Source organism: Chiloscyllium punctatum, chromosome 37 (genome assembly GCF_047496795.1).
Source record: "Chiloscyllium punctatum isolate Juve2018m chromosome 37, sChiPun1.3, whole genome shotgun sequence".
In the NCBI taxonomy this organism is placed as follows: domain Eukaryota; kingdom Metazoa; phylum Chordata; class Chondrichthyes; order Orectolobiformes; family Hemiscylliidae; genus Chiloscyllium; species Chiloscyllium punctatum.
The window spans coordinates 33,211,781-33,283,869 of record NC_092775.1 but is presented as its reverse complement, the minus strand read 5'-3'; the positions used below and the strand labels follow the sequence as shown (position 1 = coordinate 33,283,869).

Below are 72,089 nucleotides of genomic sequence, written 5' to 3'. Positions count from 1 at the left end.
TTGATATCAACCTTCCTAATTAAAATTTATTGAAATCTAATTTGTTAATAATGTGGTAATTGTCACTGATAGATCTGTTCACATGCACATTACCATCAACATACAGACAATGGGTTGTCTTGATAGAATGTTTTGTTTATCTTTAAAAAACAAACAAGCTTTTATTCATAAGTGACCCTGTAGTTTAAAACTCAAGGACAAAGCTATTGATAAGACCCATGGAGGTCTCTTGTTTATTTATTTCCCACAGTCTTCTAACCATCGTATTTAAAATGGTCATTTAATGTAATTAGTATAAATTAACAAAAATACTTGTTAACTAATTGTTAATTACTTTGATTACAGCATGATTAAAGTACTTCAATCATATGTTTATGACTGACTGACTGACTGCCACCTTTTCAAGTGTTTTGATCAGAAAATGTTAGTGTATCTGTGTGACAGTATGAGTTGGCATCTTTGTTTCCTTAGACTAGTAGTATACAATATATTTGAAAAAAAGCTTTGTAGAATCCCCAAGCGAAGCAGACTAAAATTCTAAAACCAGTTCTACTTACAAATTCTCATAGTGCAGGTTACCCTGGTGATCCCTCTCTTTGGTTAAAACCAGGTGAACCTTCCAGCTTCATTTGAACCCTCTTCATCTGACTGAAGGCTCCCACTTCTATTTTGCCTCTATCTCATGTGCTTTCACATTCACTGCACTTGTCTGAAGTTCAGTGTTACTTGTAGAAAATTCTGAAACATAATTCTGCAATGACTTCCTGTGCTGTCTTCCACTCTCAAAGCTCCATTCCATGGTGATACAAATCTCATGGATGTTGAATCCAGGAGGTATGCAAGTTAGCTATCCCCTACACCTCGCTAAGTTTGTCCTGTCTTGAAATAAATAGTGTATCGAATGTCAGCGCAGTTGCTTGTTATCGAGCAGAATTTGAGCAGGTCACGTGAGCCCTTTCATTCATCAATTTTACCCTAAACTAAAGACATGGTCACATAACAGACCTTATATTTTTTGCATTATGAGTGGGAATTTGTAAATTGCTGCCATGTATTACAAGTGACTATACTTCAAAAACACCTAATTGGCTGTAAAGCACTTTGGGACACCTTGATGTCATGAAGGTCAGTCTATAAATTTGTTTTTAAAATGGCATCCTTTGCACCAAAAAGTACTTTTATTGAATGCTATTCCTTCCGAAACATTGCTTCCCTAATCTTGCTGGATTCATGTCAAAACATCCTACAAATTCAACTTGCTCATCACATATATTTGATCATCTAAGTGGAAACAATCTTCAGCAAACATTAGCATATTATAACTGCAAGTAATTCAATCATACGTTAAACCAAGTATCAGTAATGACAATCTGCTTTATAATCATATGTTTATTATAATCCACAAATTTGACTCTATAGTAATTTTTTTGTGAAATGCCGAGAGATCTTTTTTATAAAAAATAATACACACCCATCGGTTGAATTGAAAATTCAGTTGAGGTTAAATTGGCTGTAATCAAAATTGATGGACCCAGTAGCCAATGTGATTTTGTCTTCTGGTTACTACTCAAATCCTTTGCACTTATTTCATTACTTTAACATTTAGGTCTGCGTGGTGCCATTCCTTATGCTTTGAGCCTACATTTGGAGATGGAGCCAATAGAGAAGCGTCAGCTTATTGGAACAACCACAATAGTCATTGTGCTTTTCACAATTCTGGTTTTGGGTGGAGGAACAATGCCTCTCATCAGGTTGATGGATATAGAAGACTCTAAAACACGTAGAAGAAACAAGAAAGATATTACCCTCAGCAAAACTGAGAAGATGGTATTTAATTTGCCTTTTGTCTTCCCATCCTTTGTGGCTCTTTGACACACACCCTTCCTATTGGCACAGAAAATTTAGAATTTAACAATTAAGATAGAATAACTCAGTCATAACTTCTTAGAATAAAAGACCGAATTACTTGTTTTGGAATTAAATCAATGGATAAAAATATAGCATTATGTTCGCCACTTCATAACTGAATTTGCTACTTGTTGCCTTTCATTTTATTTAAAGGTAATGAGCAGAGTAATACAATTTGGTAGTAAAAATTGCAGCATTATTTTCAAGAATTGAATAAATAATTTATAGCTAGCAATCCAACTCACTATAAAATGGCATAAAATGTATATAGATAGTTCTAATTGATTGCTGTTGTTTCCAGGGAAATACGGTTGAATCTGAACATTTATCAGAACTAACTGAGGAAGAATATGAAGCGCAATACATCAAGCGGCATGATCTTAAAGGCTTCATGTGGCTGGATGCGAAATATTTGAACCCTTTCTTTACACGAAGACTTACTCCAGAGGTTGGCCTCTCTAATTTTTTCTTTGATCAATAAATTAAAGTTTTGTACATTACAGTGCATAAACTGATTATGTTAGCTATGGAGTACTAGAATTTATTGTATTTTTTAACAGTGGAAAAGAAAGTTAAAATTTGGATTTGCCAATTAGTAAATTCAAAAAGATCCTTCCCCCTGCTTGTAGCTATTTTAATGTAGTGAAGTTTAACATTCCATACTTCATTCTCTCTTTCTAGTTTTATTCAATGTAAGATACATAAGTATATATCCTTGAACTTTATATTAAGGACAACTGATTAAGTCAGTAGAGGGAAACTATTTCCACTTATTGGGGACAGTGGTATTACGAGACATAGCCTAAAGGTTAGAACTTGATTTTTCTGGAATGAAGTTCTACAAACAAACGATAGTAGGCATTTGGTGCACAGTTCCACAAGGAGTGTTTTAAGATATGGAGTAAAGGTGAGCATATGGAATTAAGTTAGAGTAGCATGATCACATTGAATGGTAGAGCAGGCTTGAGGTAATGAGTGGCCTGCTGCTGTTCTTTTGCAAATTCCTCAAATTCAGTGTGATAATTGCTTGACTTTTTTTTGGTCAGCACTTGGAATAATTGGATTGTTCACTGAGCAGTTTTGGGTAACTTTGTATTAAGTTACTTGAATTTCATTAAATTCACTTTTAAGGGAATTAAGTGCACAGATGCTAGAAATCTAAAGCAGTTCCTTTTGAAAAATCTGAGATGATGTTTCCTGAAAACCAAATCCATTTAACATAATGAGGTGCCTTAACATTAGAGTTTATACAACATATTATTGCTTCTAATACATGGTCAATGACTAGGATGTTTTGAAACACTGGGTGGTATTCTTTACTAAAAAAAGAGTTTATAAAACAGATCTTTGCATTTGTGAGGGAAAGGCACCATTATATAATCACATACCAGGAGCCCTTCAAGAAGTTGAAAGTATATCATCTTTAAATGTTTATGCTAGTTTCAACAAATCAAACAAAATCCCCGAAGGGCTCCTGTGTCTCTACCTTAATTATGTGTATTACTCCTCTGACAGTGTCATTATGTCAGCTACATCTGGTTAATCTCCCTTCACCAAGTCTTGCAACAACGTTTATTTACTCACTGATGACACTAATCAATTGTTAATGAGATTCCTGTTCGTAGGCACTATTACCATTAAACTGCTGATCCTGTTTCCCTCCTATGATGGTAATTTAATTTATTCTAGTGTGAGATCTGAGTATTCTTGGAAAATCCAGTTTTTAATGATTTTCCCTAATTGCCCTTCAACTGAGTGCCTTGCTAAACTGTTTAAAACTCAGCGACACTGGAGTCACAAGTAGGCCAGACCGGATAACTAATAGATTTTTTTCCCTCTATTTTATTACTGAACTAATTGTTTGGTGTTTTCAACACCAGCCTTTTTAAAAATGTATTGTTTAAAATCCTCCAGCTGCCTTGATAGAATTTGACCCCTTGACTGCAGATAATTGACCTGGGCCTCTAGATTACAAATCTAATGTCACTGTGCCCCATTTCTCCTTTTGATTGGCGTTGTTAAAAGTTATCTCATTCATTTTGTATTATTGTCCAAGTACAATTTCCAAGTATTTGTCCTTTATTCCCAAAGCTACATTTTTGGATTTCACCATTCAGGCTCTCCCTTCCCACTGTACCAACAAAACAGCTCTTCGGGCATGATTTTTGACTTCGAAAAATGAAAGTATCAGAGACACATAATTGTTCCTAATACTTCTCAACTTGTTCACAGAATTTGACACCATTAATCCCACAAAGCTGCTCCAAAATGTCTGCATCATTGGGCAATGTAAGCTTCACTCCACTTGTTCAACCTATTTTAAATGCACTATCTATTTTGAGATATAAAAGGAAAATGATGGAAGCACTCAAGAAGTCTGGCAGTGTCTGAGAAAGAATCCAGTAACTCCAATCAGGATCAGAACCCTATTTCTGACCTGGATTGGACTAAAAGACAAGTATTCCTCTTTTGATCAGATGTGCTCTAGAATTTCCTGGACAGGTGTCTTCTTTTGCAAATAAGTGGAGACCAATCCAGGAAACATAGCCAGCAACCCAGTCAATCAGAGTGAAAACCACACTTTCTGCAGCAGTAAGTGTTTTATTGTCTTACAGCCAGCCACTTTGACAGCTCTGTGAAAAGGTACGTATGGTGGTTAGAATAGGAAGTGAGTGAAGGATGTTGTTGGTTAGAATACCTGCTGGATGACTGGCGAAGAGAATGGTAAGGCTTAGGATAGTTTGGGGTGGGGAGGGACGGGGGTTGTTGAGGAGGGGGATCACATCTGCCAATTAAAGGTTCTGGAAGTGTCAGTGGTCAGGGTTATGTAATTGGGGAGGTTGGTGGTGACCTCTGTATTCAATTTAATGTTTACCGAAGAGTTAGAGGAGGCTTTTGATTCTCTAACATTTCATGGGTAAGTGTTAAACTTAAGTCAGTTGGAACTCTCCAAAACCACTCACCATAGGGATAATTCTTAGAAATTTCCAGCTGCAAGATATTATCCAAAGAAAATTTCCACAGAGTCAGTCACGTAACGATTTCTGCATGGTCTTGACAGCACATCCAGTCAGCTTAATGAAAACAAATAGCTAACCACCGGACTTTCTGGGACAACATTTTAGGTTTGTAATCTTCCTTCAGAGTTTACTCCCTCCACAGATTTCTAGCATCTGCAATGTATTGCAATGAGATACCCATTCGGTTATAAAAACAAACAAGAGAGCATACAATACGGTGAATATTAGTAGGAAGCCAGAGGTTTGGGAAGCCTTTAAAAACCAGCAGAGGATAACTTCTTTTTAAAACAAAAAGCAATAAGGGAAGGCAGCTGAAAAATCAGGGTAAATTAGTGTGTAATATTAAAGGATTGCAAGAGTATTTTTTTAGATATGTTAAAAAGCAAGAGAGAAGCGAGAGTGGGCAATGGACAGCCGGAAAATTAAGCTGAGGTAGTAGTAGTGGGGACCAAAGAAATGGTGGAGGAATTTAACATTGGCTTTCAGAGTGGAAAACAGCAGCAGCATACCAGAACTTCAAGAATTTCAGGGGGAAGAAATGAGGAAGAAGTCATTACTAAGCAGAAAGTGTTGAGGAAGCTGAAAGGTCTGAAGATGGATAAATCACCTGGTCCAGTTGAATTACACCCCAGAGATCTGAAGGAGATAGCTGCAGAGATTGTAGACGCACTGGTGATCTTTCAGGAATCCCTGGAGTCAGAGGGGGTCCCAGAAGACTGGAAAATGGCTAATGTAACACCCCTGTTTAAAAAGGAGGGAGGTAGATGAAACTGTAGGAGAATTAACTTGACCTGGGTTGTTGGTATGATTTTAGATTCCATCATTAAGCGTACTGGGAAGTGCACAGTAAAATAGGGCTGAATCAGCACAGCTTCATCAGCACACCTAGCCAATCTTTTAGAATTATTTGAGGAAATAACAAGCAGGTTGGACAAAGGAGGGACAATGATGATCTGTTTGGATTTCCAGAAGGCCTTTGACTCGGGGCCACAGGAGGCTGCTACATAGATAAGAGCCCATGGTGTTAGAGGCTGGATAAAGGATTGGCTGACTGGCAGAAGTCGAAGATGTGGGAATAAAAGGGGTATTTTTCAGGATGGCAGCCAGTGGAGTTCCTCAGGGGTCAGTGTAAGGGCCACAACTATTCATGTAATATATTAACAATCTGGACAAAGGAACTGTGAGGGCATTGTTGTTAAATTTGCAGATGATACAAAGATAGGTGGAGGGCAGGTAGTGTTGATGAAGTGAGGAGACTGCAGAAAGACTAGGACAGGTTAGGAGAATGGGCAAAGAAATGGCACTTTGAATACAGTGTGGGAAAGTGCGATGTTACTCACTTTGGTAGGAATAATAGAGGCATAACCTTTTTTTGTAAACTGGGAAAGACTTTGGAAATCTGAAGCACAAAGAAGCATGGGAATCCTAGTTCAGGATTCTCTTAAGGTTAACATGCAGGTTCAGTTGGCAGTTGGGAAGACAAATGCAACGTTGGTATTCATTTCAGGAGGGCTAGAATACAACGACAGATGCACTGCTGAGGTTGTATAAGGCTCTGATGAGACCACCTTTGGAATATTGTGAGCAGTTTTGGGCTCCATATCTAAGGAAGAATGTGCTGGCATTGAAAGGGCTCCAGTGGAGGTTTAGAAGAATGAAACTGGGAATGAAGAGCTTGTCATACGAGAAGCGGTTAAGGTCTCTGGGTCTGTACAGAAGGATGAAGGTGGTTACATTGAAGTTTACAGAATACTGAGCAGCCTGAATAGAGTGGATCTTGAGGTGATTCCAGTAGTAGGAGTGACTCATTGATAGGAAAATCTTTTAGAACTGATAAGAGGAGGAATTTGATGGTTAATCTGTGGAATTCATTGCCACTTAAGGTTGTGAAGACCAATTCCATTGAGTGTATTAAGACTGAGAAAGATAGGTGGTTGATTAGTAAGGGCTCCAAGGGTTACACAGAGAAGACTAGAATGAAGTTGAGAGATGTATCAGCCATGCTTGAATGGTGGGGCAAACTTGATGGACTGAATGCTTAATTCTGCTCATATATCTTGTGGTCTTATGATTTGATTGGAAAATTTCTCGAGCTCTAGTAACAAATTTAGTCTTAAGAATCACGAAAACAGACCCTTCAGACCAACTCGTCAATGCTGACCAAGTTTTCCAAGCTAAAATTGTCCCATTTGCCTGCATTTGGCCCATATCCTTCTAAACCTTTCCTATTAATTTACCTGTCCAAATGTATTTTAAATGTTGTTATCCTACCACGTATGAACTACCCTCCGTTCCCTTTTTACATCTCTCCTCTCACCTTAAAAAATGCCCTCTAGTTTTGAACTCTCCTACCCCAGGAAAAAACCTTTGCTATGCCCTTATCTGTGGCCCTTTCAGATTCTGTTAATGCACCAGGCTGATTGATAACTCCTCAACAGTGCATTTGGATTACTGTCCAATTCAAGTATCAATTACCAGGTTGATCACTAAGTGGTATCTTAGTTTCTAACTTCCATCGCATTGTGTACATCTTTGTCCCCTTGAACATTTAGTGGTTTTTCATTATTATTTTCAACTCTATATAATTGTATAATTTCAAGTTGGCCATGGCAAATCAGCAACATTTTATGGTAACCTGGCTGTACTCATAGATGCTTATATTTCAATTTAATTTTGAATGATCTGGATGCCTTAATTTTCTACCGGAGATGCAATACAGCCAAGGAAAGTGGGAAATGACTGATTTGCTTTCATTTCAACGACATTTGAGGTAAAATGTTGCTTTGCTTTATGTAGTTTATAACATTGTAAATGATTGCAGTAGCCTTATTTATTTATCTGGGAAAAAAAAATGACAAGCAGAAAGGAAAAGGTATGTTTAAAAAGAAATGCATTGCTTGCAGCGTGGACAGAGGGGTTCGAATAAACATTGAGTTTGTTTAAGCGAAAGTTATTTGTGCAAGTCCTTTTAATTGCATTAAATACTGGTGCAGACATAGTAAAGAGGAAAGTTACAAATTAATATACATTTTTAATTCATTGTATTTCTTTTGATACCATTATTAAAAAATCAAAAACAGATGGAATAATTTGCTTATTTAACCTTCTGGGTAGCAAGTTCCTATAAGCAGGTCCTTCTCAAATATTTGGAGGGATATGTAATGTTTTAATTGGAATGTATTCCATACTTTTAACTATCAAAGTAGCACATAGAAGCAATAGAATATTAAAACTCTTAAAACAGAACAATAATGTTGTTTGTTACTTTGCATAACTACTACAGGCCAGGTACGTGTAGATCTTAATTATGTACATCTGTGATTTTTGGTTTCCTGAACAAATATCTATTTCCTCAATACTGTCATCTGCCCTTTGATATCCAAAATGGGATTTTTATTTGGATATCTTTCCAGTTTAAATCATTCACCTTCACAACACTCAGCTGCCACCCATTGCAAGATGGAATAAATAACATGCTTGGATACTTTGCATAGTTACTGCCCAGCAGAATGCTGGTGCCAGACACCCAGTTTCACCATTAGAAATCTGCAGTATCTTTGACAAATAGGTGACACTGCCAACTTTAGGGTGTGCACATTCTTAAAAGGATACTGCCTTTATCACTCAAGCTGGCCAAAGCTTCTTTCCCAGAGCTCAGATGAACAAAACAGCACATAAGTAATTCAACTGAGATGCATTGAAACACTGAAATGTATTCCTCTCTCATACTTCTGATTATACATATGTATTCTAGGACCTCCACCATGGCCGAATACAGATGAAAACACTAACCAACAAGTGGTATGAGGAGGTGCGCCAGGGACCATCAGGTTCTGAAGATGATGAACAGGAGTTGCTCTAGCATATGGAATGATTAAATATCTGGGCTTTACTCCAGACTTTGCACACTATATCAAATTTAATAAAGATTCAGGAGAAGGGCTGGCACCAATATGATTCAATTACACAACATTGCATTCTGAGCCTCTTAAAGTGTACCTAGTGCCATCTGTTGGCTGTTCTAATTTTTTTAAAGACGAGTACTGTAAATCTGTTCACTTAATTCTTCTACATAATATTTTGCATGTTTGGATGGTACTATGAAGGTGAGCAGTTAATGCTAATCTGAGAAATATTTATTAAAAAAAACTAAATGTAAATTAACATTTGTATCACAAGTGGATATGCACTTTATTGTAAATAAGATCACAGTTTTACACTATCCCCACTTTCCTTGAGCATTCTGATCCTGCAGCATTTTGATCGGTTCACATAGCTGCTGAATAAGAAATCCTGCTGCTTTTCCTCCCCCTGCTGCTGTTAGAAAAATGTACTTGCTTTTTACTTTGTAACTTATCTCAACACTTACTTGTCAAATTGCTGATGCAGTCACGATACTTTAATGTAAATTTCACCACTAGTAGGTGTTCAAATCCACTTCTCCCAGATTTTGATGAGTTGTTTGCTTCATCACTGGATTGTCCACAAACTTTTTGTCTGGGGCATCAGTATTGTTCAAATAAATTGCACTTACAAAGGGATTTTTTATTCAGTAATGATTGATTTTAAACTAAAATATTTGAGCCATTGCAGATTTAATCATACCACTGGGGTATACACTTTGTGGCCTTCAAATGTCCAGACCAAACTGACTTTAGCTTGTGTTTCCTTGTGAATAATTCAACCTTTGTGACTCTAAAGGGATGCAGTTAGCTATTCAGCAAAATTATTGTGCATTACAAGGAAAACATCCTCTTCCTTATAAAATAGTGTATGATTTGATTTAAGAGTAATCCTGTGGAGGAGCTATTATATTTTTGCTGTGTCTAATGTGAACCAATTGTCCACCAAATTGTTACACATTTATCAAAATGCAATTTTTTAAAAGAAAAGGAGCCGGGATAAGAATGCTCCCTCCCCTTATCGAATTCTGACCTGGAGACAGCCTTTTACAAGTAGTTCTATTTCAACCTGATACCAGAGGTTAACAGTCAGAAAATTAGACCACAATTTTAAAGGCATAGACCCCAAGATAGCAACTAAACATCACAATCCTGCTCAAAATAAATGACCAATCCACAGTGTCTGAGTAATGTGTATGAAAATGAGCTTGTTTCTAGATTCAATAAGATCATGGTTGATCTGATTGTGGCCTTAATTTCACTTTTCAGCCTCCCCTACCCCCTCACTAATCCTTGGCGAACAGAAATCTGTCTAATTCAGCCTTTTAAAAAAAAATTAATGATCCAGATTCCACAGCTGTTTAGGGGTGGAACTCCAAAGGTTACCAGCTCTTTAAGAGGTGAAAATCCTCCTAAGCTCTTAGATGGGATGTCCCTTCTTTTGAAACTGCTATATATGAGGCAAGACTCTATATCTATCTGATTAAGCCCCCTCGAATTTTTCAATAAGATCACCTCTCAATTTTTAAAATGCAATTTAGTATTGATCTAACCTGCTCAACAGTTCCTCTTAAGGCAATTCCATAATCCCAAGAATCAATTTAATGAAACTTCTCTGAACTCCTCAAATGCAATTTTATATTTCCTTACGTAAAGAGATCAATTCCATATAAAGTACTCCAGCTATCATCTCAGCAGTGCCCTGACCAGCTTATAGTAAGATTTTGCTACCTTTGTACATCTCCCTAACAATAAAGGCAGTTCCTTTTGCCTTCCTAATAACTTGAACTGTACCTGTGTGTTAACTTTGTGAATCATTTACAAGGCATCAGGCTCATTCTTTTGGCAACATTCTGCTGTCTGCCTGCATTTAAGTAATGTTATGTTGTAAATAATAGAAATGTATGTAAATTTGTATTGCATGAGGAAGAGTGAATGGTTGGCAAATGGGCTCGGATTGGCCAAGGGTTTGCCAGACATCGCACCAAGGAACAGTAAGTCCAGAGCTTTTAAGTTTAAATTGTATTAAAAAGGGAGCAAGCTGACCTGGGTTGAGACATTTGATGAGGAATGCTCCGCATAACAATATACCCTAAACTTTAATTGAAAATGCACAATATGGACAAATTCAGTTTTCCTGCAAAGAACCATGTCCTGCATATGAATATATGTAGCTTCCAGCAAGCTCTATTGAACCACATTACAAGACCAACTGACAATCTTCCAACTATATTGAAATTTTAGATTTCAGTTTGCTGGCTTTTTCAGCAGCGTTATATTTTTGAGTGGCCTTAATGCAAGTTTTATGGTTAGCCTAAAGACGGTGAAATGTTAATTGGCAGAAGCTGACACTGTAATAGTATCCATCTTTTATTATTCAAGCTTGAGACAGAAATATGTGAAAATAAACATGAAATCCACTTGTTCAAATTAAACATGCATCAAATATTGTATTTTGAGTAGTATATAAGAGTGGGCAGAGCTTCAAACTTTTTTTTAAAAAGTTCTCTATCTGCTATTTTGATTAATTCTAGAATACCGGTGACACATCTTAAAGGAAATAAGGTATTCTACCAGAAAAAAGCTAATAAAAGAGAAAAGCTTAGTCCATGCACTATATTCTCATTACATTGAACACAACGATAAGTTACATACTTAATTTCAATTATTTGTCTTTGACCTTCACCGGTTTTTAACCACTACTCCAAGTCATTGTATTTCTTGTAGAACCAACCAGCTTTTAGCATTGTCTTTTTAGTTGGTTCAAACATGGCATTTGAAATGTTTAGTGTTCTTTCAAATGATGATACAAATTCATGTAAAATAAGGACAATTAAAATTCCTTTCAGTTATTGTAAATTTTAACAATTTCAAAATGTAGGCTTCATTGCAACAGAGTTATTGGAAGTTATTTCCCTTGTACTGATAACTCAGACATATATGTTTCTATAAATGCCCATTATTTTTGACGTAATTTAATAGTTGGGAAGATCACAGTTGTTTGGAAAATGTGTGATCTTAAGTTCAATATTAAAATATGTTCAAGGAATACATTAGTTTTATTAAATATACCCATTCTACAACATAATTAGGATTAGTGAAATATTTCTTGAAACTATTCAAACTGATCCAACAAGAAAATATTCATCAAATGCTCTGATACATGAAACATTAAAATGATTAGATTAAATGGTTTCCAACTCAGTATCTTGGACAATACAGTTTTAGACTTTGTTTCAGTACAAATTCATTTTGTTTAACTTTTCACATTCCTGAGTGCACAACTCAATTTTGTCAGTTTCTCAGAGTCATTCCTGAACATTGTATATTATCTTTGGAGGTTGGGCAGCTCAGTTGGCTGGATGGCTGGTTTGTGATGGGGAATGAGGCCAACAGCACAGATGCAAATCTCTCACCAGTGGAGGTCACTATGAATACCTCATCTCTTGCCTGAGATGTGGCGACCCTCTGGTTAATCTGCCACTAGCCATACCCCTCTAATGAGAAAATATCCCGATGGTCCTCTTGGACTATGGAGATTTTACCTTATTTTTTACATCTCCTTATTATAAAGAGGACTCAAAGATTAGTGTATTTTCTCTCTGAACTTGCCAGAATGCTTAACTTAGAGACAGCTTACATAAAAACAATATACAGTGGGTACTGTATATCTGAAAAAAAAAACTACTGGAATACTCGCTTGTTGCTCCCTGTGGGGAGAGGAGCAAAAGGCACATCAAGAAATCTTCTTTAGAATTGATCTGAAACACTAACTCATTTCTCTTTCCATAGTTACTGAAAAACGTGCTAAGTAATTCCAGCCTTCAAAGTACAGGCATATTTTCCCACCTTTTTTGCTAAGCACAAATTCATTAGCTATTGTATTGTGTCTTGATTTGCTCATGTCAATACGAAGTCAATTTCACTATCTCCCATCATCTAATTTTCCTAAAATTTCGAACTAGTTACCTTTTTAAATCTTCCTTTATTGTCACTATCTTCAGGCTTCTCAGTTGCTCATTTGCTGTCTTATTTCCCTCATTGTCTAAAATGCTGTCTTATTGGCTGTTTTACTTAAGAGGGTCATCAAGCAAAGAGGCCTTACAAAACTAAAACATGATTTTCAGCTTTACAGTCAGTTGCTGCACATACTCAAATAGAGTCTTTGGTAAGATTCTTCTGAAAGGTTGCAACAATTAATAATCATAACAACACAGCACGAAGTTAAAATGGTGAATTTAGTTATGTCTAATTTTCTACCCTGTCACAAATGTTTGTGCTAAGCAGGTTTGATTTGTTGTTGATTGTATATTTAATTTTGGGGTTTTTGTGGAAAATTAAAATTTCTATTTATCAAAGACATGATCTGTTGAAATTTAAATATTCATGACCATATTTTTAAAAAATATTTAGAGTTTGGAGTAATTAAAACTAATGTTCATAGAAACATTTAGAGCTGGACATTTTGTTAATGAATATTATATTTGTAGAATATATCTGTACCAACAAGCATTTGCTCAAACATATTCATTGTGATGATGGTATTTTCACCATTGAGATCATATTTGTGAAAGTAAACATTTATCATTCTAAGCATTTGTCTGTCTGCCATTGTAATATTTCCAATATTAATGTGAAATTTGACTTTCTTGAATATAGGAACCAATATGGAGAAATGTGGAGTATTTAGGTAATTTAAGGTGTGGTTAGTTTTTATTTACCACTTTTAGAAAAATAATCTTGAAGAAATAATATTAAAATTATAAATCTGCTTCACTTAATCAAACAAGCCAACAAAAGATAGCATATTACTTTAGCTTGCCAAATTTACTGTGTGTTTCCTTAATATTTGATCATGTTTCATATGAAACACTTATTGTCATACGGGCAATTACACTCTCTTACAGATGTGGAAAAAATTGTATTCCACTACCTCAGCCATAAATCTAGCTTGTGTTAACTGTTTATGGGCAAGCAATGTTGTAAAGAACTTGATTGTAAGCAAATCTACAAATGCCACAAGTCCTATATAAAGCGAAAATAATTCACAGTTAAGAATTGAAGTAATAATGGGATATTACTGAAAACTTATGTGCTCATTTACAAGGATCTGAATTAAATATGTACTCAGTAGGCAGCATATGCTGTGCATGATCCCTCATGCCTTGTGTGTCTCAAATTTTTTCTTCCTGTTGTAGACCTTTTACTGTTCCTTCTAATATTACTTCCAGTGCTATCTTTATTAATCTTTTGCATGTATGTTGCATGATTCAAGCATTTGGATTTATATTTAATTACTTGTCACTCATGTGAAAACAAAAACAGAAATTGCTTGAAATACAAAGCAGATCGGTTAGAACGGTCCAAAGTGATACCAGCTAACACAGTACGGTACGTTTTCTGTTGTCCCGTTTTTCCACAAATCTCTTTTTTAGATAAGTTTTTTTTTTGCTGAATTAAGCTTATTATCATAAATATTGTAATTGAATCCCCAATTTTAGAAATACTATGCGATGAACTGGAAGAAGATTGTCAAACAGTATTTTGTAGTTCAACTTTTTTGGGCCTTATAAAATTGGGAAGTGGCTGAACTTTTAAATTGTCTTTTGTCAGATATATTCGAAAAGCACTTGGTTTTAGGTTTTTACTTTGTCCAAATGAATCATCATAAGCTGGTTTCCTAGTATATCTAATAACAATAGGACTGAAATATTTGAGCAATATTATCTAAGTAGATCAAAGTTTCTTTACCAATCAATGAAGATTTAAGTATTTCACCTTCCCAGTATAAGTTGGATTTATTTTTTTCTAAATAGCAGCTCTTGTGACTTGAAACAGAGATATGGTGTTTTCACAAAATGTAGTAGCATAGCTTGGAGTATTTGCAAGTGATAAGTATCTCAACTTTCCTTTTGGTTTGGTTGGAGTCTCAACTATTTAATCACTGACTGGTGTGTTAGATCTTCCTTTACACCTGAGCTGCAAAGCTCCTTCTAGACCATGGAAGTACAAGCAGGAGGCCTTAGTGTTCTCAACAGATACAACTTTGGGGAAAGCTGAAAACTAAACCAACATTGCAGTAGTTATGAAATTGCGTCTATGGCTGCACAGCTTCTGGGTGATATTCTTTCTCATTTACACTTTTATGCACTAAGTTTTAAAACATGATTTAAACTTGTAATGATGTGGGTTGATTTAGTTTGTCAGCATTGTATTTTGCAGCATTTTACCTTCCATGTACAACGTTGTGGCTAATTCGTAGCTTTTACTAAGATGCATCTCTAGAATATTTAGGCCTGTGAATGATCATTTTTGTTATTTTCTATGGAATGTTTTGTCGATATAAGAAAAGTTCTCCTTTCATGTTTTTATATATTTATATACTATTTTCGCACTTCAAAAGAGATGTTAAATATGGGGATATAAAATTTAAAATAAATTTTGAAATTACTAATTCAATGTATTGGAGTTTCCTTTATATAAAACTATAATACTGCATGAAAGCAGGTTATTTAATCCCCCCAAAATATCTACTAACCCTTGTGCCTTTTGTAATTTCTACTCACTCAATCAGGTCCCATCAGTATTTTCCCTGATTGGGGATGATCGGGATTTCTGACAGACCATAGTCCCCCTTGACTGACTTAAGAACTACTACCATTAAACCTTCACACACGGTCAATTGGTTGAAATGCATGCATTGTGTTTGTTGCTTAAGTTACTGGCATATGCTGTAGGTGTGACACTGATGTAATACAGTACTGTAATTTAACATGTTCACCTCCTCGGCTTTCTGGTGATGGAAAACATGGCAAGCTGCCTGGCTTTCTGTCTGTCAAAAAGGAAAGATAGAGTAGTTGAGTGTCCAAGTAAAAGCAAAGTAAGCGAGCAAGATAAGGTGCTGCGATGCACCTTGTTCCAATGGACATGATCAGTGCCTATCTCTGCACTCAAGACAGCCGAGCAGCAACATTGCAATTCAGGGGGTCAGTGGACTCCAAATTGTGGTAACAGTGCTGAACTGAACTAAGTTAATCAGGAAGGCTATCCTGATACGAAGCTGTTGCTTTGCCAATGTGTACATCCGTAGGCAGAGGATACAGGTGATTTCTGCCTGTGGAACAAGCCCTGAGATGTTGAGAAATATTGGCCAACATAGGGGCCTGGTGAAGGTGGGAGCAAGCTTTAGCTGCCAGGTTACCACTTTCCCTTTAAAATGAGGAATCAGAATGGTCTAGTTTCTTACTGGTACTTGGGGAAAACAGTAACATTCCTATAAATTTGACCGAAGTAATGCATTCAAATCAGGCCTTCACCACTTCCAGTGAGGTTCCCATCTAGCCATCTTAAAGGGAAAATATGACCCTTTCTTGACATTATGAATCTACTTTTCCATTCCCTTTATATTGTCGTACTTTTTCCATCAGCCATATTGTTCAGACACTGGGAAATTCATGCCCTAGATTTAAACTTTTTGTTCTGAAAGTTAAACAGGTAAAACGTTACATTTTTATAATAAAGGAAGAAAGAAACTCTTCAAGGACCTTCCAAATTAAGACTGTTATACAAAATGTCCCTTTCTACAATTGCAAAGCATCTAAATAATGATATTCAAAATGTTTATAAGCAAATTACAGACCACTGACATCGGAATTGCTGTGGTAGCTGCAGCAATCTTTCTTTTGCGTAAGATGTGATCCTTTAACCAAGGATAGTTTTCCTGATACCAATTGACTTCATTTTGCTGAGGCTAATTGATGTCATTGTCACTTGCTGTCTTGATATGAAGGGCATTCACTCTATCATCACCTCTGGAATTTGGTTCTTTAAACATATTTCAACCATTGAATCCAAACAGACAATTGTTTGTTGCTAAGTGCCGCTTAACAGCATTCATTGTCAATGCCTTCCACCCCTTTTTCAGAGATAATAAAAACTGCAGATGCTGGAATCCAAAGTAGACAAGCAGGAGGCTGGAGGAACACAGCAAGCCAGGCAACATCAGGAGGTGCAGAAGAAGGGTTACACCCGAAACCTCGACTTCTGCACCTCCTCATGCTGCCTGGCTTGCTGTGTTACTCCAGCCTCCTGCCTGTCTACTTTCCACCCCTTTGTAGCTGACTGACAGTAGACTGATCAGATAGTTGTTGCTTGGATTGAATGTGCTATATATTTCATGGGTGAACATACCTGGGCAATTTTGCATGGTGTTGGATAGATGCTGGTGTTGTTGCTATGTTGGGACAGCAACAAAGGACACTGCTATTTCTGAACCACTAGTCTTCAGTCCTATAGTCGGGATGTTGTCAATGCTCATACGTTTTGTTGGCTGTACTACCCTCAGACTTATTTTTAATCATGTGGACTGAAATGAATTGTCTGAAGACTGATATCTGTGATGGAGAAAACCTCAACTATTATTGTCAGTGGTGCCTCAGTTAGTAGCACTTTCTCTCAGTTGCAAGGTTTCAGATTCAAGTCTATTTCAGGACTTGGGGAAAAAAAAATCAAACCTGACATTCCTGGGGGAGGGATGAGGAAGAGTTACATTGTTCAAAGTTTGTTTTTTTTTGGGAGATGTTAAACTGAGGCAGAATGTAAAAAGATCCTTTTTGACATTCTGTCATAGAAAAGCATAAGAGTTATCCACTAGGGCTTGGTCAAGATATTTCCCTCAGTCAACTTCAGCAAAACAAATTTGTCAAGTTATCACTTTTTTTTGTTGGAGCTTGCTGTCTGCAAATTGGCTGCTGTGTTTCTTGCATTACAATAGTGATCGTGCTCAAGTTAGTTATTGTACTTTGAAATATCTGGGAGTAGGTACAAAAAGCATTCTGTAAATGCGTGTGTTTCTATCAACTAGCAGCATTGAAATAAATTATATAGTCATTAGTCAGAATGTCATTTGTGAGTCCTTGCATTGAGCAGAATAAAACTGTCATTTCTCCGTACAAAGATATTAAGCTTCAAAAGCACTGCCATAGCTGTGAAGCATTTTGGTAAATCTCAAGAACATGCAAAGTCCTAAATAAATACAATTTCTTTCTGTCAAATTAAAATACAGGTGCACAATCCTTTATCCGAAATGCTCGGGACTAGCTGGTTTTCGGAATTCAGAATTTTTCGAATTTCAGAATAAGTGACAGTTTGGTGAAATTTTTAAAAGTCTTACCGGAGGAGCATACTCGCTGAGTAAAACATGCCTTGAAACAGAATCGAGGCCTGCCGGTGCTGGGCCACTCCCTCAATGTCGGATCTGAGTGACACGCATTGAGTGGATGTCGACTTGTGTTAACTGTTTTTTACACCAAATAACCTTACTAATGAGAAAAAAAATTCACAAAAAAGCCTTCAGACTTTGGAGCTTTTCGGATTTTGGGATTTCAGATAAAGGATTGTCTCCCTGTACTTGATTATTCGAAGAATAGTCCATAGTATAGGAGAGTTCCTCACAATGTACCGCACAGTGGCTCAGTGGTTAGCACTGCTGCCTCACAGCACCACAGTACCAGGTTCGATTTCAGCCTCGGGTGCCTGTCTGTGTGGAGTTTGCACATTCTCCCCGTGTCTGCGTGGGATTCCTCTGGGTGCTCCAGTTTCCCCCCACAGTCCAAAAAAGTGCAGATCAGGTGGATTGGCCATGCTAAATTGCCCCATAGTGTTGGGTCAATTAGTCAGAGGGAAAATGGGTCGAGGTGAGTTACTCTTCGGAAGGTCGGTGTGGACTGGTTGGGCCAAAGGGCCTGTTTCCACACTAGTGAATCTAATCTAATTAGTGTTGCATAGCTCTTTGATAATTTGGATGTTCATTTACATTTTTGGAGAGCTTTTCATTTCTGGCAAGCCTTGGTAAGTGAGTTGTCTAATCAATGCAATCTACAAGGAAAAGGCAATTAAATATTCAACATAAAACCACCTAGTTGTTAGGTTTCCAATCCTTTTGTACTTGGTAATATCTTTCAGCACAGCAGATGGCAGTATTTAGACTTTATTTTTAGCGTTAAATTACAAAGCAATACAAGTTAGCCAGAAAGTTGCTATATGACTTGAAATACTGTATGCTAAACAATACTGTGCAAATGCATATCTTATTCATTAAAGGAAAAGAAACATTTTGGCAACAGCATTTTATTCCAATACCATTAAAAAGGCTTTTCTTTTTGAGCTAAAATTAGTTTACGTTCAGTAATCCTTTATCATTTAGTGAGTATCAGTTGGGTTTTGGCTCTGCATATTTCATGGTGTCACCAGACGACAATTCTAGGTTGATTAACTTAGATTCCCTACAGTGTGGAAACAGGCCCTTTGGCCCAACAAGTCCACACCGACTCTCTGAAGAGTAACCCACCCAGACCCATTTCCGTCTGACTAATGCACCTAACACTATGGGCAATTTTAGCATAGCCAATTCACCTGGCCGGCACATCTTTGGGCTGTGGGAGGAAACCAGAGCAAACCCGCGCAGACAGTCACCCAAGCCTGGGACCCTGGTGCTGGGAGGCAGCAGTGCTAACCACTGAGCCATCATGATGATTGCCTACAGTATCCAACAAACAGCTAAGGATAGCACCAGGTCCAATTCAGGAGGATTTAGTTTGAGCAAATGGGTGAGGGATAGTATACAGTATTAACCAGCCAGGGAAATGAGTCAGTAAATTTGGGTCAAAAACCTCTCTACACCATAATGCTAAATAATTCAAAATTAGGTAGTCTGTTGTATTAACAAACAAAATAACTCCTCTGACTGTTTGGCTTATTAGTCTTATGATCCAAAGTAGCATTGCAAGGTAGTATCTTGCTGGGATAGAGGACAGAACCAATAGATGTTCACAACTAAGATTAATTCTCAAATCCCATATTCATATTAATAATGGACTTTCCTTTGTTTGGATATGAACATTCCTAATTGAGCCTCATTTACTTTTTGGAGCCCATGAATAATAGAGGAAATGAACAAATCTTATCTCTCAAATTATTTTATAGTTTCTCAAGACAAGGCTATTTTAAGTAATGACAATCAGAAGGAATGAAAACTTTTACCTTATTTAATGGGATAGGAGTTGGTTTTCAATGCTCAGAAGTAGATCCCAAGTTTCTAGGAGCAGAAATATTTACTTGGTCCAATGAAGAACACCAGTCTGCTTTGAAAATTGTGGTCATTTGGAGCTGCAGATGTTTTTAAAGCATGGTTCATATAAACACAATAAATTACTGAAGCTTTTCTAAGAACGAATAAACTGGATATCTCTCGCTCCAGTCATGCCTATTTACTCAGTCAGACGCTCTATCAGACATTCCTTTCGTATGCCAATGCCTTTGTGACTTCTGGCTTCCCTTAATAACAATGTCCCACTTAGTTAACTATAATCTAAGATTGTTGTCTTTGTATTCAAACTAAGTATACAAACTGTGACAGTTGAGGGTATATTAATGATACTAGAGGACAAGTAGACTATTGGCACAGAGTATGTTCCTCTCAGTAGCTTGTGATAGCAGCATCCTGCTCTCTAGCCAAAGGCAAGGTCATTCTTCCCTTCAAAAGCAAAAACAGAAGTTGCTGGAAAAGCTCAGCAGGTCTGGCAGCATTTGTGAAGAGAAATCAGAGGTAACGTTTCACGTCCAGTGACCCTTCTTCAGAACCTCCCTGTCCATTCATCCCTTGCTTTTCTGCCATTTCTCCATGTCTGTCTTCCATCTGAAGAATGGAGCTATCTGTTGAAGACTGCGAGCTGACCAGAACTGTCCCACTCTCCACACACTTGTTAATATACTTCATTTGAAGGGCCTTGTAAGTTATCCCACAACAATAATTTGTTTGAATTTTTAATCTTTGAATACAGGACAAACTTCAAGATATTAGGATAGTCATCTCCCTCCCTGCTTGAGGGAAACACTTTAGATTGTGTTCACACTGGGGGTCACTTCCTCATTCTTTCTAGACACTTGCATAGACTGGGTGCACAGGGCATCATTCTGCCAATTTAGGAAGGTTAACTTGAAAGCCTGAACCAGGACATCCTGCTGCTCACAGGGACTGGTTATCTGTATTTCTAAAGAGAAAGAAAACCTCAAGACCAATTTGGACCTGCAAGTTATTCACATCTGGTCAGATCCATGTTAATTTCTGGCCTCAATGATTGACATTCAGCACAAAATTCAAAAGTGCAATTTGAGGGCAGATACCTTGTACTGATGTTTCAAGTCTACTGTTTCCAGGACTGTCACTGACTTCACCCTCTCTGGAAATCATCTCAACACATCTTCTCACCTTGTCTTTCCCCCAACCTCGAACAGTTCCCTTCTACAGTCTTCCCAAAATCCTCAAACAGAACTGATATGCCTAGCAGACTTGAAAGGCTAGATTTTCCAAAGAGTAACAGTCACAGTCAGGTAGCTTCTTTTGCATGCTACAAAAATGCTCTGCCTTTCAAACAGGTAATTCTGATCAGAAATTCTTCAGAAATGCAGAGCATACTATAATTCTGGCAGTCCCTCACAGTGGAAAATTAGGGGAAAATAAACCATGCCACCACTTTCATTGCAGTCAAATGTGATTGGATTCAAAGGTGCAGAGGGATGGGTTTTGACCATTGCTGGGAGAGACTGTGATGTCAGGCCTGGGGCAGATTTGTCACTGCTTGGGATAGCAGTCAACAAATAAGTAACTGTGTTCTCAGGTTAAAAATCTAACACCCAAGGACTGTGAGCACATTTAAACTTAGTGGCCTTTAGTCTTCCTGACTGTAACCAGATGCTCATTCCTTTTTAAACTCATTGGGGTTCGTTGGTAATAAAATTCATTTTTCTTTCAGTCAAAGCCTTGCTATTGGTTCCTTCATTCAGAAGTAATCATTCTTTTATTGTCATTTGATATAGGTTCATGCTAAAATGAAACAAAAATATTATAACCATAAGACCAAAGGAGCAGAAATGAGACCATTTGGCCCATCAAGACTGCTCTGCCACTCAATCATGGCTGATAGGTTTCTCAACCCCATTTTCCCGCTTTCTACCCCCAACCTCTGATTCCCTTGGCCATCAAAAACTTAACTCTCTCTATCTTCAATATACTCAATGACCTGGCCTCTACAGCCTTCTGTGGCAATGAATTCCACAGATTCACCACTCTCTGGCTGAAGAAATTTCTCCTTAACTCTGTAAGTTGTCATCAACCAAGAGAGGGTTTAAAAAAAAGGAGGCAAATCATTCTTCCTCACCTAGTTGTAACAAGAGCCACATGCGAGGTGAAATGCTAACTCTGTTTCTCTCACCACAGATGCTGCCGAATATATAGACTCTCTCCCGTACTTCCTGTTTTTGTCTCCCTTTCTGATGTTCTTTGGCCGATCTCAGTTTTGATTCAATTGTCCAGATTTGTAGCCTGAATGCTTTCGTTATGACTGAGCAATTAGTTGTGTTTCTCAAGTCTCAAGGAGACACACAAGTGCTCTGCATCTGCATCTTCAGTATCTTAAGGCTTATCGTTAAAGCCTTTCCTGAAAAGATAACCTAAAGACAATTACTTCTCAAAGTTCAGCAATTTTGAACAAAACAATGTATTCCTCATTCCTTCTTGCAGTGTCTGATGGAGTCTATTAGTCAAGCTTTAGTATTTATATGGAAACAAACAAATATCACAGTCAGTGTGCCCAGAATCAATTGCAGGAGCACAATTCTTTTTGCAGTACCATATCCCACTGACTGACTGGTGTGACCTATCTGGGCCTCCATATAAAGTTTCCAATGGATGAAATCTCATTATGGACAGGTTTACAAGCACAGATGGGGATGGGGAGTTGCAGTCTGGGGCTGATGGGTTTCTCCTCTGTCCAAACCAAGGTCTGGATGCTCACTGGAATATCCACCAGATCCTCATGCAGATGAATCTGGACGATCAGCATCTGTTGCCTCACAGATAGCTCCCAAGGCATTTCATCACCAAAGGGCTCAGTGTAATCCTGACCACCTACAGTCCTCTAACTCTTCATGGCCTCAATTGTCATAGCTTTTGACAGCAGGTCAGCATATATGTTGTGGGTTTGAACAAGATTGTGAGTCTGACTTCAAATATCTACATTGATGAAAAGTGAGTTGAATGATATGACCCTGAACTCTGTAAGGCATGCTGCACCTCCTCCGGAGTGAGTGTCCCCCAGAGATTCTATCTCTCTGTTCTTGTGGTTGGAGAACAGAACGATTAGGCTCAGTCTACAGATACCCACAGGATCGACCTCATTTCACACTGATGTCTGTACATTAGAAAATACATGAACACCATGTTCCAGATCACCTTGAGCCTTCTCCCATGAGGTGATTGAACTTCAGCCTCATAGTTTGCATTGGAGTGGCTGTCCTGAAACTCTTCCAGCCACAAAACATGCTCCTGCCTGGGAGTTGGGATTGCAATAATTGGGCTCAGTTGAACTAACCTGGGCTCTCTCTCTGTGTCTCTCTCTCTCTCTCTCTCTCTCTCTCCAATGCTTTGGGCCCTCTACTTCTGGGTGAATACAGAAGAATAATCTTAAGGATGGGCTGTCAGAGGCCAGACACAATGTCTAATCACGTTTGTAGATAGGTCTGTGACCAATGGTTCACAGGTGGACACTTGTGCAACCATATCAGGATTGACGGTATGTGGCTGGCATCCCCTAACAAACAACAGCAATTCCTCCCTCAGGGGGCACTGCGACATCTGCCCTTGTTGCCATCACTGTAGGCGTCCCCTTCCCAACATCTACACCCTGACCCATCCATATGCTGCCCCCACAAAGGGGACTGACATGCCCCCTAGCAGATCAAAGAAAGTCGGTGATCTCTATGTGAAACTGCAACCAGATTCCCCTTTTGATTACATGGCATCTGATCTCCTCTACTTCAACCATCCAGATTTGTTTGGTTAATTGGACAGAACTCCTTCTTTTATTTCTGTGGAGTGAAACCACCACCTTGTCTGAAAAACATGGTGGAGAACACTGGGTGATTGGCCACTGCTCCATGGAACTACATGGAATCTTGCTTCTCCCACGTGCCCTTGTGGTTTCCACTCTGACTGCTTTGTGAGGACCCTGGTTGTTGTGTGAGTACGGTGGCTGCTGGGGTTGGGGATCTGACATTGCTGGCTGTTGGTGATGGGGTCTCACAGGCCTCTAGATACTAGGGCCAGGTATTAAATACACCTTGCTGTTAGGTGATCACAGGTTGCTGGATATTGTGGTAGTCCTGACATTGACATTTTTTACAAGCCCACTGACTCCCACAGCTACCTGGATTACACCTCTTCCCACCCTACCTCTTGCAAAAATGCCATCCCGTATTCCCAATTCCTCCGCCTCCGCCGGATCTGCTCCCAGGAGGACCAGTTCCACCACAGAACACACCAGATGGCCTCCTTCTTTAGAGACCGCAATTTCCCTTCCCACGTGGTTAAAGATGCCCTCCAACGCATCTCGTCTACATCCTGCACCTCCGCCCTCAAACCCCACCCCTCCAACCGTAACAAGGACAGAACGCCCCTGGTGCTCACCTTCCACCCTACCAACCTTCGCATAAACCAAATCATCTGCCAACATTTCCGCCACCTCCAAACAGACCCCACCACCAGGGATATATTTCCCTCCCCACCCCTTTCCGCCTTCCGCAAAGACCGTTCCCTCCGTGACTACCTGGTCAGATCCATGTCCCCCTACAACCCACCCTCCCATCCTGGCACTTTCCCCTGCCACCACAGGAACTGTAAAACCTGCGCCCACACCTCCTCCCTCACCTCTATCCAAGGCCCTAAAGGAGACTTCCACATCCATCAAAGTTTTACTTGCACATCCACTAATATCATTTATTGTATCCGTTGCTCCCGATGCAGTCTCCTCTACATTGGGGAGACTGGGCGCCTCCTAGCAGAGCACTTTAGGGAACATCTCCGGGACACCCGCACCAATCAACCACACCGCCCCGTGGCCCAACATTTCAACTCCCCCACCCACTCTGCCGAGGACATGCAGGTCCTGGGCTTCCTTCACCGCCGCTCCCTCACTACCAGACGCCTAAAGGAAGAACGCCTCATCTTCCGCCTCGGAACACTTCAACCCCAGGGCATCAATGTGGACTTCAACAGTTTCCTCATTTCCCCTTCCCCCACCTCACCCTAGTTCTAAACTTCCAGCTCAGTAACTGTCCCCATGTCTTGTCTGGACTTGTCCTACCTGCCTATCTCCTTTTCCATCTATCCACTCCACCCTCTCCTCCCTGACCTATCACCTTCATCCCCTCCCCCACTCACCCATTGTACTCTATGCTACTTTCTCCTCACCCCACCCTCCTCTAGCTTATCTCTCCATGCTTCAGGCTCACTGCCTTTATTCCTGATGAAGGGCTTTTGCCCGAAACGTCGATTTCGAACCTCCTTGGATGCTGCCTGAACTGCTGTGCTCTTCCAGCACCATTAATCCAGAATTGTGGTAGTCCTGGCTGCTAAATGACACAGGGTTCACAGACTGCTGGGTAGTGGGTAGTTAAACTCTGTGGGATGTTGCGTGTTTTACAGAATCTGGATATTCAGGGGTTACACACTAATGGACATTCGGGAGTTACACACCGATGGATGTTGGCGGGAGTTGACATAGTGTCAGATTTTTACTGACCTCTTTTGAACCAGGGCTGGGAACCTGTGAACTGTGGTGACAGCATTGTCATCTGAGCCTAGTGTTGCCATGCCCACTACCTCAAATCCCACTTCCAGGTGTCGAGTGATCAGTGACCATGCCTACCAGCTGTTAATTGGCCAATTGGTTTAAGAATTCTCTACAATTAGAGGTTTAAGTAGGAGGCCTTTCACTAGTTTTACCCCCTTCAGTGCCGGAAATTCACAGCCACTTGCTTTGCATCTTTAATTTTGGGAATACAACTGGGTCACTGCAATTACAACCCAGGCATTATTCTGGTGAAACTGTGCTGCAGCACATCCCACACCGCTTGAAACTTGTCTAATTACTATTCAGTGGGTGTAAGTACCGTTTGATGACTGATATTCCTCCAAAGTCAGCATACCAGCTAGGACATAAACACCAGGTCTTGACTGAGAAGTATAAGTGAGAACTACTATTCCTTGCAAGGTCATGAGAAACACCCAGAAAAGGTAAAGATCCAGAAAAGTTGGAGTTAACATCTGGTAAATTTCAACCTTTTAATGTTACACTGTAAGCTTGTGAAACTAATGAAGTGCCAGTTACTTTGCTTCCATATGCTTCAGTTGAAGTAACTTCAATAAGTCTTCACATTGGTCCAGAATTGCTGCTGAGCTTGGTATTTAATGTTGATCACTGAGTGAGGTTTATTGTTTTGAGGATCTGAATGACTTTAGCAAATCTACATTTGTGCAAGAAACTTTGCCTCCCTAAAGGAAGTTAATAAAAATAACTGATTATCCAAAAGGTTTAGGTGATTATAACAGAACACCAGTATGGATCCTACTTTATCATTGCAGTATAGCAGTTGAACCCTTTCGAGAAACACTGTAAATGAGAAGTTATCTCCGGAATCATAAATTTGGATTCTCTTCAATCAGACACATAAAGGTAGAAAAATAGTTAAAGATACAAAAAAAAGACACTGAAAAAGAATTTAACCCTTTAACCCTCTTCAACATATAAAAATCACATTTTAGAGAGGAAAAGTGGTGAAATCTATTAGAAGAAGATTTATGGATTATAATTAAGCCAATATTCCATAGTTTTCAGTGCATTATGACAATTTCAGATTGCTATTTCCATAGTAAATATGTTCCAACAGTGCAACACACATTAATGGGTTTTATGTATACTCAAAAACTATAGTTACTCATCAAATCAAATCAAATCAAATGGAGAGAGAGTTGAGACGCTTATTCCTTGCATGCTACAACAGTGTAATAAGTTATTTAGTCCAACTAACTTTTAGCACAACGGTGGCAGAAACATTGCTCATTGTAAACTCACTCAAAACCCATTTGCTTACATAGAATAAAAATCCAGCCCTTATAGTTTTCTCAGTATTAATACAAGCTGGCTCCTGCTTCATGGGTCATGCATAGCTGGGAGCATATCCAATATAAAATTGTAAGGGTAGATTAGGAACAATTGCCAGAAGAGTCTAGCAAAATAAAATGACCTCTCAATGGTTAGTTAAAACCTGCCAAGTATATTTTGATATTTATGCCTGCTGCTTGTGACTCACCTGTTAGGTGTTGTGGACACCAGTACAGTACTTACTTTTCCGAACAGATATCAATGTTAATTAACAATAAAGAGTCATACATTGAACTGGGAGCTTGACAGTCTTCAAGAAGATCATTTTCTGTGTAAAATGCAGCACCTCTGCATTGAGTTAATGGAAAATTCATCCAATTGACTGAGATTACTTGTAGCCATTTGAATCTAGTTAACAATACAGACTCTTGTGGGGAAAGTCCACAGTATAATTATTTTGTGATGTGTTCACTGTTATCTAAACTCCAAGGGAAATTGTTAAACGTGCCAGAATTGTGGCTTATTATGACACTTAGTTTCCAAGTACAAGTCATCATGGTGGCTTAACCAATGGCTCTGTAATCATGTCCAGGTGTCTGAAAGACCCAAGAGCCCCAACATTAATCACTGTTGTTGTATTATTCACTGTAATCATTCATCATTACTGTCACTTTAATCCCTACAACACCATCAGTACCAAGAAGTTCTGTACTGCTACATAAAATTTCAGCTGAGACACTGTGATGCGTATGAATCACTTTATTATAGTAACAATAATGCTAGAAGTACTGACTTTATTGTTCTATTGTCAAAATATAAATTAGCACAAATTGTGAATATCAAATACTTTTCTGCTTTCACTGTCTTTTCTTATCCCCTAGATTATGTCCATCTTTCCTATCTTTCTCATCCTGTTTTAATCCCTGTTATTTCTTATTCATGTTTTATTAATTTTACAACATGTTTGCATATGTTTTATAAATTTCACTCCATGACTATTTTAACATCATACATTTTAAAGCAGAGGCTGGCATTAACCTGATTTGGTCTTTTTATAGTTAAAAACTATTTGCAAAGACCACTTCTTCAGCCAATCATGGAAATTCGACATGGTTCTGTCACTGCAGCAATTTGGGCAAATTCCTGATCTCAGATTTCAGCTGAGCTTGAGAATCACAAACCCACCAAATGTCATAACTCAGCTGGTCACACAACCAGCATGAATTAACTTATAAATGAAGAATTCACCAGTAAGTAGGACATTTAAAATGCAAAATTAGATATTCAATTATGATCAGCAATTTCTCAACACATATTCAAGATAGAAATTGTTTCAGCACTGACAGAGATACTTAACTGTTTGTGCACAAACTTATTCTTTTTCTACTCAAATCCATGAACCTTATTTAAAATTGGTATTTAATTACAGTACAGTCATAGAGATGTACAGCATGGAAACAGACCCTTCGGTCCAACCCGTCCATGCCAACCAGATATCCCAATCCAATCTAGTCCCACCTGTAATTACCCGGCCCATGTCCCTCCAAACCCTTCCTATTCATATACTCACCCAGATGCCTTTTAAATGTTACAATCATACCAGCCTCCACCACTTCCTCTGGCAGCTCATTCCATACATGTACCATCCTCTGTGTGAAAAGGTTGCCCCGTAGGTCTCTTTTTTATCTTTCCTCTCTCACCATAAACCTATGCCCTCTAGTTATGGACTTCCCCACCCAGGGAAAAGAGCTTGGTGAGTTATTCTATCCATGCCCTTCATGATTTTATAAAACTCTATAAGGTCACTCCTCAGCCTCCAACGCTCCAGGGAAAACAGCCGTAGCCTATTCAACCTCTCACTACAGCTTAAATCCTCCAACCCTGGCAACACCCTTGTAAATCTTTTCTGAACCCTTTCAAGTTTCACAACATCTTTCCAATAGGAAGGAGACCAGAATTGCATGCAATATTTCAAAAGTGGCCTAACCAATGTCCTGTACAGCCGCAACATGACCTCCCAACTCCTGTACTCAATACTCAGACCAATAAAGGAAGGCATACGAAACGCCTTCTTCACTATCCTATCTACCTGCAACTCCACTTTCAAGGAGCTATGAACCTGCACTCCAAGGTCTCTTTGTTCAGCAAAACTCCCTAGTACCTTACTATTGAGTGTATAAGTCCTGCTAAGATTTGCTTTCCCAAAATGCAGCACCTCACGTTTATCTGAATTATCTGAATCCATCTGCCACTTCTCAGCCCAGTGGACCATCTGATCAAGATCCCATTGTAATCAGAAGTAACCTCCTTTGCTGTCCACTACACTTCCAAGTTTGGTGTCATTTGCAAACTTACTAACTATACCTCTTATGCTCACATCCAAATCATTTATATAAATGGTGAAAAGATGGACCTAGCACTGATCCTTGTGGTACTCCACTGGTCACAGGTCTCTAGTCTGAAAAATGACCCTCCACTACCACCCTCTGTCTTCTACTTTTGAGCCAGTTCTGCATCCAAATGGCTAGTTCTCCCTGTATTCCATGAGATCTAACCTTGCTAACCAGTCTCTCATGGGGAACCTTGTCGACTGTTTTACTGAAGTCCATATAGATCACGTCCACTGCTTTGCCCTCACCAATCCTCTTTGTTACTACTTCACAAAAACTCAATCAAGTTTGTGAGACATGATTTCCCATACACAAAGCCATGTTGACTATTCCTAATCAGTCCTTGCCTTTCCAAAAATATGTACATCCTGTCCCTCAGGATTCCCTCCAACAACTTGCCCACCACCAAGTTCGGCTCACTGGTCTATAGTTCCCGGGCTTGTCCTTAAGAGTTGAATGCTATGTTCTCATTTACTGAAAACCTCCTTTGATTTAGAATTCACCAGTCCCCCAACTACATAATTCTATGAATCTTCAAAAGATAATGGTGACTATGTTAAGTCTGGGTTTGTTTAGTGAGCCATGTACCAATACAACAGCAGGGTTTTCAAATGGCGGGATTTCTCACACCATTACCATAAAAGAAAGTATCTAATCAAAAACCAAGGCATACAAAATGGCATTAACTAAGAGTAGGTCAGCGGATTTTAGGAATGAGCTGTGGATGACTAAAAGACTAATAAACAGAGAAAATTAATTATGAAAGTAAGTTGGCAAAAAATATAAAGTAATCAAGTATAACAAAAGAGAGTAGATAAAGTATGCGTGCGATCCTTGAAGGATACAATTCGGTCATGATAACAGGGAAAAGGGAAAAGGGAGATAATTTAAACCAATATTTAGCATCAAACTTCACCATCTTAATAAATTTTCCAATCCTCTGATCTACCATTAACTTATGTCATTTTGTATGCCTTAGTTTTTGACTGGGTACTTTCCTTATGGTAATGGTGTGATAAATCCTGCCATTTGAAAATTTTGCTGTTGTATTTGTACATGGTTCACTATTACCTCCAAGCGTTTGCTGTTCAATTGGCATAGCCCAAAGCCATACAGTGACCATCGTCTTTTGAAGGTTCATAGATAGATGTGCAGATATTACCACCCTCTGCGTGGAAAAAGTTGCCCCCTAGGTCTCCTTTATATCTTGCCCCTCTCACCTTAAACCTATGCCTTCTAGTTCTGGACACCCCGATCTCAGGGAAAAGATTTTGTCTATTTATCTTATCCATGCCCCTCATAATTTTGTAAACCTCTATAAGGTCACCCCTCAGCCTCCAACGCTCCAGGGAAAACAGCCCCAGACTGTTCAGCCTCTCCCTATAGCTCAAATCCTCCAACCCTGGCAACATCCTTGTAAATCTTTCCTGAACCCTTTCAAGTTTCACAACATCTTTCCAATAGGAAGGAGACCAGAACTGCACGCAATGTTCCAACAGTGGCCTAACCAATGTCCTATACAGCACAACATGACCTCCCAACTCCTATACTCAATACTCTGACCAATAAAGGAAAGCATACCAAACGCCTTCTTCACTATCCTATCTACCTGTGACTCCACTTTCAAGGAGCTAGGAACCTGCACTCCAAGGTCTCTTTGTTCAGCAACACTCCCTAGGACCTTACCATTAAGTGTAGAAGTCCTGCTAAGATTTGCTTTCCCAAAATGCAGCACCTCACATTTATCTGAATTAAACTCCATCTGCCACTTCTCAGCCCATTGGCCCATCTGGTCCAGATCCTGTTGTAATCTGAGATAACCCTCTTCGCTGTCCACTACACCTCCAATTTTGGTGTCATCTGCAAATTTACTAACTGTACCTCTTATGCTCACATCCAAATCTTTTATGTAAATGACAAAAAGTAGAGGGCCCAGCACCGATCCTTGTGGCACTCCACTGGTCACAGGCCTCCAGTCTGAAAAACAACCCTCCACCATCACCCTCTGTCTTCTACCTTTGAGCCAGTTCTGTATCCAAATGGCCAGTTCTCCCTGTATTCCATGAGATCTAACCTTGCTAATCAGTCTCCCATGGGGAACCTTGTTGAATGCCTTACTGATGTCCATATCTACTATTCTGCCCTCATCAATCTTCTTTGTTACTTCTTCAAAAAACTCAATCAAGTTTGTGAGACATGATTTCCCATGCACAAAGCCATGTTGACTATCCCTAATCAGTCCTTGCCTTTCAAAATACATGTACATCCTGTCCCTCAGGATTATCCCCAACAACTTGCCCACCACCAAGGTCAGGCTCACCGGTCTATAGTTCCCTGGCTTGTCTTTACCACCCCTCTTAAACAGTGGCACCACATTAGCCAACCTCCAGTCTTCCAGCACCTCACCTGTGACTATCGATGATACAAATATCTCAGTAAGAGGCCCAGCAATCACTTCCCTAGTTTCCCACAGAGTTCTCTGGCACACCTGATCAGGTCCTGGGGATTTATCCACCTTTAACCGTTTCAAGACATCCAGCACTTCCTCCTCTGTAATCTGGACATTTTGCAAGATGTCACCATCTATTTCCCTACTGACTATATATTCCATATCCTTTTCCACAGTAAATACTGATGCAAAATATTCATTTAGTATCTCCCCCATTTTCTGTGGCTCCACACAAAGGCCGCCTTGCTGAAATTTGAGGGTTCCTATTCTCTCCCTAGTTACCCTTGTGTCCTTAACATATTGGTAAAAATCCTTTGGATTCTCCTTAATTCTATTTGCCAAAGCTATCTGATGTCCCTGTTTTGCCCTCCTGATTTCCCTCTTAAATACACTCCTACTTCCTTTATACTCTTCTAAGGATTCACTCGATCTATCCTGTCTATACCTGACATATGCTTCCTTCTTTTTCTTAACCAAACCCTCAATTTCTTGAAGAAGGGCTCATGCCCAAAACGTCGATTCTCCTGCTCCTTGGATGCTGCCTGACCTGCTGTGCTTTTCCAGCAACACATTTTCACCTCAATTTCTTTAGTCATCCAGCATTCCCTATACCTACCAGCCTTCCCTTTCACCCTGATAGGAACACACTTTCTCTGGATTCTTGTTATCTCATTTCTGAAGGCTTCCCATTTTCCAGCCGTCCCTTTACCTGCGAACATCTGCCTCCAATCAGTTTTCGAAAGTTCTTGCCTAATACCGTCAAAATTGACCTTTCTCCAATTTAGAACTTCAACTTTTAGATCTGGTCTATCCTTTTCCATCACTATTTTAAAACGAATAGAATTATGGTCACTGACCCCAAAGTGCTCCCCCACTGACACCTCAGTCTCCTGCCCTGCCTTATTTCCCAAGAGTAGGTCAAGTTTTGTACCTTCTCGAGTAGGTACATCCACATACTGAATCAGAAAATTATCTTGTACACACTTAAGAAATTCCTCTCCATCTAAACCTTTAACACTATGGCAGTCCCATTCGATGTTTGGAAAGTTAAAATACCCTACCATAACTACCCTATTATTCTTACAGATAACTGAGATCTCCTTACAAGTTTGTTTCGCAATTTCCCACTGTCTATTATGGGGTCTATAATACAATCCCAATGAGGTGATCATCCCTTTCTTATTTCTCAGTTCCACCCAACTAACTTCCCTGGGTGTATTTCAGGAAATATCCTCCCTCAGTACAGCTGCAATGCTATCCCTTATCAAAAATACCACTCCCCTTCCTCTCTTGCCTCCCTTTCTATCCTTCCTGTCGCATTTGTATCCTGGAACATTAAGCTGCCAGTCCTGCCCATCCCAAAGCCATGTTTCTGTAATTGCTATGATATCCCAGTCCCATGTTCTTAACCATGCCCTGAGTTCATCTGCCTTCCCTTGCATTGAAATAAATGCAGTTTAATTTATTAGTCCTACCTTGTCCCTGCCTGCCCTGACTGTTTGACTCACTTTTGTTCTCAGCTGTACCCGTCTCAGATCAATCTCTTTCCTCACTATCTCCCTGGGTCCCACCCCCCCCCACCTTACTAGTTTAAATCCTCCCAAGCAGTTCTAGCAAATTTCCCTGCCAGTATATTAGTCCCCTTCCAATTTAGGTGCAATCCGTCCTTCCTGTACAGGTCACTTCTACCCCAAAAGAGATTCCAATGGTCCAAAAATGTGAATCCTCCCATACACCAGCTCCTCAGCCATGCATTCATCTGCTCTATCCTCCTATTCCTGCCCTCACTCGCTCGTAGCACTGGGAGTAATCCAGATATTACTACCCTTGAGGACATCCTTTTTAAATTTCTGCCTAACTCTCTGTAATCTCCCTTCAGAGTCTCAACCTTTTCGCTTCCTATATCGTTAGTTCCAATATGGACAATGACCTCCTGCTGGCCCCTCTCCCCCGTGAGAACATTCTGCACCCTCTCTGAGACATCCTTGATGCTGGCACCAGGGAAACAACACACCGTTCTGCTTTTTCTCTGCTGGCCACAGAAATGTCTGTCTGTACTTCTGACTACAGAATCCCCTAACACAATTGATCTCTTGGAAGCCGGCATATCCTTCGTTGCATTAGAGCCAGTCTCAATACCAGAAACTTGGCTGTTCGTGCTATGTTCACTTGAGAATCCATTACCCCTGACTAATGCACCTAACACTATGGGTCAATTTAGCATGGGCAATTCACCTGGCCTGCACATCTTTGGATTGTGGAAGGAAACCGGAGCACCCGGAGGAAACCCACACAGACACGGGGAGAATGTGCAAACTTCAAATACACAGTCGTCTGAGGTGGGAATCAAACCCAGGTTCTTGGCATGGTGAGGCAGCAGTGCTAACCATTGCGCCACCATACTGCCTGTTAATGCAACAAAATAACAGAAACGTGCATAAAAGAGCTGTAAACTGTAAGTTTATAATGATTTATGGTCAAGGTTCAAATCCCATCTGTTCCAGATGTGAGTAGTAACATCACTGAACAGGGTGATCAGAAAATATTAAAATCCTGACTGGAATGAGTTGGTTGCTCATCCCACATTGTTAGAACTGAAAGTGGGCACACTGAAGCTGGTTTGTAGTTCCAACCTAAATATTCCCTACTTCGCCCGTCTATCCCCTAACAACCAATCTATTGTTGTAAGTTATAATTTCACGCATCATTCAGAAAATTAATCATATTTCTACATGCAAGTAGACAATTATACTGCGTGATATTAAGACACAACCACACTAACACGGTCATAATGTTTTATTTCTTTACTTTTATAATTTATTACTATGAATTTATACTTTTGAAGGTCTGTAATGCTGGACTTGTTATTTATTTAGTTTCCTATTTCTTTTCCTCAAAATTTGTACTCAGGAATCTGTACCTAGGTACCTTTGTACCTAAGATGACACCATAAGCAACAACTTGCAAACATTTCGCTGCACTCATGTGAGTACATGTGACAATACAGCTAATTCTAATTCCAATCCCTACTTATTTAAGGCTGTTCAAATCCTCAGATAGAAATTTTGTGATGTTAGCACATTGCAAACTTAAGACAAATACACAGAATTATAGTACTAAAATAGCAATGTTTATGACATAAGTTGTGTAATTTCTTGATTTTTGGACACATCTTTACCAAACTAAAACCTGCTTTGTCAACCTAAGTAGATCTGCACAACACTTTCATTGTTCAAAGTGACAAAAAAAAGTAACACTATTTTATATTAGTGTTATATTAGTCCCTAGCTTGATGGGCAGTTTATCTATTGCTGCCTCAATATGTCCAGTTGAAGATGTCATGTTTGTAGTCACCATCACAAAGGTAGTGGTTTTCACGTGACTATGCGTTGTACTGTTATCACTTGAAATATCAGTGCCATCTCTACATGTAGATCCTCCTGGACTCTGAGATTTTGAATGGTTACTGAAACTTTCAAATGTATTACTGCATGTATTGTAGGCATCCTGCAGATCCACAAATCTACTTGGAGGCTTGCAAGAATTCAATTTGATCTGGTCGCGAGCTGACTTTAAAGACAGGTCTGATCCTCTGTTGCAGGGTTGATTCTGCCAGCTGCACAGATTGAGTAAATGTGCCATGTCTTTGTTCAAACATTTTCGGAAGTTTGGTTTAAACAGCAGGTGGACAATTGGGTTATGTAACGTAGATGATTTTGCAAATATAGCAGACAGAGCAAACGCTAGTGGTGGAACCTTGTCACTGTTCCCAAATGTTGCCCACATTGCTGTAATTGCATACGGGGTCCATGCTATTAAGAATCCAATGCACACAGCCACACTTAACTGTAAAATAATGAAAAGTGAATAGTCACAGATTTTATTTCACAATCATAATGATTGCGACAAAAATGAAATATATTTCTTTAAGATTGGTGTTAACATCTTCAAGCTAATCTTCAGTAAGCAACTATCTTATTCCAACTTGGTACAATAGTCACAGAACTTTGGCAATTGAGAACTAATTCACAGCGGCACGATGGCTCAGTGGTTAGCACTGCTGCCTCACAGCACCAGGATCATGGGTTTGATTCCTGCCTGTCTGTGTGGAGTTTGCACATTCTCCCTGTGTCTGCATGGGTTTGCTCCGGTTTCCTCCCACAATCCAAAGGTGTGCAGGTCAGATGAATTGGCCATTCTAAATTGCCCACAGTGTTAGGTGTGTTAGTCAGGGGTAAATATAGGGTAGGGGAGTGAGTTTCTCTTCGGAGGGGCGGTGTGGACTTGTTGGGCCAAAGGGCCTGTTTCCACGTTGTAGTGAATCTAATCTAATGATAAATAGATAGTTGTCAAAATCAGACCGGTCCTGATAACATTTTCAAAACCATACCACATTGTTCAAATCAAAGAGCTTGTTTTGATCTTTTAAGGGGAACTGGCAAGGAAGGCAGCCTTCTTGGATGGGGAGAAAAAGCAAGCAACTGCTTCAGTATAATATTTCATGCACCATATTGCTCACCTCCTACAACAGTCTGGAACATCCAGCTGAATTTTATTGATTGCCGGTGAGTTCGGTTGCCGGGGCTGACTAGGGTGACCCCACTTCGGTGGGCAGTAGGATTTAAGGTTAGAGACAAAAAAGCTGCTGATGCTGGAATCCAAGGTAGACAAGCAGAAGGCTGGAAGAACACAGCAAGCCAAATAGCATCGGGAGGTGGAGAATTCAATGTTTCAGGTGTAACCTTCTTTAGGATTGGGAGTGGGTGTGCGGGAAGCTGCAGATAAAGGGAGAAATGGAGGATGGTTTTGAGTTGGGGACGTGCGGGGTGGTTAGGTAGGGATAGGTGAACATAAGTTGAGGGTACGACCTGGTTGGTCAATGGGAGGAATGAATCCGGTTGGTAGCTGGAAGGAAGGGTCGATCAGAGAAATGGAAGGAGGGGGAGGGGTTAGGAAGGGATTTGGGGGGATGGGAAGGGAGGTTATTTCAATTTGGAGAACTCAATGTTGAGTCCTCCAGGCTGTAGGCTGTCTGGGCAGAAGATGAAATGTTTGCATCCTTGGAGGCCAAGGATGGTCAGGTTGGAAAGGGAGTAGGAAGAAGAATTAAAAGGTGACTGGGAGGTCAGGTGGGCCCCTGTGGGCCTGGCTGAGATGCTCAGCAAAACGTGCCCAGAGTTTACAGTTGGTCTCATTGATGTAGAGAAGGCCACATTGGGAGCATCAGATACAGTTAACTAAGTTGGAGGAGAGGCAGGTGAACCTCTGTCTCACCAAGAAGGACTGTTTGGGCCCTGGATGGAGGTGAGGAGGTGGTGTGCTAGCATGTTTTGCATCTTTAATGGTTGCAGGGAAAGTTACCTAGGGGTTTGCGCGGGGGGGGGGGGGGAGGGGTGGGGGGGGTTGGTGGTGGTGTTGTTATAGAGAGTGGTGCAAACCAAGGATTGGTGAAGGGAACGGTCCTTGCAGAAAGCAGAAGTGGGTGGGGAGAGGGACATGTTCTTGGTGGTGGGGTCTAATTGGAGTTGGCAGAAATGTTTAAGGATGATGTACTGGTTTAAGAGCCTGTTGGGTTGGTAAATAAGGACAAGGTGGACCCTGTCTTTATTGCATTTGCAGGCGGTGGGGTTTCGAGCAGTGGAATAGGGAATGGAGGAGGTGCAGTGGGGGCGGCCTGGATGACAGAGAGGGGAAAAAGCACATTGTTCAAAATAGGTGGACATCTGGGATGCATGAGGAGACATTCCACTCCCAGCATCCCAGATGTTCACCAATTTGAACAAAGTGCTTTTCCCCTCTCTCTCATCCAGACAGCCCTCCACTGCACCTCCTCCATTCCCTGCTCCACTGTTATAAACCACCCCCTCACCTCCTTGACTTCACCTACTACCCCACCAATTTCCACATCTAATGCTTCATCCTTAAAAACTTCCACCAACTCCAATTAGACCTCACCACCAAGAACACCGCTCTCTCTCCACCACTCTCTGCTTTTCGCAAGGATCATTCCCTTTGCCAGTCTTTGGTCTGTGCCACTCTACCCACCAAGCCCCTCAAGCCCCCCAGTACCTTGCCCCGGAACCGAAAAAGATGCAAAACCTGCCGGCACACTATCCCTCTCACCTCCATCCCATGGCCTCAAACAGTCCTTCCAGGTGAGACAGAGGTTCACATGCCTCTCCTCCAACCTAGTTTACTGTATCTGGTACTCCTTCTCTATATCGGTGAGAGCAAACATAAACTCAGGCTAAGCTCACATGGCAACACCACGTCATTGAATGGTTTTTGCTTGTGCAACAATGAAAATTTGCTCCTCCATGATTTGTTTCGACATTATATGCAGGCTCTTTGGCAGGCTCCCCAATGCATCAAGCATTTCATTTCATGTAAAAAAAAAGAGCCAATACTGAGCACAGCTCGTGCCCTAAATCCCTCCCATCACATCTCAATCTAACATTGACTTTAATTACTACAGGTCATGAGTTTCTAGCTAAGTTGTTCTCTTGTCACCATAAAGTAACTCAAAATACCATAAAGTATTTTCAGACTTACCTTTACAATTAGATTGTGAACATTGCTAGAGGTTGTTTGTGAAGATACATGCTGTTGCACTGCTCTTCTTGATCCTTTTATTGTTAACAGGATGAGAGTGTATGACGTAATGATTATACAACATGGGAAGACATAGCAAAACACAAAAAGTGCTACAATATAGGACGTTGCATTGGAATCTGTAGTTGGTGCATTCCAATCTATGCAACAAGCAGTCCCATAAGGCTCCAGTCCATAATGACCCCAATTTGCAAGAGGGGAGATGGCAAATATGGAAGCATATGCCCAAGTAAACGTCATTAGGAGATATGCATATTCTGATGTAAATCTGTTGCCTATTGTAGAATAAAAACATATGAACATTTGATTAGAATCAAACCGGAAGTACTAATTACTGGAGCTCAAAAACACTTTAGCACATGGAAAGATTAATCAAAACCCAATCCATCAGAGATGACACAGAATTTATTCAGTTGTGGACTGTTTGCCACCTTTTTGCCTTTGGCAAGGAATGTATTATGCAAATACTACATCAACCCTCAGAAAAGTTTGATTTCAGAACATTTATCAAAAGCTAAGTCGGATCCCGAGCAGCTTTACTCTAAGGAGATGCTACAGTTTTTACGCTGACCCCTATAACCAACACAGTAGGGCTGGTAACCAGTTCAGACAATCTCGTCAGGCCTCACGTCTTTTACATGGTGGCATAATATTTTGATCTAAGGCAGGTAATTGTTAGGGGACAACAGGCAGGATTAGTAAACTTAGTAAACAAATTAGTAAACTTTTCCACTTTTGGAGAAGTTGTACAGCATTTCCATTAAAAAATTGCTGATTACTTCACTCTAAGCCAGTAATACTGTTATTTACTTTATGACCTTTCCAATATACTTACCCTCAAATTTTTCTGATCTCTACTGGATGATGCTGGTGCATGGCATGCTCAGCCCAGTGGAAATGCAACTTCCGTGTGCACACTATGTGCAATAATGAGGTGCTTGTCTGCATGAAGGACCCCAGCAAGTTCCTTCACCTCTAGATCCCACAAAGTAGTTTTAAAATGGTTCAGTTTTCAGGCTCGATTGAAGCTGCTATGGACAACCCACTCATATCCAGGGTAAGATGATTTTAAGATCCAACAAAATGAAAACCCAATTTGCACAGATTACAGGGCTCATGCTGCACTCAGGAAAGTGTTGCACACCACTGAAAGATAAAACTTTTTATAATCGGAATGGAGTGGGAACATAGTGAGTACTTCACCCACTCCATTTTAACTACTTGCCTGCCCTTGCAAAACCTGAGAAGTGGAATTGAAATGAATTATTTAACTCCTCAAGCCTGTTTCATTCCTTTTACTGATGCAATGCTTCAAAATCATTGCAGAATCTTGAGAACAAATTATCAAATTATCATAAAAAGTACATTGCCTGCCTTATGCAAATAACTAGGTAAAAACCCAAAACGTCAATTTTCCTGCTCCTCGCATGCTGCCTGACCTGCTGTGCTTTTTCAGCACCACTCTAATCCAGACTTATGCAAGTAACTGGTTGCTATACTGTCTTGGAAGGAAGAAGAATGGAATAAATCTACTTTTGTCTTCCATGTAGCTATACACTATAACATCGGCCCAGAATGTTAGAATTCTTCTTCCACCCATCAGTTCCTACGATTTTGTACCACAACCTGCTGGCAAAATGAATTGATAATGAAGCAACCAGGTACTTGTTAAATGTAAGGTCAGAGCAAGAAACAGACAAAAGGACAGAGAAGGGAATGGTGGAAATGAGAGTCAAACTACAGGAAAAGAATTAAAGGAAATGAAAGAAAATGGATTAAGGGTGGGCAAAAGAAGTGAAAAAGGAAGATAAGATTTTGTTTAGTTTAAGGTATTTACTATTTAAAACTTCAAAGCATAATTTACTGCTATGGAAAAAAGCATTCAAAGTTTCAGAGTTCTCTCACTGGGCACCAGAGTTGAGTGGCATATCTAGACTATAAAATCATGTAATTTTGACAACACGAATTATGAGCCCTAACTGACTGTGATGAGATTAATTTGTATTAATGATTGCATTAATGATCTACAATTGCATGATACACAATCGGGAGACCTAAGGTAACATTGTTTTGGAGTTGTCCTGCCAGGAAATTTCTCTTCATTGTCCAAAATGATGGCAGTGATATAAAATGACAGCATTTTCCAGCAATTTCTGGGTCATTCTTAATTTAGGTAAAGTATTACTTAGGTTCAATGCATAATTTCTAATAATTATCTTTGATGATCCAGATTGTTTAGATTATTATAACAGCCAAACATTAATGTTGTGAATATGTCAACCTATTTGAATTTGGTTACCCATTTGGTAGCATTCTTGTGTGATTTGTATTGGAATGCACTAACACAGGTGTTATTGTAGAGTGTCTGAACATGCTTAGTATTATTGATGTACTTAAAAGGAAAATAAATAAGTACATGAGGGGAAGAAAGAAATAGAAAAATATACAGACATTATTCAGAGAACCAGAGTGGAAGGAGTATCATGTGGAAAATAAATATTGCCAGAGAGTACTTAATTGGAATGTGTATCTGTGTTGTAAGTTCTATGTAGTTTTCTGCAAAACAAGTAATCTAGGGTTCATGTACAGTTACAAATATTTATAAAATTACATTTGGAATTCAATATGTCTTGTAAAAAATTAAGTAATGAAAAGGGAAAAATTTGGGACTTACCATATGCAGGGTAACAAACCTTCATGCAGCAGACGACACCCAATACTGTCAGGTTAGTAAGACTGCAGATACCAAATAACACACCACAAAATGCATAATAGATGCATGTTTCATGACCAAACAACCATCTGGAAGAGAGATCATTCTTAGTTATCTTGTAAGAGCATACAGACCAAAATTATTCAGGTGAACAAGACTTATGATATGTTAAGATATATACGCTAATTATTTTAATTCTTTTAATTTAATGAGGTTCAAATTTGCTTTTCACAACTTCTTCCAGACTTAAGTTGGAGAAGTTTTGTGCTTCTTTCACAATTTCTAAAAATTTTTAAACTCAACTTGATGACAGGCCCTTCTTTTCAACACTGAGCTTATAGTTGAACTCGAAAATACTTGTCATGCAGAGTCAAATTATATTCATACAGATTTCCTCCTCGGTATACTATTCTGTCCTGTAACTCAAGGTTGCATTGAATTTGTCTTGCCTCCATTCCATTGTCAATTAATTTCAACATGCAGATTTAATTCTCATTTGTTTATTTGAAATGCAGTTCTCAATTCTCTTATTCATTCACTTATTTAGAAATATTTAAGAAATAATATTTAAGAAAAAGCCACATATGGATTTTTTAAAAATTTAAGGACTTATGGAAAAGTCCCAGCAATAATTTTATAAACTGACCCGTGTGATAATACTTCATTTTGCTAACTTGTAAAAAAGCTATGGAATATTTACAAATTAGGAGTAAACATTGATCAGAATGATATAGTGACATGAAAATTTTAAAAAGACCACCTAATTCAAAGTTTGTGAGAAGATTTGTAGCTCAGGTGCTCGTTGTTGTGGTTCTGTTCACTGAGCTGGGAATTTGTGTTGCAGTCGTTTCGTCCCCTGTCTAGGTGACATCCTCAGTGCTTGGGAGCCTCCTGTGAAGCGCTTCTGTGATGTTTCCTCTGGCATTTATAGTGGTTTGTCTCTGCCGCTTCCGGTTGTCAGTTCCAGCTGTCCGCTGCAGTGGTCGGTGTATTGGGTCCAGGTCGATGTGTTTGTTGATAGAATCTGTGGATGAGTGCCATGCCTCTAGGAATTCCCTGGCTGTTCTCTGTTTGGCTTGTCCTATAATAGTAGTGTTGTCTCACTCGAACTCATGTTGCTTGTTATCTGCATGTGTGGCTACTAAGGATAGCTGGTCGTGTTGTTTCGTGGCTAGTTGGTGTTCATGGATACAGATCATTAGCTGTCTTCTTGTTTGTCCTATGTAATGTTTTGTGCAGTCTTTGCATGGGATTTTTTACACTACGTTGGTTTTGCTCATGCTGGGTATCGGGTCCTTTGTCCCGGTGAGTTGTTGTCTGAGAGTGACTGTTGGTTTGTGTGCTGTTATGAGTCCTAGTGGTCGTAGTAGTCTGGCTGTCCATTCAGAAATATTCTTGATGTATGGTAGTGTGGCTAGTCCTTTGGGTTGTGGCATGTCCTCATTCCGTTGTCTTTCCCTTAGGCATCGGTTGATGAAATTGCGGGGGTATCCGTTTTTGGTGAATACATTGTAGAGGTGTTCTTCTTCTCCTTTTTGCAGTTCTGGTGTACTGCAGTGTGTTGTGGCCCTTTTGAACAGTGTCTCGATGCAACTTCTTTTGTGTGTGTTGGGGTGGTTGCTTTTATAGTTCAGGACTTTGGTCTGTGTGTGTGGTTTTCCTGTATACCTTTGTGGTGAATTTTCCGTTTGGTGTTCTCTGCAGCACACCAGAACTGCAAAAAGAGGAAGAAGAACACCTCTACAATGTATTCACCAGAAACGGATACCCCTGCAATTTCATCAACAGATGCCTAAGGGAAAGACAACGGAATGAGGAATACCACAACCCACTAGCCACGTTACCATACCTCAAGAACATTTCTGAACTGACAGCAACACAAGTTCCCAGCTTGGCGAACAGAACCACAACAGACCACCTAATGTTGGGTACATATGAATCAGTAACAGACTAATGAATTGGCCAACTAGGATGTGTAATAAATCTTCATGGCGATAAAACTATATTTCAGGAGGCATAGTTCATAACTGAAAATTGTAGCTTTTGAAATCTCCGAAAAGAGAATCATTCATTTTATGATCGTTGACAAACTGAAAACTGCTTCTTCAAACTGTTTTTGATTCATCCATGGGATGAGGATATTGTTGGTTTAGGCAACACTTATTGTCCATCCCTAATTACCTTGGACCAAATGACTTATCACACCTTTTTAGAGAGCAATTAAGAGTAAACTATGTTACTGTGAATCTACAATAGGCCAGACCAAGTAAAGAAGGCAGATTTTCTTCCCTAAAGGACTTCAATGAATCGTGTGGGTATTTGCAATCATGGTTATATGGTTACCATTAAACTAACTTTTAATTTCAGATTTTTTTTTAACCCCAATGAGATTCAAACTAATATATGCAGAACATTAGCCTGGGACTTTCGATTAATGATTCAGTAATGTTAACACTAAGCCACCACCTCCCCAGATTACGAGAAAATATTTGGTTGTTTAAGGTTAATTTACAGACTGATTGTGTAACTTTGATAAAAAGTCAGAAAATCTGCATATTCTTCTTGCAGATTTTGACTTTCTCCCCTAAAATCTGTTACAAGTGCTTAAATTAGGGTTTTGTCTGTAATTGTACACACTTAAAACAAAAAGTTTGCCTCTTTCCTCAGCTCTCTGAAGTCTCAAAATTTAAAATGATCATCTTTAAGCTGCAACTCCATCATGCCTTTACCTTTCCTTATAACCATAACTGCCTTCAGCCCTTTGGCAGGCTTAAATCCTTAAGAAAGTGCAGTTTCTCTAGTTTTAGTTATCTGAATATTCATCTGCATCTTTTCACACCATAATTTTAGATCAGTACATCCTTTTTTTTGGAATTATTGGTCCTCTTTTAAATTGAATTCCTTGACTATCTTTTTTCATCACTTCTAATTATTCCAAATAATTCCACTTCTCCCAAGTTCCACACAACACTTCTTATTAGCTCGGCAACAACCATTAGAAATTGATCAGTAAGTAACTTGAGACTAGTTGATGATCCCTTTATTTAATGCTGGTGAGGTGTTTTTCCTGCTGCTGAATGGATGCTTAGCTGAGTGAGGTTAAAGGGTTAGCTAGAATGGTGATGTCAGAAATGACACAACATGACCCTGTTAGAGTCAAAACAGCTTTACACACTGATTGACATCACGCTTTGTCTATTCTGTGCATACTTGTCAGGCACAGCTATACACGAGTTTGGAGTGGCATAGTGGCTCAGTGGTTAGCACTGTTGCCTCACAGCACCAGGGTCCCAGGTTCAATTCTAGCCTCAGGTGACTGTGTAGAGTTTGCATGTTCTCCCTGCATCTGCATGGGTTTTCTCTGGTTTCCTCCCACAGTCAAAAGTTGCATTGGCCATGCTAAATTACCCATAGTGTTAGGTACATTAGTCAGAGGGAAATGAGTCTGTGTGGATTACTGTTTGGAGGGTTGGTGTGGACTTGTTGGGCCGGAGGGCCTGTTTCCACACTGTAGGGAATCTAATCTAGTCTCACAATTTTAGCAACCTACCCAAAATGAAATCCTGTGTGGCCTGCTCCTGACTGAGGGCATATGATGTGGATGCCAGTCTGGGAGTACAAAACCACCCATGGGGTCAAAGAGACAGGCACATTTTTCAGTTGAAATCTCAACATGTCAGATGTGTTTTGTGAGGTACTCTGTTTATGATGTGATTACATCAAAGCTTCGCTGATACAATTTTGTCAAATGATGAGTCTTGAGTTTGACTTAGCTATTTCTTCAGGATATGAGATCTTGCAAAATTTTGTGTTATATTTATAAAACTTAAATAATCCATAAATTTCAGCCAAATCTAACTGAATTGGACAAATTAATGTTGGCAATTTTTCTGACCTATTTCCTTGCTGATCCTTACACTGTTCATGCCAACAATTGAAATTGAATTTGGTACGAATTTAACATGTGTTCTTTAGTTACCTGTGTGCAAATGATGATGGTATGGCCAGTGGTAATAGAGTTAATACCATTCCAAGGTCACTGATAGCCAAGTTTATTATGAAATATTCAGCAGGTTTAAGGGTGTGCTTGTTCCGGTATGCTACAAACAAGAGAACACTGTTTCCAAACACGGATAAAACACCTGTGAAAACACAGTTTTTTTAACCATTAATATTAAAAGAATTTTGCAGTGGAAATATTTACTCTTTGTACAGATGGAAGTCCAAGTAAAGACACTTGTCTCAAAACATAATTTAAATGTATACTTGCCCATGGATTAAATTTGTCTTAAGAAAGATAAATTAACATATCACCAACTGCTAAAGCAAATTTAGATTTCCATATATCATGCAGAAAGTTGATATCTAACTTTGACTTAAGTTATTAACAACTTGCAGGTTATGCTATTTCTTGGTTTAACCGCCAGATGAACACAATGGACTGGATTTGCAATGGTAATAACAGAAATACATCTGTTCCTGTAGTGTTTCGGTAAAACTAAAGGCAAAATCTGGTATCTGCACATGTGTAGTTGAGTGTGAAAATCTGGGAGTTGCCAATAGTGACAGTCCACTACTCCAAAGGCTGTATTTATGCATTCTTTGCCAATGGAATTAGCAATGAATTACTGATTTTGTATGACTGTAAAGACTGACAAGAAATTTAAGACATGTTCCATTGGTGGTAATTGAGCTGTTAATTCCGTATTAAGTCAGAATTCTGAACAAACTCTCTGGCCTTGAAAAGAAGTAATTTTAAAGTGTCAAGTCTCATTCCTACAGAAAAAAATCTGGCTCTCAAAGTATGCTCCATAACGATCTTTCAGTTCCAGATGGTCTGTGCACTGGCCCAAAATATAAGTTACATGTGGAATGGCATTGTCAAGAGCAGAGAAGAAAGCAGTTTAGGATCTTTATTCTTATCAGTAATATGAAGGCACACGACCAGGGTGACTCCCACGTGTGAAGCATAAGTTATTAACAGTGTGAGCAACATCAATATGTTTCCAAGTGAGATTTATGTTTCCATTTCAATATCCAACTGTGTAATCAGATTTCTAGATTAGAATAATCTTTGTAATTTATGTTTCCTGCTTTGTCAGCAATAAGAATTCCTCAACCTGGTTAATTAATCACCCTCTGCTGCTACCTGTCCAGTTACAGATCTGCTGTAGAATGCCGAATTCAAATGGACATCAAAAAGGAGAAAGGCTATACTCTGGAGTCCATCAAAGCTTCATGGACAGATTTTCTCAATATTAGTGTGAGTATCACTCACTCACTGCTGACTGCAAGAATCAAATAAAGGAGAAGGAAGAACTGTGAACGAGACAGCAGGAAAGAATATTTGTTGTTCCTGAAAGAGTTTGAGGAGAGGTCTATTGTTCAAAATTAAGTAGTTCTGTTGTCCTATGGCACATAACATATTTGTGACTTAAATAATATGCTTTCCAGAAACATTCTGCACCAGAGCTAAGAGATAGTCACTATCATGTAGGGTTGCCAAAACAGACTGAATACACAATGATCTCCCAGCTGAAACACACCTTTATAATTCAACAAAATTTTCACCACTTCCAACATTTCTGTAACTAAACAATGAGAAGGCTGAAATAAAATGAAAAATAAAGCTTTTACAATATACTTACAAATTTTCCTCAGAGCTTTTCTATGAAGTAATCAGAGATTGGTGCTCATTTCCTGCAGATGCCAGGATAATCCAAGAGGTTTGATGGATCAGAGGCATAGGCTGAAATAAGGGAGACAGGGATCTACCAAGTCTCTCAGAGGTGGAAATTAAGGAAAGAAGAAAACTAATTTCTTATAAATATATTGTTCCCTCTCCAAAATGAATAATTAATTCAGGCTATTTTGAGCTATCAAGTGGAAATTTCAGAAAAATACATAAATATAAAAAATGCACTAGCTTTCTTTTTTTATGCTTTCTATCTCATTGTATGTTATAAAAGAAGTGAGAGATAAAATCTTGATTAAATATTGCAACATTTTTTAGTTTTCCACAAGTGATGTTCATCACCAAACAGGATGCTACCATCAAGTCCAAAACGATCTTCTGCCAGTCACATAATGAGTAATGTGGGCCATGAAGTTCAATACTTGTGTGATTCTGGGTATGTAAGTGGATTCCAAAGACAGGTGGATACTAAGCAACATATCCTTTTGGTTGTTCACAACAAGGAAGGCACTAATCATACTCAAACGGCCTGCACTTGAAAAGTTCACACATTAACTATGATTCTATAAATGGACAATATTTGCTGAATAATCCCAAGTGTGTGAAGAATTATATCCAATTTAGGGCTGTTATTTGAACTTGTAATATGATGCACTTGCATATACTGGCATCCAAATACATTAGTATGCACGGTCCTCTTCTTGGCTGACAGAGAACATTTATATGCACAGCACCTGCTTCAATTCAACAGCAATACTAGAGAATATTATCATGAACTTAAAGAAAAGCATGAACCTTGAAAACATCCCATCAAGTGGTAGCTAAACAGCTGCAAACAGCTAATAAAATGTGATCTAGAGAAAATAATATACTTAGGTACAAATTTGATTCAATGAATAGTGTTAAGATCCCCGTGGAGATCAATTACTTTTAAGAAGAGATAAGAATTTCCCACTGTCCATCATAATGGATCACAAGAAAAATTTCATATTTTCAGACTTATACTATGCCAAACCCACATAGACAATGCATTAAAAAACACAGGAAGTGCTGGAGAAAAGCAAGTTTGGCAGCACCTGTGAAGAGAGAGGTGCAATATTAAAATTTTGAATCCAGTATGACTCCAAGAAGTGACTCTATGATTCTAGTCATTGATACTGCCAGACCTGCAGAGTTTCTCCAGCATTTTCTGTTTTTATTTCAGATTTCCAGCAACTGCAGTACTTTGCTGTTATAGACAACACATTACTTTGTAGACAATTAAATTACTGAACGACCAAAAAGGTACTCTCCAGTAACAACAAAAAACTCATGCTGCATTTATACATTACACTGCACACTCCATAGTTATGTAATCTAGAATTGAATTGAATTTAATCAAAAGTTCCTCCTTGCTTGAACAGGATACATTTTCTGATTTCCCAAGGTGAATCCTTAGTGTGTTTGTAAGGAGAATGTGGTTCACTTAAACCTTTGAGCATATTTAGATGGACTTCCCACTGCTAGGTAGCCTTTGGCGATTAGACAAATAAATTATAAAATGGGAACAAAAGTTGACCACATGGCCTCTCCAGCCTGCTCCACCATTCAATCTGACCTTTGCAGATCCATTTTAAGTTCCACATTCCCCTCCTATGAAGATAACCATTGATTACTTTGCCTAAGACATATTTATCTATCTTTGCCTTAAAAGATATTTAATTACTCTGCCTCCACTGCCTTCTGAAGCAAACAGTTCCAAAGTTTCACACACCCAGAGAGTAAAATATCTGTTCATCTCTGTCCTCAAAGGGCAACACATAAAATTTTAAAAAGGTAACTTCCAGCTTGGGACTGACTTGCAAAAGGAAACATCTTCCATAGTCACCTCTTCAGGACCATTCAGTTTCTTATACACTGCAACCTAGTCACTTCTCACTGTTCTAAACTCCAATGGAATCATTTCCAATCTGTCCAAACTATCCTCATAAGACAACTCATTTATTCTACGTTTCAATCCAGTAAACCCCATCTGAACCACTTCCAAGGCATTTACATCCTTCCTTAAATAAGGAGACCAAAATTACACACAGTATTTGAAATGCAGTCTCAACATGCCCAATATAACAGAAACACAACAGTTTGACACAACAGTCTGATCTTGTGAATCAACTATACAGTGGTATTTAGGAAGTGAAATGCCAACAGAAGGATTACAGGTGACATTTATAATTGTACAACAAACCTTGAGTGAACTCCTGTTATAAATTGTTGCTCTGCCTCTTTTGTTCATGACCAGAAACTAGATTCCATAATCAGAATTCATTTTTTTATAGAGAATTAACAAACCACTTACAGGAATGGCTTTTATGATTGGTATATTCTAAATTTTGGGCCTTTGGAGTAACAGCTGTACAAGTTTACTTGGTAATTATCCAGGAGCCAGTGCTCATAGTTCAAACATTGCTATTTTGTGGTGTTTAATGCTATGTTAATTACATATACCTTGTTCTCAGAAAGTGGAATTCATTGCCACGGAGTGCAGTGGAAGCCGGGACGCTAAATGTCTTCAAGGCCGAGATTGATAGATTCTTGTTGTCTAGAGGAATTAAGGGCTACGGGGAGAACGCTGGTAAGTGGAGCTGAAATGCGCATCAGCCATGATTGAATGGCGGAGTGGACTCGATGGGCCGAATGGCCTTACTTCCACTCCTATGTCTTATGGTCTTATATTCAATTCCTCTCATAATAAAAGAAAGCATTCCATTAGCTTTCTTGATTATGTACTACACTTACATCCTAGCTTTTTGTGACTCATGAACAAGAACACCCATATCTCTCTGTACCTTGGAATGGTTCAGTCATTCTCCATTAAAGTAATTTGCTGCTTTGTTCTTTCTGCCAAAGTGAACTCCTTCGTACTTTCCTGCATGATTCTCGAGCTGCAGGATTTTTGCCCACCCAAACAACCTAGTTATATTCATCTGCAAACTGCTTCTGTTCTTCTTATAAAAATACCGTTTTACCTATTTTGGTGTCATCTGCAAATTTTGCTATGGTCACCTCATCTAAGTCATTGATATGAATGATCAAAATGGAGGCTCAGCAGAGTGTCCTGTAGGATTCCAGTTGTCTCATGTGAGTGGGTGAAGGGGTAAGGGGCAACTAACAGGGTGAAAAGATAGAGGTGACAGTGTGCAAGGAGGTAGGGTGGCAGATGGGTGTGTGATGCGGTACTGGTGATAGATATATAGGTGACAGAGTAGGTGAGTCAGCTGTTGCGTGGCTCGAGTGTTGGAAGAATGGGGACATTCAAGTGTCCTGGGGGGAGCGGAGGGGGCAGAAGGGGAATTATTTGGGTGCTTCCATGGGAGTGGATACTGTCCACGAGGCAAATGTTTACTGTCTATGAACTTTGTACTGGATGGTGACTCAGCCAGGGATCTGTGGGGTTGAGGGTCACATGTATAGGGGAGATGGGTAGATGTTAATGGGGTGGCACTTGTGCATCAGGATAGTTGAGAGATTGCATCAGGGGTGAGGGGTATCCATGGACTAATCAAATGCCCATGGGGATCAGCAGTCAGTTTGGGACTGTTTTTCTTTTGGCTAACTGGTTGTAGTAGCTAATTAAGGTAAGAATCCTCAAAAGTTTCCAACTCAAACTCAGAATTGAACTTCTTTGGAGGATCCCCGATACCTGTAATTGTCCTTTGGAAGATTAAATTTCCCAGATAAGTAGTGAATGCATCAGAACTTTCTTTATATCCTGATATGCACCTTTCAGGACGCATCCAGCTTTCAGCTGGAGGTTGGAAGGTCAGTGCCTTAGTTCTGGTATCTGACAGAAAAAGATGTACGATAGCATCATTTTCTAAAATGGCATTTCAATCATTGCCAAGAAAAATAAAATGCTTCAGTCACTCCCCAGTGAAGTACAAGATATTTTAACCAAATTAACTTTTAAAAAATAATTTTCATATATTTATTGCAGTTTGACCCTTACAAATAATCAACAGATGCTCCCAATCTCTTATCTAGTTAAGTTATTGATTACTGAGCACTACGAAGATTGCAGGTTTCATCCAGGGACTAGGTAAAAACAATGACTGCAGACGCTGGAAACCCGAGTCTAGATTGGAGTGGTGCTGGAAAAGCACAGCAGTTCAGGCAGCATCCGAGGAGCAGTAAAATCGACGTTTCGGGCAAAAGCCCTTCATCAGGAATACAGGCAGAGAGCCTGAAGGGCTCACTTATCTCTCCACCCTTCAGGCTCTCTGCCTGTATTCCTGATGAAGGGCTTTTGCCCGAAACGTCGATTTTACTGCTTCTCGGATGCTGCCTGAACTGCTATGCTTTTCCAGCACCACTCTAATCTAGACTCATCCAGGGACTGTATGAAGCTAATTGATCTATATTGAGGTGTTGCAAGGGCAGCTACAATATTCTCAATATCACACAGTTAGGGAGTGAAATGAGTTACCTGTCACAATCCATGTTGGCTGTATCAATAATAAATAAAATTGGAATTAAGTAAATAAATACTTCAGAACTGATGCTTCTTCTTAAAACCTTTGGAATTTATCTCAGTTATAAGCTTTCTGCTACTTAGATTTGCTCAAAAATTTGTACTACCATTAATTATGCCCTTTTTTTTTAATTACTGTGAATCATAGTTTAAGAAATCAATGTAAGCCACTGACCATTCCGGCTTATGCCCGAAACATCGACTCTCCTGCTCTTCGGATGTTACCTGACCTGCTGTGCTTTTCCAGCACCACACTTTTTGACTCTAACCCACTAAACAGAACACCAGAGTCTATACTATGATAAATTAGTATACCCATGTGCTTGTCTGGCAGGAATAGGATGATTGCAACCACTTATCTAGTTTCAAACTATGTGTAAGATTTTTATGCTTCTTTCATCTTTGTGTATCTTCCCTATGTTGCCATTTCACCAGTCTTCACTGAACTTAAGTGTAAGGTGGCTAGAAGCAAACATAATAGATAGAACATAATATTAATAGCTTAAAATAGTGATTTCATGATTAAGGCCACATCATGCCAGGTTTTTGTGGAATGGGGCCAGTCATAAAATTCTCAAGGCTTTTTAATCTCTCAAATATTGAAATAGATACCAGTAAGTCTTTAAAAAATTGAATTTAAAGCTTATTTTTTTTACCATTATCATCTTTATTTCCCTTTGCTTGCATTTATTTCACTGTTTGTCCCGACTAATTTCTATTTATTCCCTCTCCATTCTTTGTTACCCTTGCTTAACCTTTCTTCATGTTCTCTTCCTTGTCACTTCTGCATCTCTCTTCCTTCATTTTTATCAATTTTACTTTTCTTTCCTTCACTTCTGTTTCTTTCCCTTTTAGTTTTAAGTTGATCTCCTTCCTTTTTGGTTGTTTCTTTTACTGATCCTTGCCCCTTTATCTTCTTTGTATTTTTCAACAAACTGCTCATTCTGTATGATCACAAGGTCACTGGGGATTTGGAGCAGGAATGTAAAGGGAGACGAGAAGATGAGCACTGAATTCAAATGTTGCTGATTTCTCACAAGCTGATAACTGTGGTGAAAACCTGGCACCTACTTGGGCTGAGGCATTGAATTAAATTAGCTTTATTAAATTTAATAACTGAGTCTGGACTTGGACGTCTTCCTGGGCCTGTTGCTAGGGGTAGAGTTAGTTTCATATACTCTTACAGCATCAAAATAGACCCTTCAGTCCAACTCGTCTGTGCCGACCAGATATCTTAAATTAATCTAGTCCTATTTGCCACTATTTGGTCCTTATCCCTCTAAACATTTCCTATTCATGTACTTGTCCAAATGTCTTTTAAATGTTCTAACTGTACCTGCATCTATTTTTTTCCTCTGGTAGTTTATTCCATATGTGCACCACCCTCTCTGTGAGAAGGTTGCCTCTCAGGTCCCTTCTACATCTTTCCCCTCTCACCTTAAACTAATGCCCTCTAGTTTTGAACTCCCCTACCCGAGGGAAGTGACTTTGGCTATTCACCTTATCAATGCTTCTCCTAATTTTATAAATCTCTCCTCAACCTCCTACTCTCCTGGCAAAAAGTCCCAGCCTCTCCTTATAACTCAAAACTCTCCAGTCCCAGTAACATCCTGATAATTCTTCTCTGCACCCTTTGCAATATCCTTCTGATAAAGGACCACCAGAACGGTATGCAACACTCCAAAAGAGGCCTCACCAATGTCCTGTATAGCCGCAACATGATGTCCCAACTCCAGTACTCAACAGCCTGACCAATGAAGGCAAGCATTCCAAATGTCTTCTTCAGCACCCTGTCTACCTGTGATGCCACTTTCAAGAAACTATACACCTGCAGCCGTAGGTCTCTCTGGCTGACCACACACCCCAGGTCCCTACCATTAATCCTGTCCTGGTTTGTCACAATAAAATGCAACACCTCACATTTATCGGCTGAGTGGCCCAACAGATCAGGTTCCCGTCGTGGCCTTAGATAACCTTTTCCACTTCCCACTATACCAACAATTTTGGTGTCATCCACAAACTTACTAACCATGTTTCCCATATTCTCATCCAAGTGGTTTGTATAAATGACAAACAACAGTGGACACAGCACCAATCCCTGCAGAACACCGCTGGTCACAGGCCTCCAGTCTGAAAAATAACCTTTTAGCACCACCTTCTGTGTCCTATCATCAAGCTAATTGTGTATCCAATTGACAAGTTCTCCCTAGATTTCATGTGATCTAACCTTAATAACTACCTACTATGCAGAACCTTGTCAAAGGTCTTACTAAGGTCCCTGTAGACAATGTCTATTGCTCTACCCTTGTCTATCGTCTTGGTCAAATCCTCAGAAAATGGAATCAAGTTAGTTAGACATGATCTCCCACTCTCAAAGCCTATCCCTATTCAATCCTTGCCTCTCCAAATGCACATAAATTCTGTCTCTCAGAATACCCTCCAAAAACGTACTGACCACTGATGTCAGACTCATCGGTCTATAGTTCCTGGGATTTTCTTTGCATCTTTTCTTAAATAAAGGCAGAACATTAGCCACCCTCCAGTCTTCTGGCACCTCACCCATGACTGTAGATGATACAAATATCTTTGCTAAGGGCCCCACAATTTCATCCCTCGCTTCCCACAATATCCTTGGGTACACCTGATCAGATCCTGGGGATTTATCTACCTTTGTGCTTTTTAAGATGTTTAGCACATCTTCTGTAAAGCGGACTGTTTTCAAGACATCACTATTTATTTTGCCAAGTGCCCTAGCTTCCATTTCTTTTTCCGCAGTAAATACTATCACAAAATATTCATTTAGTATCTCATTTGTCTATGCTGCTTTACCCTGAGAGCCCATACCACCTACCAACAGGATCCAAACTGGTCTATTTAAGAGGGGGATGTCCACTGGGGACTCCTGCACTTCCTTCTTGAGCCTTTTACTTTGTCAGATGGTCACTATTCCCTTTCTGCCTGCATAATCCTGACAGTAGAAAAGAAAAACCAAAAGAATGAATCCAGCAGCATTCTACTGTAGACAGAGAACTCACACTTCCGCAGAGAGAACTGTACCTAGCAGCTTCAACTCCAAAAAAAATCCAACTTGAATAACTGAAAGCAAAACGAAAACCCTGGGACTGTGTCAGCCTGACTCCATCCACTCAGGCTTCCTTTCTCGAATTAAAAAAACCAAAGGTGTTTATTCTGCTGTCCATGGAGCAGCGTCCTCAGCATCAGAGTGACAACATTCCTGTTTAAGATAGAACAAATCCCTCTGAAAGGCATATATCGTTACTGTAAGGAGCAACAAAATGTTAAGGAATACGAAAGTTGTACTTTAGGATTTGGTGATACCATGTAAAGTAGCTGGGGTAAACCACCTTATTAAAACAGATGTAGCATCAACTGATAATGGGCGGAGTTTCCCAATGGTAAATGTAAAAGAATTATGTGAAAAAATGAACATCTTAGGAATGAACACAGTAGCAGAATGCCCATTTAGTAATGGGTTTAGAATCATAAAGATTTACAGCACTGAATTAGACTCTTCAGTCCAACTTGTCCACATCAGCCAGATATCCTAAATTAACATAATCCTATTTGCCAGCACTTGGCCCATGTTACTCCAAACCCTTCCTATTCATATACCCATCCAGATGCCTTTTAAATGTTGTAATTGTACCAGCCTCCACCACTTCCTCTGGCAGCTCATTCCATACACGTACCACCCTCTGTGTGAAAAGCTTGCCTCTTAGGTCCCTTTTAAATCTTTCCCCTCTCACCCTGAACCGCTGCCCTTTAGTTCTGGACTCCCCCCACCCTAGGGATAAGACCTTGTCCATGCCCTTTAAGATTTTATAAACCCCTATAAGGTCACCCCTCAGCTTCCAACGCTCCAGGAAAAACAGCCCCAATCCATTCAGCCTCTCTCTATAGCTCAAACCCTGCAACCCTGGCAACATCCTTGTAATCCTTTTCTGAACCATTTCAACTTGCACAGCATCCTTCCTATAGGAGAGAGACCAGAATTGTACACAATATTCCAAAAGTGGCCTAACCAATGACCTGTACAACCACAATATGACTGCCCAACTCCTGTAACCAATGCTCTGACCAACAAAGTAAAGCATACCAAACGCCGCCTTTGCTATCCTATCTACCTGAGACTCCATTTTCAAGGAACCTGTATTCCAAGGTTTCTTTGTTCAGCAACACTCCCCAAGACCTGGCCATTAAGTGTATAAGTCCTGTCCTGATTTGCCTTTCCAAAATGCAGCACCTCACATTTACCTAAATTAAACTCCATCTGCCACTTCTCGGCTCATTAGCCCAACCGATCAAGATCCCATTGTACTGAGGTAACCTTTTTCGCTGCCCACTACACCTCCAAGTTTGGTGTAATTTGCAACTTACTAACTTTACCACTTATGTTCACATCCAAATCATTTATATAAATGATAAAAAGCAGAGGACCCAGCACCAATCCTTGTGGCACTCCACTGGTCATGGGCCCCCAATCTAAAAAGCAACCCTCTACCACTACCCTCTGTCTTCTACCTTCGAGCCAGTTCTGTATTCACATGGCTAGTTCTCCATGTATTCCATGAGATCTAACATTGCTAACCAGTCTGCCATGAAGAACGTTATCGAACACCTTACTGAAGTCCATATAGATCACATCCACCAATCCTCTTCATTACTACTTTAAAAACTCAATCAAGTTAGTGAGGTATGATTTCTCATGCACAAAGCCATGTTGACTATCTCTAATCAGTTTTTGCATATCCACACACCTGTATATCCTGTCCCTCAGGATTCCCTCCAACAACTTGCCCACCACTGATGTCAGGCTCACTGGTCTACACAGCCCTGGCTTTTCCTTACTTTACCACCTTTCTTAAATAGTGGCACCACATTAGCCAACCTCCAGTCTTCCAGCACCTCACCTGTGACTACTGATGATCCAAATATCTCAGGAAGAGGGCCCAGCAATCACTTCCCTAGCTTCCCATAGAGTTCTGGGGTATTTATCCACTTTTATGCATTTTAAGACATCCATCACTACCTTCTCTGTAATATGGACATTTTTCAAGATATCACCACCTATTTCCCCACATTCTATATCTTCCATGTCCTTCTCCACAATGAACACTGATGCAAAATACTCATTTAGTATCTTCTCCATCTCCAGTGGTTCCACACATAGACAGCTTTGCCAATCTTTGAGGGGTCCTATCTCACCCGAGTTACCCTTTTGTCCTCAATGTATTTATAAAATCCCTTTGGATTTTCCTTAACCCTATTTGCGAAAGCTATCTCATGACCCCTTTTTGCCTTCCTGATTTCCCTCTTAAGTATACTCCTACTGCTTTCATATTCTTCGAAGAACTCACTCAATCTCTGCTGTATGCTTCTTTCTTTTTCTTAACCAAAACCTCAATGTTTATGGTCATCCAGCCTTGCCTTTCACAGGAATATACTTTCTCTGGATTCTTGTTTTCTCATTTTGAAAGGTGTTCCATTTTTCAGCCGTCCCTTTACCTCAAAAATCCGCCCCTAATCAACTTTTGACAGTTTTTGACTAATATCATCAAAATTAGCCTTCCTCCAAGTTAGAGCTTCAATTTTTAGATCTGGTCTATCCTTTTCCATCACTCCTTTAAAACTAGTAGAATTATGGTGGCTGGCCAAAAGTGCTCCCCCACTGACACTTCAGTCACCTGCCCTGCCTTATTTCCCAACAGTAGGTCAGGTTTTGCACGTTCTCTAGTAGGTACATCCCCATACTGAATCAGAAAATTTTCTTGTACACAATTTAACAAATTCCTCTCCACCTGAACCCTTCACACAGTCCCAGTCTATGTTTTAGAAGTTAAAATCCCCTACCATAATCACCCTATTATTCTTACAGATAATGGAGATCTTTTTTCAAATTTGTTTCTCAATTAGGGGATCTATATTACTATCCCAATAAGTTGATCATCTCTTTCTTATTCCTCAGTTCCACCCAAATAACATCCCTGGATCATTCCCAGGAATATCCTCCCTCAGTATAGTTGTAATGTTATCCCTTATCAAAAACGCCACTCGCCTGCCCCCTTTCTATCCTTCCGATAGTATTTCTAAACTGGAGCATTAAGCTGCCAGTCCTGTTCATCCCTGAGCAACATCGCTCTAATTGGTATTATATCCCAGTCTTATGTTCCATACCATACCCTCAGTTCATCTTCCTTCCCTGTTAGGCCTCTTGCATTGAAGCAAATGCAGGTTAATTTATCAGTCCTACCTCGTTCTCAGTTTTGACCCTGCCTGCCCTGACTGTTTGACTCACATCTTTTCACAACTGTACCAGTTTCAGACTGATCTCTTTCCTCAGTATCTCCCTGGGTCTCACCTTTCCAACACCCAAACCCCCCACCCCCACCCCTCCCCTTCGGAGGGTCAATGTGGACTTGTTGCCCCAAAGGCCTGTTTCCACACTGTAGGCAATCTAATCTATTGTGATGAGGTGGTTCACAAAATTATAGCTGACCATCCAAGTTGTAATCTAAAATTTGCCCTGACATGGGCAACGTGTGCAAAGAATTCACTTAAAATGATTCATGGCTGCAATCTGTATCATCTTTGGGGGGAGAAATGCAAAAATACCTTCTCCAGTGTGTAACCAACCTCCAACTTGAGAAGGGATTACATTTGGCTTCAGTTTTGTTTCCTGAGTATTTGAATACTGGATGCAAGAAGAAGGGCATCTATCAAGGCTGAGGTTTTAGAGAAAAGTCAGCCTCACATAAGGCCATCAGAGATAAATGTACATCCAGAGGAATTGGCGCATTACAAAGAAAGTACGTAAGCATGGAAAGGCCTGGAGGCAATAATGAAGAAACAATTCTATAATGTAGTAATCAATTTGTTCGAGTCCATTCCTCCAGGTTATTTGTTACTGATTAAATACTTCTGAATCTGAACACATACCAGAATTTGATAAGGCAATACTGACTTCAGAAACGTGTATGATGGTCAAATACAAGATAACTCAGATAAAGAATGTGGACAAAGTGATAATGAAGCCCAGAATTAAGTTTTCATCCCAGAAGGAAAGCTACCAAAAACTGGCCCAAGAGTAACATACATGCAAGAAGGGACCAGTAAATAGAGGGATGCAACCATTATAGGAAGAGCAGAAAAAAGCCAATCGTAAATTCAAAAATTGGCTAAATATACAAGATGAGGGACAAAAGGTCAACTAAATGGATTAGCAACTTTAGGAAGCAATTTCAATACATGATAGGTTCTGAGGTCTTCAGAAATAGACCTTTAAGGCCTTTAGTTAAGGCCTTTAAGGTTCCACATGGTGGGCTGCTCTGGAAGGTTAGATCACATAGAATCCAGAGGGAAATGGCAAATTGGACACACAATTGGCTTGATAGTAGGAAGCAGAGGGTAATAGAGGAAGGATGTTTGTCGGACTGATGGCCTGAGACTAGTGAAGTGCCTCACAGGTGGGTGCTGGGTCCATTGCTGTTTGTTATCTATATCAGTGATTTGGATAAAAATGTACAAGGCATGATTAGTAGGTTTGCAGATGAAACCAAAATAGGTAGTATCATGGGCAGTGAGGAAGGTTGTCAGAAATTGCAGAAGGACCTTGATTAGCTGGGGTAGTGGGCTGGAAAATGGCAAATGGAATTCAGTATAGATAAGTGTGAGGTCTTGCATTTTGGAGAGTCAAATCAAGGTAGGAGTTTCATGGTGAATGGTAGGAACCTAAGGAGTGTAGAGGAACAGAGCGTCCTTGGAGTTCAGGGGCACATTTCTTTGAAAGTGGGGTTACTGGTAGACAGGGCAGTGAAGAAAGCTATTGGCAGACTGGCCTTTATCAGTCAGGGCACTGAGTATCAAAATTGGGAAGTTATATTGCAGTTATACAGGACATTGGTGAAGCTACACTTGGAGTATTATGTTCAGTTTTGGTCACCTTGCTTTCAGAAGGATGTTATTAAACTGGAAAGACTGCCAAAGACGTTTACATGGATGTTGCCAGAACTCAATGGTTTGAGTTATAGGGAGAGGTTGAACATGCCAAGATTTTTTTTCTTTCAAGTGTAGGAGACTTAGGGGCAATGTTATAGAAGTGTATAAGAATATGAGAGGAATGGATAGGGTGAATGTTCTCAGTCTTTTTCCCAGGGTTGGAGACAAGAGGGCATTAGTTTAAGGTTAGATGGGAAGGAATAAAATGGAACCCTAGGGGCAACGTTTTTTAGAGTAGTACGCATATGGAATGAGCTGCTGGCAGAAGTTGTTGAGGTGGGTACATTAACCACATTTTAAAGGCAATTGGACAAATATATGAATTGGAGGGGTTTAGATGGATATGGGCCAATTACAGGGAAATGGAGTTAGCGTAGGACATTTTGGTCGGTATGGACCAGTTTGGGGCAAAGGGCCTGTCTCCATGCTGTAAGACTCTATGACTCTAAGTGGGTGATATGGAAGGGTAGCTATAGAATGTATTTACAAATTCATTAATATAAAAATGTTATTTCTCAGTTAGATCCATTCTTCTGAAAATACTGTGTATTGAGCTGAGAGCAGGCCCAGCAAATTTCTACTCCAATAAAAGAAATTCTGGAATTAAGAATCCTCTGATGACTATGAGTGTTCCATCAATGTCAATTGATGAAAAACCCAACAGGCTCACTAATATTCGTAAGGGAAAGAAATCCGTCATGCTCACCTGGTCTGGCCTACATATGACTCCAGACCCACGGCAATGTGGCTGACTCTCAACTTCCCTCTGAAATGGGCAAGCCACTCAGTTGTATCAATAACTACAATGTCTCAACAAAGAAATTAAACTAATGGATTTGTGGCATCAATTTAGGCATCAGAAAAAAATCCATAAGAACAGTCCTGTCAACCCTACAAAGCTCTCCTTACTGACATCGGGGGAAAGTGGCAACATTGGGAGAGCTGTCTCTCAGACATGCAACAGCCTGATATAATCATACTCATGGAATCATATCTTACAGACAATGTCCCAGACACCATCATCACTATCCCTGGATATATCCTGTTCCACCAGTAGGTCAGATCTAGCAGAGGTGGTAGCACAGTAGTATACATTCAAGAGGGAGTTGCTGTGAGAGTCCACAACATTGACTCTTAACCCCATGAAGTCTTGTGGTTTCAGGTTAAATATGGGCAAGGAACTCTCCTGCTGAGTCCCAGGTTCTGTTCCCCCTCAGCTGCTGAATCAGAACTCCTCCATGTTGAACAACATTTAGAGAAAGCACTGAGGATGTAAAGGGCACAAAATGTTTTTTGGGTGGGGGATTTCAATGGCCACCAACAAGAGTCGCTCAGCAGTAGTATGACTGATTGAGCTGGTTGGGTCCTAAACGACAGAGCTGCTAGACTGGGTCTACGGAGGGAAACAACATGAGGGAAAAACATACTTGATCTCATCCTTATCAACCTGCCAGCTGTAGATGCATCTGTCCATGACATTATTGGTAAGAGTGACCGCCACTACATCCTTACAGTGCATATGAGCTTGTACCAGAAGCCTATATACAACGTTTCAGGAGGGCCCCTGGTAAAACCTAAACTCAGTTTGAGCAAACCTATGATGACCTGAGAGAAGTGATTATTTCGGAGGAATTCAAAAATTCACTACTTGAAGTAGTGCAAACTCATGTGGAAGAGTGGAGAGTTAAAACAGCAAGGTTAGCAGCTGAAGTGGCTGATGATCATGAGCTGGTCCAGGAAACTTGGTTTGGCTTCCAGAATCAATTTCAGTCCATGAGGGATAGAAATTGGGGCAAAGAGAAATCTTCATGTGGAAAGGGAAAGGTAGATCTCGGTGAAGATCATAAGGAGAACTTACCACAGGGTAAAAAAGAAACCCTTGCAGGGGGACAAAGAAGTTAAAAAGCTCTGGTGTTTTCATTGTAATAAAGTGGGCCGCACAAAATCAGAGTGTTGGTGGGCTAGGAGAAAGCCAGATGTAGGAAATCCAGACAAGCCTGGGAGTTTTGTTGGACTAGTAACAAAAAGCACAAGGGAGGTTAGACAACTGCCTCAGTGTGTACAAGATGATCAGACGTTGGTTAAGAAGGAAGTACCAGATCTGCTTAAAGAATATACATGCAAGGTTAAAGTTTATTCACATAGGCCAGGAGTAGCAGGTAAGGAGATTACAACATTAAGGGACACAGGATCCTCTCAGTCCATAATGTTGAAGGATAAGGAGATATGTACTCCTGAGGGACTATTGCCAGAGAAGGTACTGGTAACAGGAATTCATGGTGAGACAAAAAGCACTCAATTATGTAAAGTGAGGCTAGAGAGTCCAGCAAAGAGTGGAGAATATGTGGTAGGAGTACTGGACAAACTCTTGCAAATGATACAGCTGATTCACTGGTATGCGTGCTGCCTACTCTAGTTGAAAAGCCAGTGGAGACACAGGCAACTGAAGACATGGAGAATGTTTATCCAGGAATTTTCCCTGACTGTGTGATCACAGGATCATAGAGGCACAAACTGAAGCAGGAGAGTTCAAAAGGCACAGATAAGGAAGCTAACATAGCTTTATCAGAGACCTTTTTTTGATTAGATAAGTTGAAGAGAGAAGGAGCAAATAGGTAAACATGCAAGTGTCTTTACCTCTGCTAAGCAGATTGAATTGTAACAGAAAGATGTGAACTTAAAACAGTTATATCAAAAGGCATTTACAGAGGAGAGTGAATGCATTCCTGTTTGTTATTAATTAACAAATGATGTTTTAATGATGAAATGGAGACCATCACACATTCAAGCAGATGAGAAATGGGCAAAGATGGGCACCAAATTGTTTTGCCAGTAGGGTACAGAAAGGAGGTGCTGAGTGTGGTGCATGAGCTCATTTAGAGGTGAGGAAAACATAGGCTAAAATACAAAGACATTTTTATTGGCCTGGATTACATAAGGATGTAGTTGAATTTTGCCAGACGTGCCAGACGTGTCATACATGTCAGCTAATCGGAAAATCACAGGCAGTAATAAAACCTGCACCTTTAACACCTATTCCAGCATTTGAGAAACTTCTCACAAGAGTCTTGGTTGATTGCGTAGATCCCCCTACCTCAAACAAAAAGTGGGAGCAAGTATTTATTAACAATAATGGATGTGTCAACTAGATTTCCAGAAGCAATCCCATTACGCAACATCACAACTAAAAGAATTGTAGAAGAATTAATTAAATTCTCTACTAGAGAATTCTATGGTGGAACTGGTCCTCCTGGGAGCAGATACGGCGGAGGCGGAGAAATTGGGAATACGGGATGGCATTTTTGCAAGAGATAGGGTGGGAAGAGGTGTAATCCAGGTAGCTATGGGAGTCGGTGGGTTTGTAAAAAATGTCAGTGTCAAGTCAGTCGTCACTAATGGAGATGGAGAGGTCCAGGAAGGGGAGGGAGGTGTCAGAGATGGTCCAGGTAAATTTAAGGTCGGAGTGGAATGACATTTCAGGTTCCACCATAGAACACACCAGATGGCCTCCTTCTTTAGAGACCGCAATTTCCCTTCCCACGTGGTTAAAGATGCCCTCCAACGCATCTCGTCCACATCCCGCACCTCCGCCCTCAGACCCCACCCCTCCAACCCTAACAAGGACAGAACGCCCCTGGTGCTCACCTTCCACCCTACAAACCTTCGCATAAACCAAATCATCCGCTGACATTTCCGCAACCTCCAAAAAGACCCCACCACCAGGGATATATTTCCCTCCCCACCCCTTTCCGCCTTCCGCAAAGACCGTTCCCTCCGTGACTACCTGGTCAGGTCCACACCCCCCTACGACCCACCCTCCCATTCTGGCACTTTCCCCTGCCACCGCAGGAACTGTAAAACCTGCGCCCACACCTCCTCCCTCACCTCTATCCAAGGCCCTAAAGGAGACTTCCACATCCATCAAAGTTTTACTTGCACATCCACTAATATCATTTATTGTATCCGTTGCTCCCGATGTGGTCTCCTCTACATTGGGGAGACTGGGCGCCTCCTAGCAGAGCACTTTAGGGAACATCTCCGAGACACCCGCACCAATCAACCAAACCGCCCCGTGGCCCAACATTTCAACTCCCCCTCCCACTCTGCCGAGGACATGGAGGTCCTGGGCCTCCTTCAACGCCGCTCCCTCACCACCAGACGCCTGGAGGAAGAACGCCTCATCTTCCGCCTCGGAACACTTCAACCCCAGGGCATCAATGTGGACTTCAACAGCTTCCTCATTTCCCTTCCCCCACCTCATCCTAGTTTCAAACTTCCAGCTCAGCACTGTCTCCTTGACTTGTCCGGACTTGTCCGACCTGCCTATCTTCTTTTCCACCTATCCACTCCACCCTCTCCTCCTTGACCTATCACCTTCATCTCCTCCCCCACTCACCCATTGTACTCTATGCTACTCTCTCCCCACCCCCACCCTCCTCTAGCTTATCTCTCCATGCTTCAGGCTCACTGCCTTTATTCCTGATGAAGGGCTTTTGCCCGAAACGTCGATTTCGCTGCTCGTTGGATGCTGCCTGAACTGCTGTGCTCTTCCGGCACCACTAATCCAGTATATCAGTTCAAAGTCATGTCATTTGGTATGAAAAATGCTCTGGCCACATTTCAGACTGACTAATAAAGTCATTGCCAGATTAACCAACTGTGTGGTGTATACTTATGACGTGGTGATTTTTAGTCACTCATGGGAGGAACATTTACAGCATTTATCAGACTTGTCCGATTGACGTTGGACAGCAGGCTTTTTTGTAAACCTAGCTAAAAGTAAATTTGCCAAAGCCTAAGTCACCTTCCTGGGACATGTTATTGGATATGGACAAATGGCCCGACGGGATGCGAGAATGAAAGTAATTAGGAAATTTCCCACACCATCGATGAGAAAAGCAGTACTACAGTTCCTGGGATTGAGTGGATTTTACAAGAAATTTGTGCCGAACTTTAGCAGTGTGGCTGCTTCACTCACCAAATTGTTTAAAAAGGACAAGAGGTTTCAGTGGACAGAGGACTGTCAAAAGGCATTTGACTGCCTAAAAACTGTGTTAACCACTACCCCAGTATTAGCCAAACCAGATTACACGAAACCTTTCAAGGTGGCTATCGATGCCAGTGATGTGGATGCCAGTGCAGTACTCCTGCAGGAGGATAACGAGAGAATAGAAAGACCCATCGGATATGTTTCCAGGAAATACTCAACAGTGGAGAAAGAGACTTTAAGCTTGGTTTTGGCATTACAACATTTCAGTGTTTATATTACTAGCAAGGCATCTGAGACAATTGTAACCCATTGATATTTGTGGAAAAATTTAAGGACAATAATACCAGACTGTTTAAGTGGAGCTTGTATCAGCCATTCAATTTGACAATTGTGCATGTGGGTAGGTTGTGAAAACATAATTGTTGATGCATTCTCAAGACCCGAATGAGATATGGAGTTGTTCTGTGGTGGGAGTGCTACCGCCTGAATTTGCATGTGGTTGTGCATGTTTGCAGGTGTATATTTAGTATAGTGTATATCTGTGTTTTAGACCACTAACCAATTTGTTTTTGAAGGGTTTTAAAAATGAAGCCATCTTTTGGTAATGATGGTTCACTTTTATTTAAAACGGGGGAGGTGTCACAAAGCTGGTCCCTTTTTTTTCTAAAAGCTGTTCCTTTTCTCAAGGATACTGGGTCCTTGATTTTTTTTCAGAGGGGTCATAAACCAGGCTGGGCTCTGATCAGACTGGTTTGATATAGAGATGAAAAGGATTTTGAGTGGCCTTTTGTTTATATGTAAACACATGAGACTTCCGGCCAAAGAGGTCCTGTTTTAGAATTGGCCTGTATAATGAAAGGGGGGTGGTCAGCTCTCTAACTGAGCAGTTCAGCCCAGAACTACTTGGGAGTTCAACAGTGAGCTGTGTGGAAACTCTTTCTTTCTTTCTGCCCTTCTAACTTCAACCTGTAAGCATCTGTTCCATTTTTAAACTGTGTTTTAAGGGGGTTTGCTTATTGGGGCTTTTGTGTATATTCCGAACAGCATAATTATGTCTAGTTTGGATAGACATAGTTCTGCAGGGGTTCTTTATTCTGTTCTTTGTGTTTCATTGTGTAATTTTGTAAATAAATTTCTGTCTGTTTTAAAACCTAGTAGTCAACCTCACTATCTTACTCCGGGTCATTTTCACTGTACACTTACCAAAACAAATTGCAAAGTTATGGTCTGGGGTTGCCTGCTCAAGGATGTTTTGAGTGGTCTGGCCTAGTCCATAACACTGTTAATGGCAAATGAATTGAGTAAATAGATGATGGATATTAATTTCAAGTAACTGAAGTGAAAGATTAACAATTGCTAATTGATTAATTATATCGGTCTATATATAAAAAAGAACAAGTCTGCTGCATGCAGCAGAGCTATGCAATTGAAGGTTAAAGTTGTTCACAGACTCCCAGACTGCTTGTATTTTCTGTCATGATTTGGAGATGCTGGTGTTGGACTGGGGTGTACAAAGTTTAAAATCACACAACACCAGCTTATCATCCAACAGTGCTTCCAATTAAACCCGTTGGACGATAACCTAGCGTTGTGATTTTTAACTTTGTATTTCCTGCAGCCTTGAAGAGTCCATGTTCCATATACACATAGGTTTTGCCTGACTGCAGTCCTTATTTCACTATTTGAGGGTACTGCGTCAGAACCTTTGCTCATGCTTGAGCTACATACTCCTGATCATTGGACATCTTGTGCAGAAGTGGTGCAAGCAAGTTGGAGGACTGCTTCATGAGTAGGTACTGGGCCTGGCCATTAACAGGTCCAAACAGTACACCATGGATGAGGCTGTTTGACTAGATGCATGCCTCCTTCTGTTGTATACCAATGCCAGGGTGTCCCTGGAGTGGGAGGCCCTGCAGTTTTCACTGGCACTCTTGAGACTTTCCATGATTTGAGGGGGGGGGGGGGGGGAAGAGGCAAGCAGAATGTATTGCCCTACCCCATAAGCAAATTTTAATGTAAAATTATGTTGCATTTCAACTTTTAATTTTTGTTTTCTTGCTCCTTTAAGAGAGTATTCCTCACTAATTTTACTTATTTGCTTTAATTGACATCATTTGATGTTTTCAAAAGAGTATACAGAGGGGAATAGCGTGGATTGGAGCTACACAATTGTGTAACTGTGAAGAGGTCACGAAATTTTCCAGCAAAGAGAAGCTATGTGTCTTACTTCATAGTCGCCTAAAAACTTGGACCAGTTCGCAGTTTGGAATTCAATAATTTAACTATTTTTATTCCCCTTGCTAATCTAATCATTTAAATTTCATAACAGTAATATTAAAAGAGTATATCCAAATGTCCAACCTAGCTCATTTTGGTGTTAACTGACTCTTACCATACATGGAATAAATTACTCCAAAAATAATATCTTCCTCCTTTGATATAGATGACAAAATGATGTTAGTTTCATCACTGGTATTTCCCATCTGCAAAGAAAGGTTGCATATTTTTAAGGAAATAATTATTTCAGCATGGTTTCAACCCCAGATGAATATTGATTAATTACTCAAGAAAATTTATAATAATTACTCAGGAAAAGTTAAACACAATAAATGTTTCAATTATCTTCATTCAACCCTTCTAACTCAGATGGAAAATAAATGTTCTTTTACAATTCTGGATGTTCTAATTATCACTGAAACAGATAACAGCATTCTAGCAGGGTTGTTTCTAATTGGAATTGTTTGGAGGGGGGCGGGGGGGTGGTATTTTATCAGATTTGATTGGAGTAGGAAATAATCAACCAGTCAATATGCAAGACAGAGAGTCAGGTGCAGTTGACCATGTGCCTATGATGTGGTCCACCTAACTTCCTGTCTATTAAACCTTAAATACCCCCAAGGACTGTGAATAATAAATAGGTATCTGACTATGTTTTTCTCACCTTTGCCTGAGGAACTGAGCATACCTTAGCTGGATATATTAAAAAACCCCCTGTGATATGTGTAGTCATCCTGTTTAAAACTTCAGGTCCAGTAAAATGTAACAGAGGGAATAAACCTAAAGGTGTGAAATTCATCTCGGGCCAAGTGGACGAAAACAAAATAACATCCTATTTCACATATTGCCTGACTTTTGAAGAGAAAGTAACATGAAATAATTCTCAAATTTGTGATTATGCATTTCTTGCTATTACCCACGATGGATTTCATCTCGAGAATGTGTGAGGTGGGACATTACTTACAGCAATTTCTTGCTTTCCTGTCATAAGTACCATGTTTTGGCTTAAAAACTTGAATTTTTTGTTGTGATGGTAATCCCGTTGTGATCCTGAAGAAAATTGATGGTCTGGCTATACTTCTTCATTGCTATAGAGAAATGCCACAATACAGCATCCCTATATAAAAAGAGGTGGAAAGGTCTTCATATTATTTTGCCCAGTTCAAACACAAACCTTTATTATTGTATTTTCTGTACAATAGTTAAAAGAACAATGTCAGCCTTTTTTTATTTTTGAAATTGAGAATTTAGCGTTGCACCATTAGCAATGATTCCAGAATTAAATTTGAAGAGCAAAACATTCAAATAGAAAAAAAGAAATTACTCGTCTTGTACAGGAAAAACACTTCATTGAATACATTATTGTTTAAAAAGTATTTGCTATTGAAAGCATTTTCTTGAATGGCATACAAGCTGCCTGGAGCACGATAGCTCACAACAACTTTTCTTGTACAATCTTTTGCACTTTACCTTATTATTTATAGAAATAGACTCTCGGGTGCTTCTCATGGTGAATCATGCAGCTGATGAGGTGGATGTGCTTGCCACAGTTGGACCTTATGCTGTTGTGATCAACCATACCATATCTTGGACAACTCTACCAGATAATCGATGCGCACATTTTTGATAAGTTTCAAGTCCATGCTTTGTTTCAGGGAGACGAGAGCTGCCCTCTCTGACCATGGGTGATAACATTGTCACACAACCCCCTACTCAGGCTGAGCATTCTTCAACCAGGACCGACATGGAGCAGCTATTAGGCTTCTTTGAGATTAGGTTCTAATGCTTGTATTGGTCTGGAGATGCCTAACATGCTGTTTCCTGCATAATTGGAGCAGTTAAAAATAGAGAATGTGGAGGATGTTGAAGAGCGAGGGGAGTAGCAGCAGTCTCCCAAGGAGGAAGATGATGTCATTGAGTAGGAGAAACATCACCTTCACCAGGAGAAACTACTGTAACATCATGTGTAACAAGCCAGACAGAACTGAATTGTCACTCGCTTTCAATAGATTGAAGTTGGGTGAAGTGGTCAATCATTAACTGTAATTTTATTGTTGCTCAAAAGGAGGACAACTCTTCTTTAGTCCCAAAAGCATATACAACATTTTTTGTCTTTTTTTTAACTACATCTTTCCTGCTCTTTAATATAAGTTTACACTAACAACTGTTTGAAAGCTTTACAACATCTGATTCTCCTACATTCAACAATAACAAGATACTATGCTATGTTATGATGGGGATTAGGGAAACAGTAACACTCCTTTAGACTGGTTTGTAACATTATATGGTGCTGTGGAAGGGTAGTCTTTGTAGTTTCATTCTTGTACCTGCAACTAATGACACCAAATCAGACAGGTTATGGGTTGAAATGTTAAGAGAGTCAGAAAATCATAGAGATGTACAGTGCGGAAACAGACCCTTCTGTCCAACTCATCCATGCCGACCAGATATCCCAACCCTACCTGCCAGCATCCGGCTCATATCCCGCCGAAACCTTCCTATTTATACACCCATCCAGATGCTTTTTAAAAGTTGCAATTGTACTAGCCTCCACCACATCCTCTGGCATTTCATTCCATACACATACCACCCTCTGTCCCTTAGGTCTCTTTTATATCTTTCCCCACTCACTCTAAACCTGTGTCCTCTAGTTCTGGACTTCCCCACTCCAAGGAAAAGAAAGACTGTCTATTTATCCTATTCATGCCCCTCATGATTTTATAAACCTCTACAAGGTCACCCCTCAGCTTCTGACACTCCAGGGAAAACAGCCCTAGCCTATTCAACTTCTCCCTATAGCTCAAATCCTCCAACCCTGGCAACATCCTTGTAGATCTTTTCCCAACCCTGTCAAGTTTTATATCTTTATAAATGTGATATTTTATGCACACCTGTCACTTCTGTGCCATTAGAATGTTTTAGTTTTCTTTGTCTTCCCAATACAACTATTCAGTCCAGAGGTCTGCAGCCAGGAAGGAGAGAGCCTGTGTTATGGTGCGGCGTGTTGACCTTGGAATTTTGGTAGAGGACCCTGGGACATTTGTTGAAAGAAAGCCCAGATATGGTGAGATGTGTTCTGGCCATTGCTTCCGTGCTGCAGGGTGAGTGTCGCCAGCAGGTTGGAGGAACAGAGACCTTTGGAATAACCTGAGAACAGACTTCAGGGGAGAACCGTAAGTGGTCCTCTGCTGGAGGCTAACTGGCATCACCCTGTATCATTGTTGGGAATGGGCATCTAGGTGAGGTCAAGGCCCCTCATTCACCAGTGCCTTGTAGTTGCTGTTGACTGCCAATGGCCGAAGTGATAGGAGTGCATGTCTGTATGCATCTCTGGCAGCCAATGAGGATTCTGCTGTACCTGGTTCTCCATGGTATCCACCAACTTGGCCAATGACACAGGTAAATGCACACATGCTGGAGTCAACATGGTACTTAGAGCATTCATGGATTCCTCCAATCTTCAATCCAGTTCCCTAATTGTGTTCAACAAAGTGCAGGCTATTCTGTGTCTACTTGTGCATTTTAATGAAATTATTACTGACCCAATATCACAGGGGTCCTGTCTTGCCTGGGGCTGAGCAAGTGTCTGGCCTTCAGCTGTTTCTACATGGCAGAGGCCGAGGGCATTTCTTCCTTGGCCAGCTATGGAGATACGGCTGTGAGGTTCTCACCAGCATGTGCTCTCCAGTCTAAGCTAAATAAAGTAAACACCAAGATGAGAGTACATGAGCTGATGGAGGGTGAATGAGGAAAACCTTGCTGGTGCATTCTCTGAGGAGTCTGTGTCATCCTCCTCAAAGGTGGAGGAGAATGTGTTGGCTGGAACTGCTGGTATCCTCAGGGAGATGGTTTTATGAATGCTGCCACAGAAGACAAGAGAGGGATAAAGACAAAGAGAAAGAACTGCAGATGCTGGAAATCAGAAGCAGAAACAGAAATTGCTGGAAAAACTCAGCAGATTTAGCAGTGTCTATGTAGAGAAAGCAGAGTTCATGTTATGGGTCCAATGCTCCTTCTTCAAAAGAGAAGGGACGAGTTGCACAGTTGGAGCAAGAAGCTGGATAATTTTATGTCTTCCTCTTGTAAGATTTTGCAATTATAAATTTTGTCATTGGGTACTTTTGTACAGAATGGTCTTCTGGCAGGAATGTAATTTGTTTAACTCAAACCATTAACACATTCACTAAAATAGGGAGAAAGAGGCATTTCAGGCAAATGTGTCAACTGGTATACCAGCTTTAATGTTAGCAAAAATTACCAAAACTGAGGAATAAGTCAATATCAGCTGATCATCAGAGGGTGGGAGTGGTGAAGGGTTGTTTTTCATACTTAAGAGCTGTGACCAGCGATATTCCACGGGAATTAGTGTGCTGGATCCACTGTTGTTTGTCATTCGTATAAATTATTTAGATGAGAATTTAGGAAGCATGGTTAGTAAGTTTGTGGACAATGCCGAAATTGATAGTATAGTGGACAGTGAAGAAGGTTATCTAAGATCACAAAGAGATGTTGATCAATTCAGTCAATGGGCTTGGGCATGGCATTATTCCAAATTAAACATGGAGATTAATTTGGAAAAATGCAAGGTGTTGCATTTTGATAAGACAAACAAGAGAAGGGCTTATATGGTTAATGTCAGGGCCCTGGGTAGTGCTGTTCAATACAGACCTCGGGGTACAGATACATAGCTTTTTGAGAGTTGTGTCACAGCAAGAAGGCATTAAAAAGGTGTATAGCATGCTTGCCTTGATTGCTCAAACCATTGAGTATAGGAGTTGGGACATCATGTTGCAGTTGTACAGGATGTTGGTGAAGCCACTTTTGGAGTACTGTATGCTGTTCAGGTCACCCTGCTACAGAAAGGACATTATTAAATTAGACAGAGTTCAGAGAGATTTACAAGGATGTTGCCAGGATTGGAGGGTTTGAGTTTTATGGAGAGGCTGGATAGTCTGTGACTTTTTTCACTGGAGCATACAGAAGTTGTGAGGTGACCTGATAGAGGTTTATAAAAACATGAGGGTCATAGATAAGGTGACTAGCAAAGGTGTTTTCCCGAGGATAGGGGAATTCAAAACTAGAAAGTATATGTTTATGGTAAGAAGAGAAAGGCTTAAAAGGGACCTGCGGGGCAACTTTTTCACACAGAGGGTGGTTTGTAAATGGAGTGAACGGCCAGAGGAAGTAGTGGATACAGGTACAGTTACAATATTTAAAAGATATTTGGACAGGTAAGTGAATAGGCTACATGTAGAGGGATTGGGCCAAACACAGGCAAATGGGATTAGTTTAGTTTGAGAAACTTGGTTGGCATGGATGAGTTGGACCATAGGGTTTGATTCCATGCTGTGTGACTGATGATCCTTGAAAACTTCAGTTAAGCAGCAAATTTAGTCATAAGTGACCTAACAGCTAATTGGAAAACAATCCTTAAATTATCTAGAAAGGCCAATTATTTGTTTATTAATTAACTTCAGATTCTTTATCTATCCAGAAATTAATGAATAAAGGTAGAACTTGCCAGAAATACATTGCAGGTATATCAGCATCCGTAAAGCCAAATGACTAGTTAATGCATTATTGTGATGCCTTGTTAGCAACATGAATCGAA

At 40.0% G+C, this 72,089-nt stretch overlaps 2 protein-coding genes across 2 annotated transcripts in view; one reads left to right on the top strand and one right to left on the bottom strand.

Annotated features, from left to right (window-relative positions):
* slc9a8 (solute carrier family 9 member 8) overlaps positions 1-15,243 on the top strand; it is a 74,291-nt gene extending 59,048 nt beyond the window's left edge. Inside the window, exons 14-16 of the mRNA XM_072556565.1 lie at positions 1,607-1,827; positions 2,210-2,356; positions 8,683-15,243. Of these exons, the coding sequence (XP_072412666.1) occupies positions 1,607-1,827; positions 2,210-2,356; positions 8,683-8,790 (476 nt within the window). The 3' untranslated portion in view covers positions 8,791-15,243. The remainder of the gene's footprint in view (positions 1-1,606; positions 1,828-2,209; positions 2,357-8,682) is intronic.
* A 19,620-nt stretch (positions 15,244-34,863) lies between these two features.
* On the bottom strand, positions 34,864-67,475 carry LOC140462773 (opsin-5-like). The gene is made up of 6 exons (XM_072556042.1): positions 67,443-67,475; positions 66,594-66,684; positions 44,973-45,135; positions 40,955-41,082; positions 38,221-38,555; positions 34,864-35,514 (listed from the first exon to the last, which is right to left on the bottom strand). The coding sequence occupies exons 1-6, from the start codon at positions 67,473-67,475 to the stop codon at positions 34,930-34,932; spliced, it is 1,335 nt and encodes a 444-aa protein (XP_072412143.1). The 3' UTR covers positions 34,864-34,929.
* Positions 67,476-72,089: the final 4,614 nt, after the last annotated feature.

Excerpts from the sequence above, each read along its gene's own strand:
- LOC140462773 (XM_072556042.1), bottom strand. The coding sequence starts at position 67,475 with ATGGTACTTATGACAGGAAAGCAAGAAATTGCT. Across the intron at positions 66,685-67,442 it reads CAGGAAAGCAAGAAATTGCT|ATGGGAAATACCAGTGATGA; the intron begins GTAAGTAATGTC and ends CTTTCTTTGCAG. Across the intron at positions 45,136-66,593 it reads AGTAATTTATTCCATGTATG|GTGTTTTATCCGTGTTTGGA; the intron begins GTAAGAGTCAGT and ends GTGTTTTCACAG.